Genomic DNA, 72089 nt, shown 5'->3' with positions numbered 1-72089 from the left:
TATAGTCCTCACTCGGTGTTAAATTATCCGACCAAAAGTAGATTAGCTTGAGCCCTTACACAATCAACATGAAGCAATACTAATCACAAATTAAAGTATGGTTACCTCTTGGCTTTTTCAATAAATTATTCCTTACGATTTCTCTTCCACCACAACCTTCATCAACAATACAATCTACACATAATATATTATTTATAAATATTAGTTTTAATTATTGAAACCAATAAAATAACTCTAATCAAAGAGTTAAATAATATAAAATAATTTCTAATCCCATTATAAATACTAATCTAGGATTAGTATCCTCAAATAAAATTTCTAACTCTTCTTTTAATAGCCAATAAACATCAATAAACTAAAATCAACTTTTAAACCATTTTCTATTATCAAAATTTCCTAATTTATTTCATAAATTCACACAGAAAAATATTCAAAAATTACAAACTTAGTCTCAAGCTCATAATTATCATTCTACAGCCATAATAGTCTATTTTTTGTCCCAAATAATTATTTAAACTTTAATAAATAAACTTATATTTTTAAATTTAATAAAAATCTACCCATAGGATTCTAGGATTTAACTCATAAGTCTTAAATTCAAATCTCATTAACAAATTTTTACTCTAGAACATTTATTATACTATCAACAACCTCAATAATCACATTTACTCAATATAAATTTTTCTCTTCCAAACTTAAAGTTTTTATCATCACCAAATCAGAAACTAAAGAGAATGGATGACTAAAAAATTTTTTTAAAATACTTATATAATTTTAAAAAGCTTAAAATCACACTTGCAATATTCTATTAGAAAGTATTACCTTTAAAAATTAGGTGCATGTCACTAGTGACTCATGCACCTTGTGTCTTTGCTCACACACGGGAAAGGAAATGAAAAGGGTAGGAAATGAAAAAGGGAAGAAAGGTGTGTGTTGTTTTCTTGAAAAAGGATGCAGGTCCCACGCTATAAAACTCCCTCCATCATCTTTTTTTTTTAACTTTATACACCTAAACACACACAATGTAATCCACCCCCCTTTTTTTCTTTCTTTCTTTTTTTCATAATCCTTCTCCTTTTTTCATAATAATAATAATAATAATAGTAGTAGTAGTAGTAGTAGTAATAATAATTAATTATATCCTCTAAGGATTGTAGAATTTTATCCTAAATTAGATCCAATAGTTATCTCCTAAATAATTTACTTACCTCTAAATATTTTTTTAGAATTTTTATTAACCTAAGTTGATTATTAAAATTTAAATTAGGATGTTACAGTTATGGACCATAATATAATATTGTTTGATGTTATGGAAGCTAAATAGAGCTAATAAAAAGTTATTAGGGTTTTGGTTTAGCCAACGATAAAAGTTAGAAGTTGAGACTAGCTTAATTAAGCTAGAAAGTGCCTATGTTAGAGTTGAGCATTAATGGTTAGTGTTTAATCATGTGGATTATAATTGCTCAAAACTTCTTTGAGTTAGAGGAGGCTTGAGAAACACTGAAATTCCATAGGTAACCCTTTTTCGTAAGAAAAGGGTTGACATAATCGAATAATCTATTCTACTCACTTATTAGATCATTTATTAGGTTTTGTGAAATAAATAGTTATATATCTACTTACACACACATGTGTAGTTTATCTTTGAAAACCTATGCGAAGTGAGAAAATAGTTTTGAGAAAGAATTAATATTTTTATATCTAAATATATGAATATGAATTGTGAATATAATTTGAATTATATTGTTGATCATGGTAATCCTCATGTGATGTTATGATGTGTGAATGTGAGCATGATCATTGTATGTGAGGATGGGAGTTCACCTTAAGTAGAGTAGTTTAAAATCATATGGTATTCATTGATGCCGTGAGTGCCCGTAGTACTTATCTTTATATTTGTTTAGAAACCCTAACTTACTACTCGTGGCAATGGTTAGACATATGACACCCCAATTATTCATAAAGGAGGAAACTGTGGTCCAAAAGTAGAATAGAGCTTTCACCAAGTTACCTTCCTAATTTGTGAGCTCGAGTTAGTCTAGTTACATAGACCTAATCCAATGTTGTTATTAGGCCACAAATTTAGTTACCAATATTAAAGAGGTTAGGATGAAACTATGGATCATGCATAATATGACTTGCCATGCTCATTTATGGTTTAGCCTGCTTGCTAGTAGTGTAGCTTATTTGGTTATTAGATCTGTGTCTCACCCCAAGGTTATAATTTTATAGGTGACAGTGCTAATAGGAGTAAAGGGAAAAGGTAGTTAATGCAAGGAGTAGACTAGAGCTTTGCTGCCCTTACTAACTTTTGATTCACATGTGTAATTGAATATATATGTGCATACATTGCCAACTAGAAATACTTGATTTTTTTGGATGTACTTGCATGATTTGTGTGAACTAATGTGGTTGTAATTTGGCCTAGGTTGTGTATTTCAAGATGAAATAATGTGCGTGGCCAAATTACTCGTGCAAGTATATGATTAGAGATACTAGATATGTTCTGTTATTCATGTGAATGTTTTAAGTGGCCAAGTGCCAATTCTAGTGAAATTGCCCCTTGTCGGTGGTTGATATTTAGGGCTTATATGGACAATATATGTTTGGTTTGTGTTTTGATATGTTTTTATCTATATGATTACTCTATTAGTTAATGATCGGTTCATTGAACTTGGTTTAAGTCTCGATGGAGGTTGAAGGCATTTGGTTTGGTGGTGGGGTACTTGGATGCATGAAAATCTTGGAAAAGTTATCATTTTGCATTTAGATATCTAAATGGGATATCATTTTGGTATGAAACCAATGCCATTAACTAGATAACTAAGTAAACTTCATATGGGCACCTGAACCACTCTAATAGGACGTTAGATAGAGAAATAAAGCGCACTAAAAGTTGGTTCCAGTGCGTTGTCAGGATAGCATGATGCACTATGGCACATGGTCTCCATACTGCAGCACATGATAGAGTAAGGGATTGGTAGATGACATGTTGATCACAGTACATGACCCCTTTTTTAGGTAAATTATAGTTTTTCCCCATTTTCATTTATTTCCTTCTAATTTAATCCTTATGCTTTCTAAGTGTTTTAAACTATTTTTAAAGACGTGTTGAGCTCAAAAAATGTTTTTTTTAAAGGGTTTATTGAGATCCTAAATTAAAATTAGTTAACCCTTTATTATGGCGTGTTATGTATGTTATGTCTTGGTAATGTTAAGGCAGGCATCACGTGACATAGAATTTTATGGGTAATTAAAAAGGTCAAATGGTAATTTGGATCTCAAACTATAGGCTTATGGGCGATTTGAGCCCTAAACTCATAGTGGTACATTTTGAACCCGAGATTATTAAACTTAGGCAATCTTGCCTCTAACGTTAAATTAGTGCAAACATCCTTTATATTTTAATACGTGGCAATGCTTTTTTCACTATTGGCTAACATAGATGATTGAGTTTAGAAGACATACCCTTCATTGCTTGAGACAATCAATGGAAGCATTTTTTCTATTGGAAATATCAAATGGACCTAACGACCCCTTTCCATCATCAAAGTCATCGGAGTGATTATTCCCTACTTTTATGTCTCTTTGATGGCGAGGTGAACCCTTCAAATAACTCATGGTAATAAAAAATTATCGTAAGAGAGATGGCACCATCAATACATATCTCCTCTTCACTTTAGTCATACTCATTCAAAATCTCCCTTTGAAACTACATTAAGGTTATGATTCTAATCCTAAATCCTAGAAAATTTCAATACGATATTTGATATTTTAAACAGTGGAATTAAAGTATGAAAAGTTAAAACTATTGGAACCAAGAAAAATAATATACAAACTAATAAAATTAATCCCTTTATAAGTAAAGACCAACATGTCCCAAACATACACTCCCATGGCCATACAAGTTGGATCCCCCTATATGAGCTGCAAGAATGTCTCCAAGCCTTGAATGCTGCCTTAAAGTATAGTTGTAGTGAGATTGGTAAGTTTGATTGTAAGGATTATGAGAGAATAGGACTCATGAAAACCATAGTGGAGCAGAGTGGGGGGTTAAGTGATGATGATGGTGAAGGATGAAAAGGGAGGGGTATCAGCAAAGAAATCAACATTGGAGAGAGGCACATGAGGATGGTGGTGCTTGATGTATATAAGGTGGAGGCAGTGGTTGATAGCCATGATGAGGTGAATGTGGTGGGTAGCATTAGTGGTGATGATGAAGGAAGAGGAGAGGAGAGTGGCCTATTGAGGAGAAGGTCATGAGAAATTTCTTGGTTGGGGCCATATGGTAATGCAAGTGGTATTGAAGAACTAAAAATGCACACGACCTATTGAAGAATTGAAAAGGCATACTTAGCATGCCACCTTGGCAACAAAAGGTCAATAAAATTTTCTCCCTCTCAGCTAATGGTCAATGTCGTACCAATTTAACAGTAGGGGCGAGGCTATGCCAAATTTAATTGCTTAGAGTTCAAAATATACTATATACGAGTTTAGGGTTTAAGTTGCCCCTAAGCCTACAGTCCAGGGTCTAAATTGCCATTTAACCCCAATTAAAAATAACTAATTATAGTAATGAAAACAATTACTCCCTCCGTTCAAAAATGTAAGGCATTTTTGGAAGAGTTAGATGTTTAAAAATATAAGGCATTTTTAGTTTTTTAAGGTGTAATCATTACCTTTTTTCTAAAAGTGCCCCTATTGATATTAACTTTATATTTATTATAGGGTGTTTAATAGGGATAAATATGGAAAGATAGGGTTAGTTTGAAAATAGGTAACTACTTTATTGGGGGTGAGATTTGATTAAAAATGCCTTATATTTTTGAACGGAAGGAGTATATGTTTAATTTTGATGCACCTATTTTTAGTAATTAGAATAAGTAAATAAATAAATAAAAACATTTTTATATAAAAAATGTAACAAATTTTTTTATTTTATACTTTAAGAAAAAATTAATTTGTAGGATCCTATAGTTTTCTTTAATTTTGAATTAGGTCCATATAATTTATTTTATTTCAATCGATTCATTATAGTTTGATTGACTAAATATGTTAATTCTATAAAGTTTAACACAAAAGTCTTAATAATTCATTACAATTTTAATGCTATAATGAATGATAAACTTCCTCAAAAAATATATATATTTTTGAAGTTTGTAAAAAATTTGATTGAGAGAGACTTGGTTCAACTAATTGCAGTGTGTTTAGATATGGGAAAAAAATCAATTTCCCCCCTTCAAAATTGATTTTTTCAGCAAATTACCCAAACAGTCCAAAAAGCACATAAATCGATTCTGACGGTATACGCGCGTTTTCCCGTAAGCTGATGGAATTAGCTTTTGCCAAAAGTTTATCAAAAAATGTTGGAGAAAATTACAAAAGAAAGCCCACGAAAAAATTACAAATAAAACACATAATTTAATAAAAATAAAATTAAACTCTCTTCTCTCCTCTTTTTTTTCCTTAATAAAATTCAAATTTTGTATCCTCAAAAAATTAATATTTGATATTTAAGAATTAAATTATATAGTAATTTATATAGCTAAAATTGATTCGGATTAAATTATCCAAAGATTTTCAATTGTGTTAAAATTAATTTTAGAAAAACAGTATCCAAACAGATTGCGTTATAATAAAATCAATTATGATTAAAATCTACCACTTAATCAATTATTTTCATAATCTATTATACCCAATTAAAATTCAAACGGACCCTTAAGGGTGTTAAATTATTTTATCATGGTACATCAAGTTTGAGTTTCAAGTTATGCACTTACGTTGAATAAAAATATCAAAGACATCCTTGAGTTATTTGTGAGATTATTATTAATAATAACAATCCCACACAGCATACATGGATTTGGATTAGTTTGGATGAGTAGTGATAATACCCCAACCTCAAGTTTCTCAAAATATGAGTGATAGAATAAAAAAAAATATAAAATATCTCGTTTAGCATAGTTAGGGAAAAAAAGAAAATTTAATATAATATAATATTTACATTTGTATCAATTTGATACAATATTTATATAAATTTTAAGTTATAAAAATTATTTAATTAATTTTAAAATTATATAATCATTCAATAAAAAATAAAAGTTCTTAACTTTATTTTTTAAAAAAATTCAAAAATTTTAAGCTTCAAGAATTAATATATTTAATTGATCAAACTATATTGAATTAACAAAATAATGTAGTATAGTTGTTGCAATCCCACGTCCATCCCTTTTAATATAGTCTCAAATTTATTACTTATTTTTTTATGGGTCTGTCACTAACATTTTTAATTATGCGCTCCACATCCTTTCAACTTTTCTTAACCATATAAAAAATAAAAATTAAAACATAACCTTAAAAAATAAAAAAACCTGAAAAAAATTTGATCGCAGTTCACTGTTCAAAGCACCAAAAATTAACAGTAAACCCTATCAAGCTGTACAATAAATAAAAATAAAGAATATACATAAAAATCTTGGTTTTATAAAAATAAATTATTATTAATTAATTTAAAATTTTTTGTTGCCTTTGTACCCATATTTTTAAAACATTTACTCTCATTCATCTTCAGATTATTTTTAAAAAATATTTTTTAAAATAATAAAAAATATATATTTTATAAGGATCCTTAATATTTTTAAAAAAATTTAAACAAACAGTTTTGATTCGAAATACATTTTCCATGAAGCTTGTGATAAACCCAAATAAAAAAAAATTCAAGAAGCTAAACTAAAGTAACTTTAGGAAAAAAAAAGATAATAAATTTTTTTAAAATTTATAAATGATAATTTAATTTTTTAAAATACTATAATTTTTTAATATTTTTTAAAATTTTTTTATCATTAATAAATTTATATAAATTATTAAAAATTATTTTTATTAAAAATAAATAATTTATAAATTTTATTTAAATATTTATATTTTTTTTCATATTCATTATGACATCTTGAGGGAAGAAACTATTATTTATATATTTTTGTAAAATTATATTATCATCTTTTTTTAAAGTAACCTGAAGAAGCCAAATCCAGTGGCTGCAATCCGAGTTGGAGAAGAAAATTACTTGGGTCGCCTGTTTTTTATCCGTGAATTATTGGAACCCTAAAACCCTTCCCTCCTGTCTTCTTGCTCGATGCCATCTCAAGATTGAGGGACAACGGGACAGGGACAGAGTGGAGCTGTGAGAGAGAGCGAGGGGAAGTCACGAAATCGAGAGAGAGCGAGGGGAAGTGTGGAAGTGAGAAGCAGAATCAGGAAGATTCGAAGAGGAATGAAAGCGGACAAGAATTGGGGCGTTGAGGATTTTGGGCACTGTGAGAGGAAAAGCTTTTGATGGAGTTGCCGCAACCCGACTTCGTTAGCATCCTCAACCTCGATTGATTTTGTCTTGTTTCAAAAGCGCGATTAGTCATTTAGACTTGTTCATATTTCTGGACAATTGTTGTATTTCGAATTGATGCTCAATGTAAAATTTCAAGATTTCTGGGATACTTGTTGTCCCCTTTCTCTCTAATTTTCTTTTATATTTTTCTAACTCTTGCTTTAAATTTTTTAGGAGAAGAACATCCGCACCAAACTCATGTCTCACTGTTGCTTCATTCTTCGTGGGCTGTACTTCTCTGAGTTTCAGCATTTTTAATACTCAATTAGCACCAGCATCCTATCTCAACGAAACGGCTGCTCTATTTGCGAAGGTTGCAAATAGTGAAATTTTGGCGAAGCTTACTTTTCTTCTGTATACATAGGTATAAACAGGCAAACTCATCAAGTGAGAAATTTTTGGGATCTGCGCAGTTGTTTCATTTTTCTGGGGCAAAGTGTTGTTTTCACTTGCTCTTGTTAAATGGAAGGTAGCTGAGTTGTGAAGAGAAACAATACATTGGGTTATTTTTCCTTTCACCTTTACTTAACTCAGAATGGATTCACCTGAAGGTGTTCGTGGTTTTTTGAAACGAGAGGTAGGTAGCTCAGATGTGAAGAGTGACAGGGTTGGTGATGGTGATGAGTGGGAGGGCAGTGATAGGAAGAAGCACAAGTCAAGTAGATCAAGAAAATCTGGGAATGGGGAAGATGTTGATGGTTTAGATGGCAATGGAAGAAGAAAGAGTTCTGGTGATAAAGGTGAGACTAGGAAGAGGTCTAGCGGCTCAAGTAGAGCTGACAGTGATGACAATGATTATGATTCCAGAAAAGATTTGCGATCTAAGCAATTGAAGAAAAGGCAAGAGGAAAGCACATTGGAAAAGTTGAGCAGTTGGTACCAGGATGGAGAATTAGACAAGCAAGATATTGGAGATAAGATGGGGAGTAGAGTGCTTAGTCGTGCCAATGAAAGTGAGAGGAGAAAAATGTCATCAAAGCATTCAGAGTATGATAGTTCTCAGAATAGAAGTACAAATAACGAGGACAAATTACACGATGAACTTGGAAGCATGGATAAAGATCACAAAGTCTCAGAAAAGAGGGAAAGCAGTCGAGAGAAAGGTCATGGGTCTTCTGAGCAAGTTAGAAGTTCAAGAAGAAAATGGGATGAAGCAGACACAATGAGGAAGACAGAGGATGATTATTTTGATAAGGGTGATGTTGAAAGCGGTATGGTTTCTGATCCCAAGTGTGAGAGTTCTAGAGAGAGGAGTGCATTTGTTAGAAATGAACTTGGAGAGGGTAAAGCCAGGGGACCAGATTTGAGTGATAAGGCTGTCAAATCTAATAATAATGAAGAGAGAAGAGCTGATTTTGAGAGAGCTAAGAGCAAAGGCAAGTTAGAATCTCAAGAGGCTAGTCGGGAAGATAGACTAGAAAGAGACAGAACTGATAAATCGAGGCACCAGAGATCAGCCGCTAGTCATGATGAAAGTTGGGATAAGCCATTAAATGTAGATGAAGATGGAAATATCCGTGGTAGGGATAAAGCATCGAGAGAAGTAGGGCACACAAATAGATCTAGGACGCCTGAGAGAAGTGGAAGACGCCATCAAGATTCAGAAAACTCAGATATTGATTATGAAAGGAGTACTAGCTTTAAAAGAAAGGAATTTGAGAAAGATGGTTATAGGGATGACAAGAATAAGGATCGGGAAAGCTCTAAAGAGAGTTGGCGAAGGAGGCAATCAAGTAATACTGATAAAGAGGCAAAAATAGTGATACTGTCTTTGATCACAATCGAGAATGGGAATTACCAAGACATGGTCGAGAGAGAATTGACAATGAAAGGCCTCATGGTCGCTCTAGTGGTAGAAAAGATGGAAGTAGAGGTGAAGCAGTTAAAACATCATCAAATTTTGGAATTTCAAATGACAATTACGATGTGATAGAAATCCAAACCAAGCCTATTGACTATGGGAAAGCTGAATCTGTGTCCAATTTCTATAGGAAAACTGAAGGAAATCAACATCAACAGTATGATACTAAATCTGGTGTGAATGATGAACACTGGTCATATCTACATGAAGACAAAGCAAGGAAGAGTGATTTATATGGGGCTGGTACTCCTAGTGATGATTTGAAGGAGAGATATGCTGATGATGACTATGATATTCAAGGAGGAAGAGGGAGAAGTCAAAAAGGTGCTGTGGCTGGTCGTAGTTCTGGTGGTCAAAGTTCTAGTAGTGGGGGTTCACAGTCTCAACATGGAATCCAAGAGTCTGGGTCATATAACAGAGCTGGACCACATGGAGTAAAAGGGAATAGAGTTGGTCGAGGAGGAAGGGTTAGGCCAACTGGAAGAGACAACCAACAAGTTGGAATGCCACTTCCCATGATGGGATCACCATTTGGCCCTCTTGGGATGCCCCCACCTGGACCAATGCAGTCTCTTACCCCTGGCATGTCACCTGCTCCTGGTCCAATTTCTCCTGGAGTCTTCATTCCACCATTTAGCCCACCAGTTTGGCCTGGTGCTCGAGGTGTTGATATGAATATATTAGCTGTTCCACCTGGTCTTTCTCCCATGCCACCTGGAGGGCCAAGGTTTCCTGCTAGCTTAGGGAACCCGCCAAACCCTGCAATGTATTATAACCAATCAGGCCCTGGTAGAGGAGTTTCCCCTGGCATTTCTAGTCCTGGCTTTAATCCTACAGGACAAATGGCTCGAGGAACATCATCTGATAAATCTCCAGGGGGATGGGCTCCTCCGAAGAGTGGTGGAACTCCTGGTAAAGCTCCCTCAAGAGGTGAACAGAATGATTATTCTCAAAACTTCGTTGACACTGGTATGAGGCCGCAGAATTTTATTCGGGAACTTGAACTAACAAATGTTGTAGAAGATTATCCCAAACTTAGGGAGCTTATACAGAAAAAGGATGAGATTGTTGCAAAATCTGCTTCTCCTCCCATGTATTTTAAATGTGATCTGAAAGAGTTGGAATTGTCTCCTGAGTTCTTTGGAACTAAGTTTGATGTCATTCTTGTGGATCCCCCTTGGGAAGAGTATGTTCATCGTGCTCCTGGTGTTGCTGACCATATGGAGTACTGGACATTTGAAGAAATAATGAATCTTAAGATTGAGGTAGCATTTCCACCCTGTTTTTGTAGGACATTATTTTGTTAGGGCTGTTTCTGTATGATCATTTATTGTCATGCAATTGATAGTGTATTGTGATTCTTGAGATTATGATTTTCCTTGATGCATTTGCAAATTTTGTACTTGTAAAATGCTGTTGGAGTGCCCTCATCTTATAGTGGCTTATGCATAATGTATTTGATTGTCTATGCTAGTTGGTATGATTTATTACTTTTTAAAACCATCTTCCTTTTTTGTTTTTCTTTATTAAGTGTATTGCACTATAATCCTTGACTGAGAAATCTAATCTCTTTCCCTTCTTTTCTTTCCTTAAGTCTATAGCTGATACACCTTCTTTCATCTTCCTTTGGGTGGGTGATGGTGTAGGCCTTGAACAAGGCCGTCAATGCCTAAAGAAGGTACATGATCTGAGATTAGAATCATCTTGTAACTTAACTTCATTTGTTGGTTGTCGCTCTAATCATATCCTATTTGTATTCTCTGCTGATTAATTTCTTTCTTTTGCTTCTTTTTCTATATGGGGTTCTACAGTGGGGATTCCGTAGGTGTGAAGATATATGTTGGGTGAAGACAAATAAAAACAATGCAACTCCAGGACTACGACATGATTCACATACTTTGTTTCAGCATTCAAAGGTCTGTTTAAATTTACACCTTTTGTACTACTGCAACTGTATCTTAATTAATTGAACATGAATTTTTTTAATTCTATATAAATAATATGGTATGTTACCTTGGACTGTTTGATTTTGTTCTGGTGAAGGAACACTGCTTGATGGGCATAAAAGGAACTGTTCGTCGAAGCACTGATGGCCATATAATTCATGCCAACATTGACACTGATGTAATTATCGCTGAAGAACCTCCTTATGGTCAGTATCATCATTTGCAATTATGGAATAAAGAATCATATTTTTGCCAAGATAAATAATGATACTTCGCTCAATATCTCAAGTTACTTTCTTTTCAAGACTTTGTTAAAGCTTGTAAAAATTAGCCATTACTGAAGAATTAGTTTTTTTCCCCTTTATGTTTGCATGATTTTCCAGTTTCTTATTTCGTGATATGCATGGGGAGCCAGCTAAGCCTTAAATTATATCAAATAATTGTGTTGTAGTTATCATAATTATTTTTGGTTTCTTGGTGATTCAACTCACTTTTACAACTTTCAAGGTATTGAATCACTGAGCAGATGAGCTTAAATAGTTGAGAATAGAAGTTCAAAATCTTTTGGGAGTGGAAACAATAAAATAAACCATATGTTCTAAAGTGAGATATGTATTTAGCATCATGCCCGTGGGAGTGTTTAAAGAACTTAACTGGTCAAGTGATTATCAGGTTTCTGATTAAGCAATAGCCAGTAGAATGGTATGGTTCAATTTGAGGGGGAATTTTTATAATTTATTTTTCTGGGACCATAGAAAGCTGAAGTTTATGACAATCAAAAGGACTTTGGCAGTCCCTGTAATTCCCCAAAAATACTTATCCTTACTTGAGTGTTGGCAGTGTTTTGCATTTTCTTAGTAAACTTTCACAATAACATTTCAAGTAATGCTACTTACATGACTATCTGAGCACAGTCTGAGGATGTCTATTATGGTCATATTCTGATAAACTTTTTTCTTTGTAATTGGAAGTCAGGTGAATAGCAAAGCATTTTTGAAGGGTGTTCTCGGACTGAAGTTTGTAAACATTTCTCATAATAGAGTTTAGAAATGACCCAAATTACTGAACTGAATCAAATTGATGTTCTACAGGTTTTTGGATGGGGTTTGGTATGCCTGTGTCTTAATTATCATATATACTGGTTGAAATTTTAGTAATAGAATAAAGATTCAAATGTTATACTATTGATCTTGATGGTCTTATTATAGGCTCGAAGGTTATGTGCTGTAGGATCACTTTCATTGGAATACAGGGTGTGTCTCTAGGTTAGGCACGCCCTTAATAAATGCTGTTTTGATCGATATGTTTAAATGATTAGGACCTTGTTGCCTTACTGAGTTCTTTTAGCAATATCTATCACATTTGGTATTTAAAGTGAAGTTCCTGTTATTTGGTATTTAAACAATTTCGTTTTGGAATATGGTGAATAAAAAGGATGGAAGTAAGAATGTACTTATGGGAGGACAACTTGAAGGACTCAGGTTTGAAAGGCATGGATAAAGATATGAATGAAATGATAAAAATTGTGGGAGGTATCTTTAAGATTTTAAGGAGGATGGAAGGGAGAGATAAAAATGAGGAAGAAATTAAAGAAGTAATCTACTAAAATCATCAATCAAAGCTTCAACCATTTTCAGGCAAAAATTTGGCGAAGTTGAAGGCTTAGAAAGTAACAGAGTCATCAAGTAACTGAAGTCGAAGAGGGAGGAAAGAAAAAGAAAGTATTAAGTTGAAAATTGTACCACGAAACCTAGCTGATGCACTATCAAAAGCCATCAAAGTAAAGGATCTCAAAGCTGCCTGGTGGGGTTTATTGACCCATAGCCCTAAACCCGTTGGAGGATCTGACCTGTCAAGGGGATAGAAACCGTCTGCCAAAGGTTAAGATAAGTGGGCTGAATATTGATGCACACAAGACTTTAATTTTGCAACAGGAAAATAATTGCATCTGTTGCTGATATAAGCTCACTTATAAAGCCAAAAGTAGTGAAGAGGGAGGGAGAGAGAGAGATTAAAGGGAGAAAGGAAGAATGGGAGAGAAACATAGTGATAGAGTATCCATTATTATAGGATAATGGGTGGTGTGGGAATTTAGAGAAATATTGGGAATAAATATTATTTTTAGGTTATTGTGGATATTTTGTGGTTAATATTATTGTTTAGGTTATTTTTCTGTTTTGTTGAGTGGCCTTAAGTTTAGGAGTAGAGGGTTATGGTATTTGCAGATTAAGTTAGTATTTTTATTTATTTATTTTTCAGGTAGTTATTCTCTGTTATCTGAGTAATGGATTAATGGGAGTCATTTTAGGTGTTATTTGTTATCTTTCTAATTTTCTATCTATAAATATTGAGCTTATAGCATGTAAAAACCATCTTGAATTAAAATCATTATTTATTTATATTAGTGGAGATTCTCCTTGGCTTTATTAGTTGTATGAGTTTAAGATCCTTGCACATCTTCTACTAAAGATTTTCCTTCTCTTAATTTATTTATGAAGCTAGATTCTGATTTCACAATTTAATAGACTTCTCTTCCTTATTTCTCTTCACCTATCTTGGATCCTATCACATAGAGACAAGGAGAGAAAAAGGGAAGTTGAGAGAGAGGACAACATAAAATAACTATTCTGAATCTCAAATTATTCTGGCAAAAGAGACTAACCTAGGGCTATTTATATGAAGCTCAAAACATGATAACTTAAATTTATAGCAAGAGAAAGATTATAAAGAAATTGCATAAAGTAATTGAATAAAGTATTAATAACGTAACAAAAGCTTAAATAAATCTATTCAAAATCTTAGTAAATCTTTCAAAAATTCCCATCAATAAGATGCATGCATGCCATCCCCGTGGCCTGCTGGTTTTATATGTTCAATGATGATGATCCTAATTCTACCATGAAACTATATCATTCATAATGGTGCTGGTATTTTGCTGCTTCCTTAGCCACCTACGCCAGCGGCCAGCCAAGTTATAGGCAGAGCAAAATGTCTTTGGGAACATTACAAGCAATTCAGAGGAAACGGTGGAATTAAAGTTCAGAAAAAGTCTTGCTAAGCTTTAGGCATTGGAACTTGTTACGGGCGTTCAGTTGATATGCTGCTTTATGTGTAGTTGGAAGAGTCTCTCTAAAATTAGGGCACCCTTGAATTGACAAGTCAGTTGATAGTGATATGGGGGGAAGGAGCTTGACATGTAAACATGTTTCATTGCAGGAGATTCAAAATACTACTAAAACAGATTGTATGTAATAACAGATAGGAAGAAAGTGGTTCGAGCCAGTAATCAGTATGAGGCTGTTATGTAGCAGTGTATCATGATCTATGTATCGTTAATTAAGATAACAGATGTTTATTATGTTTTATTTGGTATTGCCTCCTTTTAAAGCAGTGCTTTAGTTATTTTAGCAATATAGCAGATTTGGTGTTCCTTTGTTCTTGTAGAAATTGCCCGGTCCAATCAAACACACATTTTTAAACTTACCATTACCATTAATTTTGCTTTGTCTAATGGATAATATGCACCAAATCTTTTATGTCGGACTTTAGTTATGAGGACAAGAGTAAGGCACCATAGTAATTTGTTCGTCTCTTAATCTATATGCATTGAAGGTGACATTTTTTCTGATTTTCAATTTTTCTGTGTTATCTGCAACTTTCTTTATTGTCTTGACCTTTTTCCTTTATTTTTCTGTTTTGAAGTATTTGCTAGACTGCCTCTAGAACCTTATGGCCCTGTTTGGTACGTAAGCTTCAATTTAGAGGGATTGGGATTGAGACTGGTGTTGGTATTGGTAGTGGGAGTGGGAGTGGGAGTGGGAATGAGATTTTAAAATTATGTTTGGTATAGAGTAATATGTGTAGGGAATACTAACTTTTATTTTATTTTACAAGAACAACAACAACAGCAACAAGCCTTTATCCCACTAGGTGGGGTCGGCTACCTGAATTGCGAGACGTCATTATGCTATATCATTTACCAAGTTTTTAAAAATATTATTAATTAAGAAATTGCATTTAACAACTTCTAAGAGTGTTCTCTTAGGTTTTCCTCTACCCCTCTTAACAAGGTTCAAAGTTATATATTGCACTTTTTTCATGGTGCCTCCTATGGTCTTCTTTGTACATGTGCAAATCATCTCAAATGATTTTTTATCATTTTTTCTTCAATAGGTGCTACCCTCATTTTTTTGCGTACGTGTTTATTTCGAATTTTATCTTTATGTATATGCCTGCACATCCATCATAACATTCTCATCTCTACTACGGAACGTACAAATCGGACCTTGCGATTGTGTTGCATGAAGAGAAGAGACGAGAGAGAGAGAGAGAGAGAGATGGGTGAGGGCAATTTGGTCCGGATGTTTCCAGTCCTATGAGTGATTTTGCAAACCCAGGGGGGTGGGTGGTATTGAATAATCCCATGTAAGGTGGGATTGGGATTGGGTTTAGATTGCTCAATGATTCATACCAAACATAAAAAGTTGGGTTTTCTTAGTCCCAATACTAGTCCCTAGCTTTCAGTCCCATGCACCAAATAGGGCCTATATGTTGTCCTTCATTTTATCCCTCTTCTTTCCTAGCACTGTAAGCTCAGTGTTCATTTCTTAAAAGGAAAGGGTTCAAGGGGTAGGTTGATATTATTATATTGGTAATCATTTCACTGCCTAGTCAGTTATAGATAACGCGTTGAACGTATTCTTTGTTTCTTATTTTAAGTTGAACTAAGTGTGATATTTTTTTCCACCATTAAGTTTTTTAGCATGGTCTGTCCCTCTCTCTAATGTCAGGTCCTTAATTATCTTTGCAAAATGTCAAATATAGCCCATTCCATCAGGTGGCACTGTGTAGTCTTATTTAAATGTGTGAAGCGATGAGAACATGTGCTTTTGGTTCCTAACTCTGCAAACTAAGGAGTGGAACGTGGAGCAGAAACATAAATGAAATAGTTAGCAAGTTTGTTGGCCAGGGGCAGTATGGATTGCTGCCCGCTCTAGTTGATTAAATGAAATAGAAAAATATTGAGCTAGGAGAGACAAATTGAGATAGAGAGACAGAAGGGAATGATTATAATATGAGATGCTGATGCATGGTTTTAAAGAGATAATTATGAATTAGGGACGAGAAAAAAGTCTTAATTTACAGTGATTGTGGTTTAAAAATATTTACTTGGAAGGAGTGTTGTGTGTGTATAAAACAAAGAAAGCATTCAAGTGCAATACATTTTGTGCTTAAATAAATAGATTCAATTGTAAACAATTATTGTTACTGGTATCAAGTTGTATAGAGATATAGATCCATTGGAAAATCTTCTAAGATGTTTCAACATCTTATGAAGTTATTATAACATAGGATGATTCATTTTATATGTGCTCCGTCATGATTCCAATCTTTGTATGCAAGAATGAAATTGCCATCGCACCTCAAATTATTGTTCTTATATTGCAGGTTCAACACAAAAGCCTGAAGATATGTATAGGATTATTGAGCACTTTGCCCTTGGAAGGAGGAGGCTTGAACTCTTTGGTGAAGACCACAATATTCGAGCTGGTTGGGTCACTGTTGGTAAAGGACTGTCATCTTCAAATTACAATGCAGAGGTAAGAACTTTGAAATGATGATCTCATCAGAAATGCTTTTACTTGGAGAGTTGTTGGTTCTTCTGTCTCGTCCTCATTCTATTTTTTAATATATTTTATTTCTTCATGATAGTTTTTTTCTTTTTAAAAGTAGTCATTTCTGTTCCTCCTAATCCGTTTCGATATCTGGTTGATACATGCACTTAAATTTGCTTGATGGATGCTCCATTGTGATATGTTGATCACCTGATGGACCCAAGTCCATTGAGATATATGGGCCATGGCCTACTAGAGTGTATAAATAAAAGAGCAGATAAACATAAATAAATACCAGGGGCTAAACTAAAGGCTTGGAATTATATGGGCCACATGGTAATGTGTCTCAGGTTAACTAGCAGCAGCTTGCTAAAGGGAAGGGTGTGAAGTAGAAAACTAGATTTCCATTTTCTAGCGTTCCATTAGGGCCTGATGGTCAAAACTATCAAACGATTGAAACCAGGGATGTAATGGGAACTCTAGGCAAAATTGATCTGGCTTGAGAGAAACAGATGTTTGAACCACCTACTTTTCCCAATCATAACTAGTACCCTGGGTTAATATCAGCTCATAGTCTTTAACGCTAAGATGTCTTAAATTTGGTTGAATGATATAAAACTGAGTCTTATTCTTTTTGTTTCCCTTTAATAGTAATATTTCATTATTATTCAATTCAATGCTGTCAACATCAAGTACTCCTTCTATCCCAAATTATAAGATAACAACAAACAACAACAATAAGCCTTTATCCCACCAGGTGGGGTCGGCTACATAGATTGCAAGACACTATTGTGTCTTATTATTTATCAAGTTTTTAGAAATATTATTAATTAAGAGATTGCATTTAACAACTTCCAAGAGTGTTCTCTTAGGCCTTCCTCTACTCCTTTTAATAGGGCTCAAATTATATGTTGCACTTTTCTCACTGGTGCCTCCCGCGGTCTTCTTTGTACAGGCCCAAACCATCTCAAACAATTTTCTACCATTTTTTTCTCAATAGGTGCTATCCTCACTTTTTTGCGTATGTGCTCATTTCAAATTTTATCTTTATGTGTATGTCCGCACATTCATCATAACATTCTCATCTTTACTACTCTAACTTCATGCTCTTGTTGTCTTGTTAGAGTCCAACATTCACTATTATATAACATAGCTGGTTTGATAGCAGTATGATAAAACTTTCCTTTAAGTTTATTAGGCGCTTTATGGTCGCAAATAATGCATTTAGCTTTTCTCCAATTAAATTACTTAGCTTAAATCCTATGTGAAATATTCTCATTGATTTTGCCATCATTTTGAATAATGGTTCTCAAATATTTAAACGTTTCTACTTGAGGTATAATTTGATCTCCCAATTTCACTTCCAAATTACTGTCAATTAGTCTCTTACCAAATTTACAATATAAATATTCCCTCTTGCTCCTATTCAGACGGAAACTGTTCGATTTCAATGTCCTCCTCCATTAATCAATTTTATAATTAATCTCTTCTCGTCTCTGCTATAAGAACTATATCATCCGCAAAGAGCATACATTTGAGAATTTTTCCTTGAATATGTTTTGTCAAAACATTTAGGACCAATTTAAATGGATGAGGACTCAAAGATGATGTCTGATGTAATCCAATCAAATTATAAGATAACATTAGAGGTATTTTGTTGTCCCAAAATATGAGATAAGTTAACAAAAATAAGGTTTCATTAATGTTGTTTTTCTATTATTACCTTTCAAGTGAGACAGAATTGAAATGATTGTAGTGTATGGATTTAAAATTATAGGAAAAATTAATTATTTAGTTCTTGTAGTTTTAATTTAGTTATAACTCAATCCCTAACCTTTGAATCCTGCAATTCAATTGTTATATTTTAAATCATTTAAAATATTGGTCTCTATATTTTAAAAAATAAATTATAAAGATTAAAATTATATTAAAATTTATGACTAATATTTTAAATTACTAAATCCTTTTAATCTTAATATAAGACAAGTTAACAAAAATAAGGGTTCATTAATGTTTGTTTTTCTACTATTACCCTTTAGGTGGAGAGAAAATTGAAATGATTGTAGTATAGAGATTTAAAATTATAAAGAAAATTAATTATTTAGTCCTTGTAATTTTGACTCAGTTATAACCCAATTCCTAACTTTTAAATCTTGCAACTCGGTCCTTATATTTTAAATTATTTAAAATATTAGTCCCTATATTTTAAAAAATAGATTATAAAGATTAAAATTATATTAAAATTTATTACTAATATTTTAAATTACTAAACCCTTTTAATCTTTATAAAGATTATAAATATTAAAAGTTTAAAATATTTTTAATCTTTATAATTTTATTTTTTAAAATATACGGATCAATATTTAAATAGTTGAAATTATAGGGACTAAGTTATAAGAGGCAAAGTTTAGGAATTGAATTATAATTGAATTAAAATTATAAGGATCAAATCATAACGAGTTAAAGTTTAGTGATTGGGTTATAACTGAATCAAAACTATAGGAATTGAATGATTAATTTTTCCAAAATTATATTAAATGAAGGGTTTTTTTTGAAGTTCATATTTCCTTTTTTTAAAAAATAAGCCTGCAAAGTGTCACTGCTGAGTTTTATTGATATGCTTAATTTTGTCTTGACTTGTCTTATAAGTTGTAATGAAGGGAATATTATTTATCCCTGTTTTGTTCTGGTTTTCTCTTTGATTAATTCTACACACCCTTGGGTTTGTGGATGAATTTAGGCATATACCAAGAATTTCTCGGACAAGGATGGTAAAGTATGGCAAGGGGGTGGAGGACGAAATCCGCCCCCGGAGGCACCTCATTTGGTTGTGACTACTCCAGAAATCGAGGCTTTACGCCCCAAGTCACCAATGAAGAACCAGCAGCAGCAGCAGCAATCAGTGTCCATTTCTTTGACATCTAATTCCTCAAATAGGAGGGCTGCAGGAAACTCACCCCAGAATCCAAGTGCAATGGGATTGAACCAAGAGGGTTCAAGCTCAAACCCTTTTACTCCAACTCCTTGGCCTTCATCTATTGATGGGTTTAAAGGAAGAGAAGGCTCTTCGTTAGTCCCTTCAGATGATAATAAAGTTTTTGACATGTATGGGTATAATGGAACCCCAGGTTATTTAGATTTTGAGTCATATAGACAAATGAATATGTTGTAGCATAACGCTTACGTTTATAAAGTGCATGATGTATCCTGGTACTTTTTGGTCCCACTAATATGAGCGGGAAAATTTTTTTGGTCTGTTGGTTGTGGAATACGATTGTGCTCATACTGTGGGAGGGGTTAAGTTTTGGTATCCATTACTACGGTAATTTTTTTTTTTTAACGATTTACAGTTAAAATTCTTGACATGTAATTCTTCATATCAAAAATTATTATTATTTTTTTGGAGAAATTAATCTCCCAATACTTATAACTTCACCTAATTTTTAATCAAGTCCTTATAATTTTTTTTCCTTGTAATTAAAACCTTGAAGTTATTTTAAGAGGGAGTTGGTAAGAAGATTTGTAATGATAAAAATACTTGCTTTTGGTTTGAGAATTGATTAGAAATGAATATTCCACTTGTGAAATTTATGCCTAGTATAGAAGATTTGATTGATAAAGATGAATCAGTTGTTGATTTTGTTGATCATAGGGGAGAGTAGGATATTGTTAAATTTGGATGGTACTTCCCTCCTAACATAGTTGCTTGAGTGACTAGTTCTCATAGTGAGGGGAGAGGAGAGGACAAATACTTTTAGAAACCTTCCACTAATGATTTTTTTACTATTAAATCTACCTATAATTTTTTAACTACAAGTACTCGAAGAAATGCTGATAGCATTTGGAAGGTACTTTGGATTTAGCTTGTTGCAAATAAAATCAAATCATTCATGTGGTTATTCTCACATGGAAGAACACATACCACGACACTATGCAAAAGCAGAGGTCTTGAAGTAGAAAATGAGTGTCCTTTTGGCTATAACACAATTGAAGATGACATGCACCTGTTAAGAGATTGTCCTAATGCAATTGAACAATGGAAGGAACACTGGAGCACCTTTGTTACAGTACTAATTAGGTAAAATAGAATTTGTTGCACAATACTTTACTAGTAAATTATCATGGAATATTCTTTTTGATTATGTTTGTTGGGACATTTGGATGGCTTGATGTAGAAAACTTTTTGATGAGAATAACCCATGAACAAAGCCTTAATGTTCTTTCCTCCTTTTTTCATGGTGCTGCTAACTCTCATTTAATCTGGAATGCCCCTTTTTTGAGTTATGAACGTAATATTAATCGGGAAAGTTCTTGGTAAAGAGCGGCATGTTAGATTAGAAGTGGATGGGGTTGTTAATAGCAAGGGTAATTTTGGTTGTGGTGGTATTATTTGGGATGAGAATGGAAGGTGGAAAAAAGGGCTTCACATGTAAATTGTTAGCTGTTCCACCGACTATTGTAGAAATTATTGCTATTTTTCAAGGGCTTGATCTTTGTTGAAAAGATGGCTACAAAAATGTCCAGATCATTTCAAACTGTATTGATGCTATTAATCTAGTAATTAGAGGGTGCAATTAGACTCATCCGTTCAACGATATTATTACTGACACCACGAAGTTGATCAAAGATTGGAAGCTAACGTTCTCACATGTTGTTAGGAAAAAGAATGTTTTAGCTGATAGACTAGCCAAGTTTTCTTATACTTTTCATGAGAATTTTTGTATTTTTAATCATCCTCTAACGCTTCTACAAGGGTTGGAAAATGATGAAAGATCCTCCTTGCCTATTGAACTCGATGAGCTGAATGCTCTTTAATTGTTAATGTATGTTTTCAGCATTATTCGAGAAAAAAAAAAAAAACAAGAAGTTATTTCCGTTAAACGTGCTGGTCCTTCTCCTCCCAACATGTTAAACCACAGTTAAACTACCGTCAAAGTTATCCCTCTCCTATAGGCCACCATCACACTTGGCACTCAATTCTACATTGCAAAACTTTGATGAAGATTGTAGAAATGAGGACAAGTTCTATGAGCAGATAGTCGAAATGGGAAGGAGGAATTAGGAGAAGTAGATGAAGATGAAGCTGATTTCGGGAGAGAAACTGACTTTGATGATACAGGAACTCATGTTGGCCACTTTATTGCTTTTAATGACGAGTTAACGTTTTTGAAGGAGTAACGGAGATAATTCTAAGGTTTCAATTAAACGAGTAAAAAATATAAGGATTGATGGATTAATTTTTCCTTCAATATAATTTCTTATTATAATTTTAACCTTAGTATAATTATTTTTTATTATTAAATTATTATTTTAAAAAATTATTAATTTTTAAATTAAATCATTTTACATCCCCTTTTTGATCCTGGTTCTGCCATTGCCTGAGGAGATGGTGGTGGCCTGTATAAAAGGCTAGGCTTCAGAGGAGAACCCAGATGTATTAATGTGGGGAAGACGCTACATTTTTATCTTATTGCTGTCATTAATTTACTTTAATTCTTTGATAGTTGAAACAAAATTGCGTTGTGGATTTTCTTTTGGGCACATTTTTTGCTCTTGTTTTTTATTACCAACAGAAATTGAGAAATCCCAACATAAAATGCAAGCCAAAAGGCACGAGGCCAGAATAAAGCAAAACAAACACACATAAAAACACGACACACACACACAATCCTCATGAACTCTAAAACAATTATTACAAATCTCTTGCCTTTGAAAGTTTAACATTCCTAACCTTTTTTTTTTTTATATTTTTATCACAATCTTTCCTGCTGCTATTTCTTAATTATCTTACTAGTAAAAGTTGACATGTCACATTTATTAAGAAAAGACACATAGAGACTCTTGTGGCATCTTATGTAGTTAACAATATGATACGAAAGTGGGAGCAGAAATGTGTTAGTTGAGAATAGAAATTAAAAAAAAACACAAGCAACGAAACAATAAAGAAAGAAAACAAGCTAGAAGATAAGGAAAAATAATGATAACGATCAAGGTAAGGATATCAAAAGCACTTACACCTAGCAACCTCACTTTTTGAAGATACCACATGAGATGATCATACTCATCTTGATCACGTTTGTATTTAACTCAAGATTTTCATAAGAAAACATAGCTCATAACAAAGTTTTAACAAACTTAAAAGACAATTCTAATTCATAACATGTCTTACACAGGTCAAACCTCTTACATATATAGGCAAAGGAATGAAATACTCAAAATGAAACCTTAAACTCAGAAGTCATCCTCAAAAGCAATGCCTCCTCTCTATCAATTTAGGAAAGCTTCCTAAATTATGAAAATTCAGCAATAATGATTGATTGGATTAGACTTTCCTAAAATATAATTACTTGAATCCTAAGCAAGATCAACTAATAAATGCTGGACAATCAAGAAAAGATTCGGCAAATGCTGAAATTACACAAAAGAAACAAATTAGTCTTGCAAATCAAGCTCAAACAAAAATAGTAAACTAAGATAAACAAAAGTCAGTATCCTCATTAGTGATGGGAATCACGCCAAGAGCTCTTCAAAATTGATCACGGCTGGTGTGATCTTCATCCACCAAGGCTCCTCAAGCATATTTATCACATGTGAAAGTAAATAGACTTGGGTCTTGCGGTTTTGGTCAAATAGGCTTACATCCTCATAAACTTTTATCTTTAAAACTTGAAACATGTGTGCCTCCTCTTCTTTGGGCTTAAGTCTCTTTTGGATATTTTTAATAAGACAATTCAATGTCTCATTCATAACTTTGGTTTGGGCTCTAATCATTGATTCCCTTATACTTTGTAACAGATCTTTATGCATGGATCAGGCTCTAGACATTAGGCCTCTTATATTTTGTAATGGATCCTTAAGAACATTGAACTTGAATTATTAGACTTCTCTTATGCTTGGCACACCTCCTTGAGTGTTCGGACCATCAAACATGTCTCCATCATTCTTCAAGCTCTCCATGGCTCCTTGCCCTTTATGTGCACCATGCTTCGCGTGTGGGCCATTATAATATCTTCGTAAAAATTTTATCCATATTTTTTCTAACATTATCAGTGCGCATTTTTCTTATTTTAAAGGATAAATTTTTATTTATATGATTCCTCCTTAATTTGTGTTGAAAAATACTTAATTTTTTTTTCATATCATGTGTCATGTCTAAATCATTAATCTAATATGACAATCTCTGTTGATAAGATAACATGGATATTGATGGTAGGGGGCTTTGAAAAAATAAAATAAAAGGTTAGAGAAGTTAATTTTAAATGTTTAAATGTGATAAAAGTTACATATAACTGTATTGAAATTTAGGATACTTTGTATGTTTTAACCTTTATGTAGGGATGGACCTATTTGGTAACTAGATGGGCAAATGCTCCCACAAGAAAAGGGAAAAAATTGTATGAAATGACCCAAATAATTTTTTTTTGGCCCTAGAAGAAATTTCAATTTCCTCCTATTGGGAAAAGGTTCATTTGCCTCAAAATTTTTACTTATCTTTATAGAAATTTATTTGAACTCACATCTGAAAGCCCACCCAAGGGGGGGTAAATTGGGTTTTATAAAAATTTGATAAATGATAACTAAAATAAGGAGAGTTTAGAGAGATATCACCAAACAGAGAGAAGATAAAGAAGAATAAGCTTGTTTAGATATTTATCTTGGTTTAACTCCAACCACTTGAGCCTATGTCCAATCCTCTAGTCCTCCTTGAGATTTCTCCACTAACTTCACCAAGATTAATCGGGCTCTTGGTAGCCTCAGTACAATTCCAGACTTAAACTAAATTTTGCCTTACTCCTGCTTACAAAAGTAACGAAGTAACCCACTTAAACTCCTCAAGTTTAAGATGCTTTGTTATTAATCAGTAAAACAGAGGCAAACAGAGTATGTTCAAAAGTGAACAACAATTGTTAAGTACTCTCTCTCAGAGTTCATATATAATCAATGAAGCTTACTGGAAATAAATATACACTCAGAAGGTTGGTGAACAATAAATATAAATAACTTGATCTTTTTCATATTTCTTCATATGTTCTCCATCTTCATAAATGTTTGCATTTATAGTTGAAGCTCGTTAAGGATTCGTTACTCTTGTGAACATAGCTCTTAGAGTCAATAGCTTCTTTTCTCTAAGATATCTGAACAATCACTGAATTGGGACAATGGAATAGTATTTTTCGGCGAAGCTTTCTCTATTACAGCAAGTAAGGAAAGTAACACAACTTTTTATTAAATGTTCTGACAAGGTAGGTGAGAATGCTATTTTGAAAGAGAGAAGCTTATTTAGGAATAACAATTTTATGGGTAAGATCAAACTAATCTCAACTTATCCCAAGAATGTGTTTAGAATGATTCTATAGACATTATATGGTTAATATAACACTCAAAATGTGAAAGGGAATGATTTAGCAAAGGTCATGAAAACCTCTGTTTTTCTCACATGAAATAGAGTATGAACATGTGTGATTATTTCGAAATAGGCAAGACTTTTCAGGAATAAGGAAGAATAAATTGAATGAAAATGTAGAGAGCTTATTTCGAAGTAAATAGCATACATCAGAATAAAGTTATGAAACGATAATTTGAAAGACTTTATTTCAGAATAGAGAAGCTTATTCCCAAATAAGCTATTCCTGACTAGACTATTCCCAAACAAGCTAAATTTCAGAAAGACTCAATGTGCTTACGAAGATCAGACCACTACTTTGGAATAAGAACTGCTATTCCAGAATAGGCAGAAGAGATGATACTTGGGAAGAAGGGAGTCTCACTGGGGAACAGGCTATTTCGGAATAAGGTCATTATTCCGAAATAAGGACCAAAGATCAAGAAAACAATAAAAGTGCACAGAAGATGAGATTTTGATCCAGGAAAACTTGAGACACCATTTAGGCAGTACAAGAGATTAATATTAAGTCAAATACTTAATCTTTTGCGAGAAACATGACATAAGAAGATCAAAGAATATTTTTATGTGTCTCTGTCTATTTGAAAAGAAGGCAACTATTCCATAATAGTGAGTCCTTATAGAAATTTATTTTTAAGTTGACTAATTTCCTTATGAGCCATTGATTCGTGATTATTGAATCTATCAAACACAACCTTTTCTTATTTTGTAATCATCAAAATTAGGGTTCAACAAAATCTAACGTATATAATAATTTCAAATAATGATATAGTTTGAGAATGAAGGAATACTAATTTTAAAAAATAATTTTTTATTTGTTTAAATAAAAAATTATCACAAAAAATCCTCTACTACACAAAAGTACTGGTTAAATTTTATTTATATTAGGTAGTTTTAATTTTATGCTTTATGGCTTATTCTCTAATAATTATCTAACAAATTTTTTCCTATAATTTAATTTAATAAATCTTTAAAATTATATTTTTTAAAAAAATTAATATTTATCTTAAATAACACTTAATTTTTCTGGATATTGCCTTAAGTAAAAGAACCAAAAGGCCCATGACAAAGAAGTGAACAATTTAGCCTACGCTTTCACCATTATCCACAAGACTCAGATGAGAAGGCATACTGATTCTGGCATCAATGAGGTCCCTATATAAAACGTATTGAAGGGGGACATAGTGGCGGCACTAAAATCCACCCTATTGATCCCACAACCTTAAAAGCCGAAACCTGCAAGCGTTTGAGCTTCTGTAAATTCTGATATCTCTGGTCAAAGTTGGTAAGTTCTATTAGACTATTTCAGAGATCAAGTTGTAGAGTTCAGCGCAATCCAATTCAGAGGCAAGAGGGATAGCTAGAATTAGTTGAGACAGTTTGACATCAAACCCTTCAAGACGTTGCCTTCAATATCTCTCTGCAAAAGTCCTCAATATCAGCTTTGCCAGTACTGGAGTTAAAAGTTTGGGAATGTCCAGGCAGTCCAGCTAGAGGAAGTATAATTGGAGGTTTCTGCCATGGGGGCTACATTTGGAAAGTTGGCATCCCAACAAATCCTTGATGTTTGCATCAGTGCCCAACAGTGTTGGGTTTTCTATAAGCCCAAGGAGCTTCTTTGAATATTAATTCCAACAGGATCCTTATGTATTGTCAAGGCCATTGGGTGCATTTTTATCTTTGTTTCAAAAAAAAAAAAAAAAAAGTGGGAGCAGTATTTGTAACTTCCTGCATGTACGAAAACTTCCCAATATGTGCATAGAAGTTATATGAGTGTGGGAGGGCATAGTGAAAACTGAATTTTCATTATGAACATCCATAAGCACTCAAAATACTTTTCTCCCTCTTTTCTTTCATTTGTGTTGCTATGAATCAAAAACCAGGTTCATGCAACTCCGTCAACGCGATGCTGATCAGGCATATTTCTCTGCAACTTACAAATAAAACTAGGACTAACCTCGGAAGCACTGAAAAGAGTATTATATCTTAAACAAGCATAAAAATCATCAATATATTCATTTCCGAGAAAAAAAGAACTCCGCCCCATTTACCAAAGAGATAGATGATCCATTAATTATTGCTCATTACGAAGCATTCATCATGATCCAGATTTAATTTAAACAGTCCAGATTTAATATAATTTTTTTTATATTTTAAATAAATTATTTTAATAGGCTACAAAATTTAAAATAAAAATAACCTTATAACTATCACTCTAAAAAAAAAGGGGGAAAAACATACCTCAGGTCCCCATAGTTTTACACAGTTCTGATCTTGGTCCTTATAGTTCTTTTTTTCTTTCTTTTAAATATGCTCCTTATAGTTTACGCTCTTAGAGGTATTTATCCCTAGGAATCTAAAAATGGATTTGAGGACCATGACGTGCACAAACGACGTTAAAATGTGTGTAGCTAACCATTGTAACAGGTGACACAAATTCTAGATCAAAACTGAAACCCGTGCCTTGATATGTGTTGCCTCCTCAAATGTGTTTAACTTTTTCATTTCGGAGGTCGTGCAACTGTGTCTTTGATAGTTTGATTTTCAAGTTCTCTTGACATTTCATTTAGGTTTAAAACATAGAAGCTATCTCTCCTCTATCGTATTTCCTTGTCTTCATTCTCCAGACATTGGTTTGCTTTTTATTATTTGGTGACACATTAAAGCAAAAGCATATCCAAAGTCCTTACTATATCAACCAAAATAGTTTGATATGTCAGCTGTAAAAAAAAAAAAAGAAAAGAAAAGAAAAGAAAAGAAATGCTTCAATGGCCACAAAACGTGAATCAAGATGGTTAAGGTGTGCGTGACATTACTTGCAAGATAAGCTTTTAGTTTTTGGCATGGCAGTACATTTGAAAGCATGTCCAAGACTCTTTATACACAAAATTCTTTACAACATATATACATACATACATATCTATATATATAAAATTAATATGTAATTTAAACTCTAAATTATAAATTCAACGATGATTTAATCTCTAAAATTTTAAAAAATAAATTTTAAATTCTAAACAATTTAAGTTGTAACAATTTGACTCTTCCCATTAAGTTTAAACAAAAGTTCATTTAATTGAAATTTAATATATGATTTTCACTAAATAAGAGCAAGAGAGAGAGAATAAAATTAAATAAATATCACTTATTAAACCCCAATTTTTAAAAGACTGCCACAAGTTTAGTGAAATGTAATAATGAAAGTGAACTTACCTCAATTTTAATTATTTAAAATTTAAAATATACTTTTTAAAAATTTAAGATTCAAATCACTACTGAACCTATAATTTAAGATTCAAATTACATATTAACCCTATATATATTTCAAAAAGTTATTTTTATAACCTCTGAGTTTTGTCTTGCTAACAGAGGCACACAGAAATTTTTTTGTTCTTTCATATTTCTAAGTGTTGATGTGTGCGAAAGCTAAGATGATTAAAAAAATAAAATGCAAACGTAAAACTGGGTGTGTTCATTTCTTGAAAATGACCCATATGAGATCCTCTCTCGCCATTAGAGAACGTGCACAACCATCATCATAGGACCAAAAAAAAAAATCCACCAAAATATGACAGAAAATTGTAAAAATAAATAAATAAACAACAAGCCTCTAATTTGATAGTTTCCATATGAAAATCAAAATCAAAATAAAAAGCATCCCATGCAAATCCCTTCGGCGCCTTTTGTTCCATAGACACCACCTTCAACAATCTACATAACAATATCTGCTCCTTATACCTGAGAAGTGAGAAGTTACGCAAAAGTCATCTTCAAGGCTATCCATGATTTTCCCTTCAACACCTTTGACAGCTTTCGTCTCTGGCCTACAATTTTGCCTTCGTCTATTATTTGCGCAAAAAGCCATCTTCAACCTCAATCTCTAGTGCTTTTACCCGTTTGAAGAACAATTCAATAATCTCCCTCGATCTCTGGACTTGCTACTTGGATACACCTCAATATGTCTACTTAATCTTCGTGGCAGTGTATGTCCATACAGTTTCTTACTCAGGTCTTATTTGGCAATACATCATCCCCTGTCAACTTGAACTAACCGCGTGAAAAAGATTTACAAATGGAAGGACTAACACTGCTAACTGAGCAAATAATGAGGACTGAAGAAAAATAAAATAAAAATTAGGGAAAATAGCGGTGAAGGACTGCCAAAGAAAATTTATATCAGTCAAAAAATAATTATTGTCAAAATTCGAATGGATTACTTTAGAATAAGTTGTTAAAACCTAAATGAATATTTGTTAATAAAAAACTAACCCAAATCGACAAGTATCTATTTGAATTTTGACAACAAATAATTTCTTAACTGATATAAATTTCCTCCAACAATCCTTGATTGATATTCTCCCAAAAAAATTATAAGAACCTGATTCAAAATTTAATGAAACTACAAGGACCGAAGGATTTATTTTCCCTTTTTTTTCCAAATATAGATAAGCATAGTTTCATGAAACAATTTTTACATTCAATATATATTTTTTTACAATATATTTATTAGAACATTCCGTGCTTTGCTTGGGTGTATGATTAGTTTTAATAAAATATAATAAATATATATATTTATATCAACAATGCAATCTTTAAATATATTATTAGGCAAAGAATCAAATATGGGAGTCGTACTTGAGAATGTGAGTTAGATGTCTTGAAGAAATTGGCTGGTAAACATGCCACGATAACTTTGTAATCAATCAATTTATCTTTGAAATAATTTGAAAGTGTGAATAATGGGGGGAAAAAACATACAGATTACAAATGAATGTAAGCTATGATATCATGTTTGAGGTTGATGTACTTTAAATATGAATATATATATATATATATATATATATGTACATATTAATAAAGCGTACTTTACCACCCACAACTTTCTTAACAGTCACTAACACTTAAAGGAAAATAATGTTAGATAAGATTGACTTAATAACCATTAGATTTCCTGTGAAATTTTTTTAAAAATGAGTTGCAAATATTAATTCATACTATCGTCTCAAAAAATATACTAATTCACACAATTGCAAACATAAATCCTAGTTACAATCTAAAAGTTATATCTAAATCTTAAATATTTTATTTACAACTAAAGCTCCTCAATTCACAATTGTCTGAATCAATATTTTCAATTCATTTCTCAGAAAATTTTATCAAAAACCTAAATATTATTAATTCAATATTTTAGGATTTAAATGTCATACTCCTTGTTTACTTGCTCCTTTCAAAACTAAAGTATACAAGATACAGAGTACATTAGCATGGCCCCAACATAGCGTAAGGATGACATGCACAAATTGAGAAAGAGAATGACTGCATGTTTTTCTCTGATTACCTTTTGAAGTGCTTGGGATATGCCCATAACCTAGAAACTGGTTCTCCTGAATCACTGTCACTATCTGAGGAAGATGTTATCAACAAAGAATCATCCAGAAGATATTCAACAACCTGAAATGAGGGAGCTTTTACACAATTAATAACTAATTATTTCAGAAACACAATTTCAAGAAAATGACTGTCAAAATGAATGTTATATTTTTAGATATGCATAAAAAATGTTTGGATCAGAAATTTTTGCTGGCAATCTAGAGACTGACAATAACAAATGTCTGAATAAATGGACTACAATGGCATCAGAAATTTAAGGAAATCTTCAGTAGGAATTACTCACCATTCCTTACAAAGCTCCCAGCAATGAATTCATATTTAGATACCTTTTCTTGCCATCTTGACGTTAGTTAGGCAACAGGTTGTCTATGTAAAAATCAGGGAGACTGAAACTTAGCCCCATGGGAACCATTTTATTCAACTTAAGTCCCAACAAATTCCTGAACATAAAGTTGCTTGATCCTTAGGTGATATTTTGATATTTTGCAACGCTATCTCCCAAATTTGCAAAATATTTTGTTGAATTTGTAACTCATTTTCCCAATTTTAATAAGGAAAACAAATCTTAATGATTAAGTTTAAAAAGAATTTGACAACTCTGTTTCCCAAATTTTCAATTTCATCTTATTGAATTTACAACTTGTTTTTCCAAATTTTAATAAAAAATACAAATCTTAATGATTAAATTTGAAAAGAAATATATTATTTTTTGTACATTTCCAGGAATTTGCAATTTTATCTCCCAAAATTTATAATTTCATCACCTTGAATTTGTAACTCATTTTCCCAACTTCAATAGGGAACACAAATCCTAGTGATTAAATTTTAACAAGGAATTTGCAACTTTAGCTTCCAAATTTGGCCAACTGAATTTGCAACTCATTCCCATGCATCAAAATATCACTTAAGGATCAAGAGACTTACTTTACATTCAGAAATTTGTTGGAACTTAAGTTGAATAAAATGGTCACCTTGGGACTTAATTGTCCTTCTCCCTCAAAATTCCCCATAAATTATCTATGCACTGCGTGGAAGTCATTGTTTCAAACGATAGAAACATTCATTCTTCAACCTCTATCTAGTTTAAATATCATGCACAATTAGAAACAAAGTCATCTCGTTCTATCAGTAAATAGGATACCTGGCAAGCAGTTACAGGTATGATATCTTGAATGTTGGATGTAATAGCACAATGTGCATTGAGACATTTTGAATTATTCAGCCAAACTATTGTTTTGCAGTGTGCACAGTATCCCCTATTGGATGTTAATTTCTTCGATAGAGCTCCTATATCAAAGTAGATTATACGATGAGAAAATAATAGAAACATTTTGAATGCGAAACTATGCTTACTGAAAGTGAAAGCAAGTAAAGCACTGCATTCTGTATATTATAGGATAAAAAATGATTTGAGGAAATTGCAGACTCAGTCATGACAAGAAAATCAATGCCCCTGAACTCTGGTTTCAACACTAGTCAACAGGCTATAGAAACTTTAAAGTACTTCTGAAACTACCCTGACTATTTTCATCAAATCAAAATGTATGATCATGCTAATGTATCTTCCAGGATGGTACCTACATCCCCAACTCGTTACAGCTGATATAACAGCCAAATTAATGTAAAGACAACCAATCATCACTAAATTGGATAAAGCATGTGAATCAGAAATTCTGTGAGGATGGAAACATTCAAATATGTTCAAAACTTCAGAATAGATTAGGAGCTATGCACATAGACGATTTTCTACTCTACTGATGTAGTTTTACAACATATGTTGATTGACTAGGTATTGGATGTGAAAAGTAAGAATCCAAACTCGCACCAGTATATGCTCTTTTAACGGCTTCTTTCCAATCCATATTCAATATGAGTGGATACTTTTTGTCTCCATCCAGTCTGATAGGCTGCTCTTGAACAAAACCACCATAGAGCATAACATACTGCAACTCCCACAGATGGTTCTCATTTGCAGCTAAGTTCCATGACCTTCAAATGCAGCATCAATGGGTCACCAACAATGACTTGAAAAGTGAGAAAAATTCATAAGTATAATTCACTTGCCAAATAAGCCAAGAAATGTAAACCACAAACAGTGTTACCAAGAGGGTGGGACTCGTGTGCTAGTCTCGAAGATTCTTGTGTCTTGGTACTACAGGGTATATTGATCCCCTCTCAACACCTCTCTTGGGCAAACTTGGGCCACTTTAGGATCCTCAACCCTTTGACACTTTAACCCATGGATTTCTAAGTGTAATGACATAGGCTCACACACTTATGAATTGTTAGTCAAATTCTTTTTGGTGCATAGGTTTCTCAGAGAGACAAATGTAGAGCATACTTAAATCTAGGTATGATAAAAAAAGGATATTAAAGAATCAAGCTTTTATGAGAGAGAGAGAGTTCAAAGAGACATGATTGAAGAACACACGTTCCCCCCCCCCCCCCGGCAAACTAGTTCTGCGTTACACGCAAACTGAAACCTCCTTATAGAGACATAGTGTGGAGGATCAGGACAGATGGTACATGATTTCAAGTGGACAAACTTTTATCACATGCCTGGTTACTTTAGACAAGGTAAGAGTAAAGGCAAGATGATATAACTAAAAGCAAACTGCTTTGTTCAAAAGTCAAAAGTGACTTTGGACAAAGTAACAACAAGACAAACACTTAAAACAAAATATGGCTAAAAGCAAATTCCTTCCGTGATTAGCGCAAGCTTTTGTGGATGCACTTCTGGTTATATGATAGTTTGAGCCAACTTTTTTTCTTCCTTTTGGCGCCTTCTACCTATAAGGTTGTCATGCATGAGTTCTTCCAACTATTCATCAAAGTCTTGATCCATATCTTGAGTGGATCCTGGGTTATTGTATCCTTTAGCTCTAGAAATATCTGATAAGTCTGTGTCTCTATTTGGTATGGGTCCTAACTATCGATGGAAGTGATAGGGTTGTGGATGATGATGCTCGTCACAGGATTCTATCCAAGTAGGATATCCTATTTGTACAGCAAGGTTTGTGAGCGATTCAAGAAATTCATATTGGATGGATGGCAATAGGTCACTTGGCGAAATGGACAGATGAGGGATTGGACTGTGAGATGTGTGCATTTGAGATTAGGAACTGGGACTAGATAATTTTTCTTTCACATAAAAATTCTTTTAATTCAATTAAAGTGAAATTTTCATGCGTTATCTAGCTGGTGGCGATCTTCTACAAGATGGAGCTGAACAGGAACCTAATGCTATCGTGGCCCCACTCTTCACCACTAGATGATCTTCAGACTCCAAGATCATTCATTTGATCTCAATTTTTCTAATGCAACTGGTGATGCTTTGTTTATGGTTGCAAAAATAATTCAGAAAATCCTTCAATTCTGCAGATAAGCTACCCACTAAACAGCTAGCTAAGATGATGCCTTTAGAATGGATCAATAACTATCAAAAACAGTTCCAGAGTATTCAAAGAGATGTTCACACTACAAATCCTCGTATCTTATTTAGGATGCAAGATGGTAGTGTTAAATCTGTCTTTAAAAAGCCTAGAATCCAAAATCCAAACTAGATCTTTAGTAGGATCATGTTCATTTCCCCAGCATTCTTTGCAGACAAGGAACACCCTCTGATCGAGTGGTTTGGTGCAAATGCTTAACCTGTTTATGTCTCACATATCAATGATCACTTTCTTTGAGATTGTGCTCTAGAAATGTGTGATCTCAATTGTAACTATTATCTCTAGAATGATCCTGATGATGATTACAGTTTCAGAAGAAGAATTAGGAAGCCTAAGCATCCTAGATCTTTATGCAACAGAAAGTGTCCTCCCAAGAATGATGATGATGATCATAGCCCTAAGCAATCTACAAAGAAGAAATGGTTAGGACTTCCAAATCCTCCCACAGAAAGAAATGCTCTTTTCAAACTATTTTGGGAACTTGGTCATGAAGATCTCCTCCCTATGGAAAACCCAAATCCAATTATACTAGTCATTCCCCAAATGCCAGAGCCAACCTTATGAGGAAGAATTTCCTCTTCTTGAACGAAAAATAGATGACAGGATAAAGGTGAGTAGTGGAATTGGATACAAAACCTCGCAAGTTTATCAATCAAGGATATGATGGACCATAACATTTCAAAAACAAAAAGAAATTTATGAAGTAAAGAAACAATCACAGCAAATAGAAGCAGACCTAACTCAAGATCAGTCCAGAACTATTTACAAGTCTTATTCAACCTTTCCCACTATAATTAGACAATTCTCAATATATACCTCCATGCATCCAACTTACTCAATTGAGACTAATTACAGTAAGGTGTTTAAGATGTCTCATCTAGTTCTCAGAAAAACCCCGAAACATCACTTCAAAAAGCCAAGACACCTATATCCTACGATCCATCTTCGTGCCAAAAATCTCAAGATTACAAAACCTCACCATCATTTATCAAGATCCCAGAAAAACCTTTGATTATAAAAACATCACCTAACTCTTCACCTAAAATGAAGCCACCAGCTACAATTGAAAAACTCAAAGGGTTTGAAGATTCCTCAAATGCCTCTAGAACAATTGCTTTTGTGAGAAATGTTTTTAACCAGGTTTTCTCTGAACAAGAAAACATAGACTTTGTAGCGGAAGATACAAACTCTGTCACTTCAACTGAAGCCTCTATAGAATATACATACTCTGAAACAAATACACACCTAGTTTATCAAAAATTGCAATGGTCTAGCCTCAAACTCAACAACAAACTCAAAATAAAACCAGGACAAGGCTTTGAATTGGGCTAGGCCCAATAGCATAAAGAGGTGGTATTGATGGGAATCTTGTTCATCATCTGAGTAGTCATCAAAGACTGGTAAAACATAATGAGTATTTTCATCCTTTTCTGATTATTCTTCAAGAACATATTCAACATTTTGATGATCATCAAAAGGAATGCTAATCTCCAGAGACTGTAATAACTTTATATCTTTTTTGGATTTGTTAGAACACTTTTTTGCAAAATGCCTCTTTTGTCCACAGATGAAGCATCAGTCTGGTCTCTTAGTTTTTGAGGTTCTTTTCTTGAAGAATCTTAAGAAACAATGCTTTCTTCGTCTGAATGATTTACACCTACACTTGTGAAAATAAGTTTTCTTCTTGCAAAAACAAAGATCAAATTCTTTACATTTAATTTTCAAATAGGGCTTTTTTACAAGTTCACTGTAATCTTGGTTTTCCTTTCAATATGGACTTCAAAAATTATTGTTGCTCCCAAAGCTTATCCAAGGTAGACAAAGCTAGTTGATAGATTTTTCCAAGAGATATTTGTGACATATCTCTCCTTAATGCATTGATAGCTCTGTGCAGCTTTGGCTGAAGTTCTTTTGGTAATGAAGCAATTAATGTATGTCTAAGATTAACATCATTTGCGCTATTTAACATAATATTTCTCGAACATTTGTTGGAAGTGCTTCTGAAGATCATTTCGGTCAAGTGAAAATTTCATTTAAAAGAGTTCTTGCCCGCTTCTTCTATCGATGATATTGAAATCTCCAAGAAATTCTGTGAATTACTTCAAGGAATGGAGAAGTATTGATTTGAGTAGCCTTGATTTTGTCATATTCATTAAGATTTTGGAATCACTCTCTCAAATCTCTAGTCATTCTTGAGAGAAATTCTAAAAGTACTTCTCTCATAGTCACATTAGGCAACCCAACACTTATAGGCCTTATAAATCTCAACCAACCACCTCACCTACCACAACTACCACAACCCAATGTACAAATTTAAATGCTACCTTCCAAATATGATGTCTCTGTCATCGCCTTCATGGATACTGGTTCCTGCAAAACTATTATGAAACCCCATATTCTCTCTCAAGAAGAATGGGTCCTTCATAATGAATACTTTGTCACAGCTGATGATAAGCTCTTTAAAATAGATCTTATTAGAAAAAGAAAAATTGGTATAAGATTTTTCCCTAGATGTACATATCAAGGATCAACTTGAATTCTGCTATACGTGATCAATTTCAGCAACTATATCCCCTATGGAAAAACAGGGAATTTGTCATAAAACTTTCTTTCAAGAAAAATGAAGATGTTAACCCAACAAAAGCATGCCAACCTGGGATGCATCCAGAAGATCTTGCCTTGGCTAGAGGAGAGTGTGCAGCCCTATTCAGACAAGGTTTTATTGAGCTCACAAAGTCAGAGATTAGACTTGTCAAGCTTTTCATGTAGAAAAAAAATCTGAAAAGCAAAGACGAAAAAAGAGGTTGGTAATTATTATAAACCTCTTAATGCCTTTCTTCAAGATGACAAATTTCCTTTGCCTAAACGGGCTAAGATATTTTCAAAGTTTGATCTCAAAGTAAAATTTTGACAGCTTGGAATAGATCCTACAGACAAACACAAGACAGCCTTTTGTATTCCAAATGCCCAATACCAATGACCAATCATGCCCTTTGATCTCAAAACTGCCCCATCACTATTCCAAAAAGCTATGATCAGAATCTTTGAGCCCATTATCCACAGTGCTCTTGTTTACATTGATGATATCTTGCTATTCTTAGAAATTGAACAAGAGCACAAGGATCTTTTAGCTCAATTTTATAAAATCATCCAACAGTACGGAATTATGCTTTCAACACGAAAAGGATACATTGGTGCAGCTCAAATAGAATTTTTGGGTACACTAATTCAAGATAAACGGTGCCAGCCAAGTTCTCACATTGCTGAGGAGTTATTGAATTTTGTTGATGAAAATTTATCACTCAATTATAACAGTTTTTAAGTATAATTAATTATATCAGAGATTTTATTTCTCAAGTATCTCATCATACCAACTAGTTGTCTAGACTTTTGAGAAAAAATCCATCCTCTTGGGGTCTCAATCAAACAACAAATGTCCAAAAATTAAAGGAAATTTGTCTGCATCCTCCTCCACTCGAAATCCCTGACAAAATGCGTCTTATAGATTGAAGCTAGTGATGACTTTTGGGGAGCTTTACTTTCTTGAAGAAGTATAAGGGAAGAGACATTATTGTGGTTATGCCAGCAAAGGACTCAAACCCTCTTAAAAGCATTAGTATATAGCTTACAAAGAAATCCTAGCCGTGAAATGTGGCATTGAAAAAGTTAGCTTTCACCCTTAGTCCATGCCACTTTGTAGTAGAAATAAACAACACATCATTTTCAAACATCCTAGATCAAAATAGAAAAATCCTCTTTGAAACCCAACTCCTTTAATGGAAAGACGGATTCGCTCACTATAAATTCACAGTTCAAAAATCAAAGAAGATCACAATACCATTTTTAACTACCTCACTAGACCTCAAAAGAAAATCAACCTTATTACCCTTCTAAAAAAGTCACCCCTTTTCATCCTGAACATCATGTCCAGCAATTTAGTTTTTTCATCAGGCCATAATCCAACTATTGTCCTAGAAGTCCAAAGGTTAGCCAAAAGAAGTGTATTTTACTAACTCCACATCCTCCTTCAAAAAACCCAAATTCAACCCCAACTTGAATATTTCAATATTCAAGCTCCTTACCTTGCTATTCCTTTTATTAGAGGCCATATTCCAAATAATCTCATGTGATACATTTGATCTTCATCCTCTCATCCCCTGGAAATATTTCATTATCTGTACAACTTAGCTCACGAAGGTTCAACCTATGGAAGCTATTTGAATGGTTTACACCTATTTCCACATGGCACAAAAAACTCTCAAATAGTTCAAGAAGAACTATTATGGAAAATTCCATTACAGGAACAAAAAGCTTACTCTTTCTTTATGGTTCCTCATCCTTATCCTCTTGATAGCAGAGGAAAGTTTCATATCGCCAACTAAGCATGCCTTTGAAAGATTGCCACCAACTGAATAACACGTGAAAATTTCACTTTAATTGAATTAAAAATTTTTTTATGTGAAATGAATAATTATCCAGTTCAGATCCTAATCTGAAATGTACATCTCTCGGTCCAATCCCTCATCAGCCCATTCTGCCAAGTGACCCATCTCCATCTGTCTAATATGAATTTCCTAAATGACTCACAAGCTTTGCTATACAAACAAGATATTCCACCTAGATGGAATCCTATGATGGAGCATCATTATCCACAACCCCATTATTTCTACCAAACAGTCAGGACCCATATCGAACAGAGACCCAAACTTATTAGCTATTCCCAGAGCTAAAGAATAAACAACCCCAAGACCCACTCAGGATATGGATCAAGACTTTAAGGAACAACTGGAAACTCAGGCATGACGGCCCTTTAGTTATAAGGTGTCAAAAGGAAGAAAAAGTTAGCTTACCCTGTCATATGACCATGAAGGCATCCACAAAAGCCTACGCTTATCATGAAAGAAATATGCTTTTAGTCATATCTTTCTTTAAGTGTTTGTTTTGTAGTCACTTTGTCAAAAGCCACTTTTGACTTTTGAACAAACAACAACAACAACAATAACAAACCTTTATCCCACTAGGTGGGGTCGGCTACATGGATTGCAAGACGCCATTGTGCTCTATTATTTATCAAGCTTTTAAGAATATTATTAATTAACAGATCGCGTTCAATAACTTCCAGAAGTGTTCTCTTAGGCCCTCCTCTACCTCTCTTAATCGGATTCAAAGTTATATGTTCCACTCTTCTCACTGGTGCCTCCCTTGGTCTTCTTTGTACATGCCCAAACCATCTCAACCGATTTTCTACCATTTTTTCCTCAATAGGTGCCACCCTCACTTTTTTGCGTACGTGCTCATTTCGAATTTTATCTTTACGTGTATGTCCGCACATCCATCGTAACATTCTCATCTCTGCTACTCCAACTTTATGCTCTTGCTGTCCCGTTAGAGCCCATTAATTCCTATTTATATCTATCGAAGCGTGGAAATGTTTAGGTGAAGAAGGGGTGAGATGGTTAACTAAGTTATTTAATGTGATTTTACGGTCCAAGAAAATGCCTGATGAGTGGAGGAGAAGTACATTAATTCCTATTTATAAAAATAAAGGAGATATTCAGAATTGTACTAACTATAGAGGGATTAAACTCATGAGCCACACAATGAAATTGTGGGAGAAAGTAATTGAGCACAGGTTGAGATTGGAGACAAGTATTTCTGAGAATCAATTTGGTTTTATGCCAGGTAGATCAACTACAGAGGCGATTTATCTACTAAGGGGATTAATGGAAAAGTATCGTTGTAAAGATAAAGATCTACACATGGTTTTTATTGATTTGGAAAAAGCTTATGACCGTATACCAAGAGAAGTGCTTTGGAAAGCGTTGGAAAAAAAGGGAGTACGGATTGCTTATATTAAAGCCATACAAGATATGTATGAGGGGGTAAAAACTAGTATAAGAACGCCTAGTGGTCAAACAAAGGATTTTCCTATAAAGATTGGGCTACATTAGGGATCATCTCTGAGTCCTTATTTGTTCAACTTGATTTTAAATGTTTTGACGGAACATATTCAAGAGGAAATCCCGAAATGTATGCTCTTCGCGGATGATATAGTTCTTATAGCAGAGACAAGAGAAGAGGTTAATTGCAAACTTGAGTTATGGAGGAGGACATTGGAGTCGAAAGGTTTTCGTCTGAGTAGAAGTAAGACGGAATATTTATATTGTAAATTTGATAAAGGACTATTCGAAAATAATTTGGAAGTGAAATTGGGAGATCAAATTATACCTCAAGTGGAAAAGTTTAGATATTTGGGAGCCATTATCCAAAATGATGGCGAAATCAGTGGAGATATTTCACATAGAATTCAAGCTGGGTGGTTTAATTGGAGAAAAGCTAAAGGAGTTATTTGTGACCGTAAGGTGCCTAATAAACTTAAAGGAAAGTTTTATCGTACTGCTATCAGACCGGCAATGTTATATAGTAGTGAATGCTGGGCTCTAACGGGACAGCAAGAGCATAAAGTTGGAGTAGCAGAGATGAGAATGTTACGATGGATGTGCGGACATACACGTAAAGATAAAATTCGAAATGAGCACATACGTGAAAAAGTGAGGGTGGCACCTATTGAGGAAAAAATGGTAGAAAATCGATTGAGATGGTTTGGGCATGTACAAAGAAGACCAAGGGAGGCACCAGTGAGAAGAGTGGAACATATAACTTTGAGTCCGATTAAGAGAGGTAGAGGAAGGCCTAAGAGAACACTCTTGGAAGTTGTTGAACGTGATCTCTTAATTAATAATATTTCTAAAAGCTTAATAAATGATAGAGCACAATGGCGTCTTGCAATCCATGTAGCCGACCCCACCTAGTGGGATAAAGGCTTGTTGTTGTTGTTGTTGTTGTTGTTGTTGTTGTCGTCCCGTTAGAGCCCAGCATTCACTACTATATAACATTGCCGGTCTGATAGCAGTGCGATAAAACTTTCCTTTAAGTTTATTAGGCACCTTACGGTCGCAAATAACTCCTTTAGCTTTTCTCCAATTAAACCACCCAGCTTGAATTCTATGTGAAATATCTCCACTGATTTCGCCATCATTTTGAATAATGGCTCCCAAATATCTAAACTTTTCCACTTGAAGTATAATTTGATCTTCCAATTTCACTTCCAAATTATTGTCGAATAGTCCTTTATCAAATTTACAATATAAATATTCCATCTTACTTCTACTCAGACGAAAACCTTTCGACTCCAATGTCCTCCTCCATAACTCAAGTTTGCAATTAACCTCTTCTCTTGTATCTGCTATAAGAATTATATCATCCGCGAAGAGCATATATTTCGGAATTTCCCCTTGAATATGTTCCGTCAAAACATTTAAGATCAAGTTGAACAAATAAGGACCCAGAGATGATCCCTGATGTAGTCCAATCTTTATAGGAAAATCATTTGTTTGACCACTAGGCGTTCTTATACTAGTTTTTACCCCCTCATACATATCTTGTATGACGTTAATATAAGCAATCCGTACTCCCTTTTTTTCTAACGCTTTCTAAAGCACTTCTCTTGGCATACGGTTATAAGCTTTTTCCAAATCAATAAAAACCATGTGTAGATCTTTATCTTTACAACGATACTTTTCCATTAATCCCCTTAGTAGATAAATCACCTCTATAGTTGATCTCCCTAACATAAAACCAAACTGATTCTCAGAAATACTTGTCTTCAATCTCAACTTGTACTTAATTACTTTCTCCCACAATTTCATTGTGTGGCTCATGAGCTTAATCCCTCTATAGTTAGTACAATTCTGAGTAAGCAGTTTGTTTTTAGTCATGTTGTCTTGCTTTTACCTTTACTTTGTCTAAAATAACTAGGCATGTGATAAAAGTTTGCCCACTAAAAGTCATGCACCATTTGTCCTGATCCTCCATACCATATCTATATAAGGAGGTTTTAGTTTGCTTGTAAGGAAAAATTAATTTGGGAAAAAAACCTGTGTTCTTCAATCATGTCTCACTGAACTCTCTCTCCCCCTCCTGAAAGCTTGATTCTTTAATATCTTGTTTCTTTCATACAAAGATTCAAGTATGCTCTACACTTGCCCCTTTGAGGAACCTATGTACTAGAAAGAATCCTACCAACGATCTATGAGTGTGTAAGCCCATGTCACTACGCTCAGAGATTCTCTGGTTAAAGTGTCCAAGGATTAAAAATCCTAAAGTGGCCTAAGTTTGCCCAGGAGAGGCGTTGAGAGGCCTTACCTAGATCAATATGCCCTATAGCAATAAGACAAGGATCTCTTGGACTAACACGCATGAGCTCGCCCCTTTGGTATAAGAGCCAGTCCCATGACAGAAACTTGATATTATTGATAACAATGAATAAAGAGAACTTCTAAAAAATATGAGTGGATTTCCAGAAAGCTCTTCGTCAAAAACCTCTACCACAGTTCTTGACCCTATTTGCCTTTCTTCAGCCTTTTCTTTTGAACGTCTTCTTTCCACCATAAAAAGAACCCCTTCCCAAAATAATAAAAAACCTTATAGAATATACTGTTGTTCCTGAAGATGCTTGTATTCCAACCACCCAATTTCCTTTCCTTAACCCCTACTCTTTTACTCAATGTATCATAACTTTAATTCACTCAAACTGACCACAGCCTAAAGAGGTAATCTAAACCTCTAGTATGGATCAGTGTGGCATTCTTGCTACCACCGCTAAAGAGTACATCACTCTTGAGATTGCTCAACCCCTGATTGATGGATGGATCAACCAGGATTACACCCACATTCATGTTGGAGCTATTCGCCTTATCCTTACCTTTCATGGAAGAAAAGATATGGCAACTACAGCCAGGGTTGCTTTGTTAAATACTACCTTCAAGTCATATAGTAATGCTGTAATCAGAGCCATGTTGACTACTCTCAATTAAGGAAGTGTAGTTCTTACTATAACCCCCTGGATATCCAAATGTACAATGCATTGCCTGTAAAATTAGACCAACCCGACAAGGTTGACCCATAAACCGGTTACTTGGCCAGTCTGGTTGATCGAACAAATTGGTCACATTGTGGCTTGGTCAACCTGGAAGATTAAATGGGTTGACCTAGTTTTTTTTCCCCTTCTTTCTTTTTGCCATTTTCTCTTCTAAATATCAAACCCTAAATCAAATCTAAATTCCTTAATTATTATTTTTTATGTTGTCATATTTTACTATTGTCAGAAACTTATAATTAATATTTGTGTAAGACATTTCTAAAATTTTATGGATGATCTTTTCATTTATTTGAGAACTAAGAACCTTTTTGTTTAAATATTACTCTTTTCATAGTTAAATATGAATATTTTTTTAATATTTAAATTAAAATATATTATTTTAATCATGATTGATCTGACTCTTGGCTGACCCTTGCTTGAACCACTAACTCTTAAACCACTACTTTGCTCAGTTCAATGACTGGTCCGATTTTCAGTACCTTAGTACAAAGGAGATCAACATATTATTAACTTTGGTCAATAGAATATAAACATAGGAGAGAGAAGCTGTGAGAGATTACCACAAATAAAGGAGAATATCCTATGTGCTACTCAATAGCTATCCCTACGACTCTGGAGTATTTACATCTAATTATAACAAATAATAATAATAATAATAAATACTTGGTCAAGCCATAGTCCTTCATGTTGGATCATATACGCCCCTCGTGTCCAACTTGTTTGCAAAGCTTACTTGGTGAGCTCATTTTGACTAGCCACACTATTGCAAAGGCTATGTTGGGTCTCATGAGAGAGAAATAAATTCATTAGCCTACTAACCTTTGATGCCTTTCTGTGGAAATATTTTTGCTTTTGTTGTAAATATTCTAGAAGAAAATGCTAGAGATCAAGATGTGATTGTATAGCATTTAGTAGTCTTGATTAGCTTTTAATCTCTTGCTATTATGAGAATCCTAGATTTATTTTTGTATATATTTGTATTTAATGTGATTATTGTTGGATAACATCCCTTCCCCCCGATTTTCAGCACCACAAAATTAATTGGGAAGATTGTATTTTCTGTATATATTTCTCATTTGAGTTGAATAAAATATAGAAGAATCATTCCCTACCACATGGCATCAAAGCAACGGCAAGGACTATTTGATTTACCAGTAGTAGTTCCTAAAGAACATACTCTAAAGCCACCTTCTCAAATCCTTGAACAGGTTCATGGTGAATCTCACCTTGATTTACCCACTACTCTCAAGAAACAACCTTGTTCTTGTGCTTTACATCTAATTCAAAAGCATAAGTCCTACAAGGCCCTCTCTCCCAATTTATCAGGCCATTGTTGCTAATCTAGATAAAGTTGACATTCTTAACAACATTCAAGAGGCAATGAAGAAACTAGAATGAAGAAATGTAGCTATTGAGAAAATGAGAGCTTTAAAGACGAATGAAACATGGGAGCTTATTCAAAGGTCTAGTGGCAAGAAACTTGTAAGTTGCAAGTTGGTCTTTACCCCAAAATATGAGGCCGATGGCACTCTTGACAAGTTAAAAACACATGAGGTACCAAGAGGATTCGCTCAGACATATGGCTTTGACTATGAAGAAACCTTTACATAAGTGGCAAAATTGAACACCATTAACGTTCTATTTTCTGTGGCAATCAACTAGAATAGCCCCTTCATCAACTAGACATCCAAAAGCCTTCCTAAACGAAGAATTAAGAGAAGTTTACTTGACTCTACATTCGGGATTTGGTAATGAAAGAAGCATTCAAGCATGCAAGTTAAAGAAATCTCTATATGGCTTGAAGTAATCCCTTAGAGCATGATTTGATAGGTTCTTGAAAGTCCAAAAGCTAGAAGGCTACAAGAAAGGAGGATAGTTAGACCACATGATGTTTGTTAAAGTTGAGGGAGGTAAGAGGTGCATTCTCATTGTGTATGCTGAAAACATAATTATCAAAGGTGACCATTTTGAGGAAATGGCAAGAGTAAATACTACTCTTGGAAAAGAATTTAAGGTCAATGACCTCGGCAACTTGAAATACTTCCTTGGTATGGAAGTTGCAAAATCCAAGACAGCTATTTATTTATCTCAAAAGAAGTATGTACTTGATCTTCTAAAGGAAACATGTTTGTTGGTTGTAAGCCTATTGAAACTCTTGTCTAGTTTCAAAGAAAAAGAAGCCCAAGAAGAACAACAAACAAGAGTCAAAAGAAGACAATTCTAATGATGAAGTTGAAGAGGAAGACAATGAGAAAGAAGAGGCCGTTGAAATAGAAAGATATTAGAGACTTATTGGGAAGTTGATTTATCTCTCCCATACAAGAACGAATATTGCTTTTACAATAAGTTTAGCCAGCCAACACATGTCTAAGCCAAAGAATAATCATATGGAGGCAGCTTACAAGATTTTGAAGTCCCTGAAAGGTATTCCTAGTGGAGGAATATTCTTCTAGAAACAAGAATAGGGAACTATAGAGGTATACATAGATGCATACTAGGGAAGAACTCATCCTAACAGAAGATCAACCTTTGGCTATTGTTCTTTTGTGTGGGGAGATCTAGTTACCCAGAAAAGTCAAAAGCAAAGAGTTGTTCCTACGAGCAGTGCTAAATCTGAATTAAAGAGTGTTGGCTCTAGGAATAACGGAAGAATTGTAGCTAAAATAGTCCAAGAAGAGATACATATCAAAGTGGACTTACACTAAAACTCTATTTTTACAATAAGGCAGTTATAAGCATGGCCTTGAATCCAGCTCAACATGAGAAATCCAGACATGTGAAGGTGGATAAACATTTCATCAAAAAAAAAAAAAAAAAAAGTGGAAGAAAGAACCGCATGTTTGACTTGTTTGCCTACCAATCTTCAAGCTGCAGATTTATTGACTAAGGGGTTACTTATCCTAGCATATGAGAGTTGCATAAGCAAGTTGGACATAATTAGCCTTTATGATCTAACTTGAGGAGAAGTGTAGAGATAGTGTAATTAATGTGAATATCTTATTATGTTTGTCAGGAATTACTTATTATTACCTTGTTTTTCAAAATGAGGCCCATTTGAAGCATCAAGTAGTGAGTTGGGAAAGATCAATATTCGTTCACCAACTTGAAATCTCATGTTGAAGAGGATTGTTGGAAGTCACTTGCTTATTCAAATTCTTTTTAATGCTATATTTGCTTTGTTATGCTATTTATTTAATTATATTTTACAGTTTTACCAAATAATATTTAATGCGTAAGATTCTGTTATTAGATTAGATAGTATATCAAATTAGATTTACCCTAGATAATTGCCTATGTGAGGCTTGCTTGTCACCTCAACCGTGATACATGTGTTCTGGCACTAATAAACAAAATTCTGACAGCCTATTACTGAAAATCTCTCCTTGCATGCTTTCAATAATCTATAATTATTTTAGATATGTGGTCCTTTAGATTTGCTTGGGTTAAACTTTCCATGCCTTTTATCTTGTAAACCTAGCTTTCTTAAGTGAATAACATGAACCAGAGAAGATAGTCAAATGTGTCCGGATTTTAAACTCATTCTGGATGATGGTATACCATTAACATAAAGGAAGAAGTCTTACCAGCAGACTAGTCCCACAGAGACTAAAGATTTCATATCTAAAAAGCTGAAGATGTGCATTAAAATATCATGTGGCAGTTGGGTAGAACCTGACAGAAACTCATTTTAGATTTACTTGGTTAAAACAATGAAATTATGCAGAATAATTAAAATGTAATCTAACCTTTCCCTCCCTGTTTAGCTTTACAGCGCCTCTTATGAGCAACAATTGCATGCTTAAATTCTTTGACAGCCATATCCCTCTTTTGCTTTGGCAGTGCAACTTCTACACTCTGCACAAGTAGATGCGCTGATGAAACAGCACGTTGGGTCTGGATTCTGCAATTAGATAGCATTTAAGAATTAATGAATAATGAGTCAAAGAGGCTCATGTTGACAGTTTTATTCAGATTATCAACTCGAAATCACATAGCAGATGACTATAAGTAGCATCAGACTCTTAGCCACCCACTTCTAAAACAAACACTTATCCTTGTTAGTTTTGTCTCTCAGATATTAATTATTAATTATTATTAAAAAGAGGTAATATGGAATGAATGTTTGATGGGTACCTAAATGGATGGAAAACTCTACCCCAAAAGCTAGCTATTGAAATGGGAGAACTAACTCACTTAAATACCCCCATTGAACTCCATAAAACTCAGTGTGGGATTTGTATCTCACACTACCAAGTCTCCATTAATTGGCTCCCATGGACTGACATCCCAATGGCTACACTTCATGGCACTTAAGTTGGCCTCTTGCCAAGAAGAACCCTTTGTGGAAAGCCCTCTCTAGGTCCGCTAACAACCTGTCTTTGGTACCAACTAATGGGTACCTAAATAGGATAGAAAACCCTCCCCCAAAAGTTGGTTGTTGAGCAGTGAGAACTAACCTACTTAAATACCACATTGAGCATTTCATCTATTCAATGTGAGATTTAGTATCCCATATCTCTATCAATGTCATAGCCATTTCTACTCCTTCTGTAGTTATTAGTGCCAAGGAACAATAGAGGATATAGTTGTAATTGTATGAAAATTGGAATTGCTACCACAAAAAACAAAAGTCCCCTTCCTAGTTCCAACCATATATATACTGTTTTGGGGGAAAACTCTATTAACTATTATTTCCCAAAACAATTTCCAATAAATCTTATCTGAAACACTCCCATTGAGATTTAAACTTGAGACCTCCAAAACGAATAAATGTTAATCAAATATGATAACAAGCAGAAAATGAATTATAAGTATAATTCAATGCCATTTGATAGTATTCCCTTCAACCCTAAATATAAAAAACAATTACCTAATTCATAGATACCAAGAAAACAATTAAATTTAATTTAGTTGATGCCTAAAAATTTACTCTTTTTTCCAAGTTTGCCCACAATTAATTGTCATCATCTTCTATCCATTTGTGTTCATTTAAAAGTTTGTCAATTTATTGGGCATTTCAGCAAAAATATTTTCATTACTTCAAAAGCCTAGTGAAGTACCTTGTACTTAGAGACACCATAACCCTCAAAATTGTCTCTTGTAATTAGTTACCAAGGGAGTATGTTAGATGCTCAAAACAACAAAAGGAAATAGGAAGAACAAATGTACTAAAATAGTATAGAACAATAATCTCGTTCAATATTTCTCTCAATAAGAGAATTTTCAAAAGGTTTTAAAGTTTGTTTTATTAATGATATGCCAGCTTTTGAGTTGCTAGACATATGTATAAAGCCAAATATAATCAAAAATACTAAATGAAATCTAGATAATGAGATAATTAAATAAAAACTGAATAAAATATCCTAAAATCGATATCTTAAAATTTAAATAAAATATAAATAAAGTCTAAGAGCTAAATATCTAAATAAAATCTCTTGAAATCTATCCTAAATAATCCAAACTCAAACCAAATAATAACAAAACAATAAAATAAGATTCAATTTATCTTCTGTTGCTTCTTTCTTGAATAAGTTTTTAATGGAATCTTATTAGAGTATAAACCAAAAAAACAGCAGCATTAGACAGACTTATTCACTACTGTAAGAAGTCCAATTATCTGCTAACAAGCTAGTTATCATAGTCCAAACAGCAGAACACATTAATCAAGGCATATGACTCTTATTATCACTGAAACTTCATTCGAACTTTGTCCCGAAGTCAAAAAAGATGAAGATTGAAATTTAAAACAATCTCAACAATCCAAATGCCTCACTTTTTAACCCGCTCCATCATCTGAGAGAATATGAAAACTTTCTACCAGGGCGAACTGAAATAGGCTATACAAGACAAAGAAACAAGATGAATTTTAGTTATGATTGTTGGTGGCATATCGTATATTACGTATTACAATGATATCATAGTTTGATCCTTTTTTACTCAAGCAAAACAATGATTACATTCTGAATATACCAAATATGATGGACAGAGGAAAAAATAAATCCATAAACTTAAGAAAGAGACCAATAAGGGGTTATCTATTGTTTATAATTAATAAAAATTGGACCGTGAACTTAAGGTGCCATGTCTTCTTCAGCATTTATGGCAAAAGAAGTTCCAGACACTTTTAATTATGTTCACAGATATCTGTCATTCAATTTTATTCACTAAATTATTACCTCTAATCACATTAGAAGAAATCATGCTCCCTTACCATCCAAAACAAATGTGATGTAATCGAAAGCGCAAGGCAGTCCCTAATACAAAGCACTGACACTACTCCTTCCATGAACAAAATGCCTTGATGACGACCAAAAAATATGATTTCAGATAAGGCACTTAAACAGGTTTCATAAATAAATGGTAAGCAAAAATTGGAGCACGAACTTAAAGGTGTCCTCTCCTCTGTAGTTTAGTTTTCCAAGAAGGTCTAAGGCTTTCAACCATCCATATCCAGATTGTTAGGTTATGTCATAATCGTTCACTGTATTATTAACCCTGATAGCACTAGCCAATAGCACCTATAATAAATATAAAATTAGGTGCCAAAGTAGACAAACCTAGAACCGCATAGATTTGGGACTCGATGGTTAGGATGTTCGGCACTCAACCATAACAACACTAGGTTCAATCTAACGTTTGGTTGAAACAGAGATAATGCTCGAACCGGAAAAAATCGACAGTAAATGGGGCAAAATTGAGGATTGGCGATGAAAGGCTTACTCCGGCAGGAGACTGAAGGCTGTAAGGATGTCTTGGAAGATAATAGCCTGCAAATTTTTGGGGAGCTTGTCGTAGGCGTCCCTGAGAATTGAGCTAAGCTCTTCGCAGGCAATTGGGTAACTGTAGATTTTGGGAAGAAACTCTGGCAGGCGTAGTTTTTTATATCTCTCAAATGGATTCGACATATCATGAATCTTTTGGTGGTTCGATAGAATCAAATGCCAGTTGAAACCCATTTGGGGCAGGACGCCCTTTCTTTTTTTCCCAATGAAAACTGGATCGATATATTTTACACAGGAAAGATGCACGCACGTATCAGAACAAAAAGCCTTTCCCCTCTTATCATCCCGTGCCTCCAAATTGAGAGGGGTAGTTGCAGGGACGGATTTTGTTTGGGAGGGGGTAGGTGCTTGGGTTAATGCGACAAAATTTTTCGCAAAATTTACTTGGTTTTTACTTGTAAAAAATGTTAAAATTAATTTCCCTCACTATTAAGGAATTTGACATTTTGGCCCTCCCACACGTTTGCTTCTAAATCCATCCCTAGGTGGATGGTCAAAGGTCCAGATTTCAATTATTAGAGTAATTTAATCAGACAAGTTTTTGTTTTGATTTTATTTTTTAGATAAATATAACTTTTAATCTTTATATTTTACTCATATTTTATTTTTAATTTTTATATTTTTTTAAGTGTTTTAAATCTTTATATTTTTATTTTTTATTATTTTCAATCCCCCAATGAGCAAAATATCTTGGAAGGACTTAGAACAATAAAAAACAAAAATGTGAGACTTAAAATATCAAAAAAAATAAGAACTAAAAGCAAAACTTAAATAAAATATGGAGATCAAAAATTATATTTATCTTTATTTTTTTGACTAACTGATCCAACAAGTTAATATTTAATGGAATTTTTCATTTCATTTTTGCCATCATCGAGAAATTATCCGGCATTTGGATCCCATCCCATAAATTGTGCGCAGTAAGGGGGAAGTAGAATCGTGTTTGCTTGATGATCTTCTGCCTGTTTAGTTAGCCTCATTAATCGATTTTTTTTGGGGAGGAAATCAATTTTTAAAATAAAAGTACCCAAGCAGCATATCCATGAAATAATCTATTAATGAGGTTAAAATCAATTTTTTTTTTAATTTAGCTATCTAAACCTGCTTATTTGATTCTCATTTTCCCATATTAATAATAAATAATTTGTCAATAATTCATTTTTATATTAAGTAAAATTTAACAACTTTAATAATATTAAATACAAATTTATCAATAATTTAATTTTGACTAGCAATGTCTTTTATCGTAATTTATATAGCTAAAATTAATTCTTACTAAATTATTCAAATATCTTTAATTTTATTAAAATTAATTTTAGAAAAACAGTATTCAAATATGTTGCATTTTAACATAATTAATTATAATTAAAATCAACCATGTTAATTAATTATTTTCATAATCAATTATATCTAACTAAAATCCAAATGGTGTAGGAGAAAGAGGTTAATGTTAAATTTATTTCAAACATCTAAAAACATAAAATTCATATTTTTATTTTATTTTTATTTTTAAATTTGTAAAATTTATTTCAAATCTGTAAAATCTTTAAATACTCACATATATGAGAAGCACAAAGTGTTCATCACCTATGATATGATCTGGAATATGTTGGACATAATGGCTTGTGACATTATGCTTAGCTTAAGTTTTGATTTATCCCCAATTATTTTTACTTATGTTGTTTTATATTACATGAGATTTGAAAAAATGATTTGCATGCATCAAAGTTATTTTATACTATCATATTTTTTCTTAACTTAAATTGATTATATATCTAGGAGTGTTCATAGTGTTATCTTTCATAACTTGGATATATGCATATTGATACTTAAACTAATCATTTTATTTATGATATATCATTTAAGGTTGTCCAAAGTAAAATGGAGAGTAAGCATGAAGAGGAACAAAGTTGAAGTCATCATTTACATGCTACACTCATGATTGAATAACAGAAAGATAAAGAGAATGATAATCCAAGAAGAGCTTAAGAATAATGAAGACATTTATACAACCTTGAATGCACCTTGGAAGCCTTGAACTCGATAGGTATAATATCATTAGATTAGAAATTTTTATGTTAAACTCATTAATTTAGATATACAATATCGACTTAAGATATTTTAAATAAAAACATGCATTTTAACTGTTAAAAGAAAGATTAAAATATATTTTTCTATAATCATTTCTTCATCTTTAATCATATATATCTCACAAACTTTTTAAATGTTTTGATTACTAACTCCATAAAGTCTTCAAAGTTGTTCTATTTACTCAAAGTGGAGTTAAGTTTAAAAAGTTATAAATACTTAAATTCTAAACTTCGAAATGACAATTGTGTAGAAAATCAGTTTTGACCTTTGGTCATGTTTTTATCATATCTCTTACTACATAGATTATTTTAATGTGAAACATATCTCATTTAAAAATAGACTCCAATAGCTTTTCAATTCAATAATAGTTTATTTATTCAAAAAAAAAATTTATTGAGAAAGATATGAATTTTAGAAGTTGAGTATTGAGATATTGATTCTTCACAGCATTTAGCCTTGACCTTCATTCACTCTTTTGATCATATCTTAAAAGTTACATTGAGTTTAAGTGCGAAACTTTTTTCATTAAAAACTAGACTTCAAAAGCTTTCCAACGATATATAATTTTCAGATTTGACGTTGTATATTTAAGATCTTATGAATTTATGTATAGTGGAACCCTCTAAAACACACGTGGTTACATCTGAGTCACACGCGTGATTCGTCTTGATATAGCCTCAATGTCCAAATCACGCATGAATCACCTTGTACACATATGTAAAATGTCACCCAAAAGCCTTGTTTCTTACTGAATAGCCTCTATTGTCCAAAACAAGCGTAAAGCACTTCCAAAACATGCGTGAAACATCCTCCAAAGTCTTGTTTTTCATTCAATAGCATCTATAGTCCAAAACACGCGTCAAACACTTCTCATCCACGTGTGATTTGTCATCTGGACAATATCACATGACGTTTCAAGCATGATTTGTCATGTCTTAAGTGAGATTTGTCACCTTTGCTTGTAAAAGCTCCAAAATACGGTTGAATAAGCCTTAGTTCTACACGAGAAATATAACCAATGGCTATAATTACTATGCAACAACTATAAACTGTCATATAATGTCTCTAACACTTATTTCATTCTAAACTCATCTCAATAAATGATTAACCTCAGAAGTTAGTAAGATATGAAATTCATGTTCATATTACTCTTATTGTATGAAAATCATTGTTTTTGAGCTAATATTATCTATATCTTCATTATTTGAGTATTACAACTTTATTTTACTCATCATTACTCTTAAAAAGAGTTTTAACTAAATGATTTACATAATCAAAATCATTGTAAAGGTGAGGGAGAGATTTTCCTTGCAATCAAGAGATGTTGTTCTCTTAGAAAAAGAAGCTCACTAGCAAAGTAAGTTGTTGTAAAGGCTCACGAGTACCCAAACTAAACTTGTGATTGTATTGTGGTGGCAAACACCCACCTAAATTTGTGTTATAGTGAAGAAGTCTTAAGTAATTGCTTGAGAACTGAATGTAGGCTCAAGTGAAAAAGTCGAATTAGGATAAATCATAGTTTGCACTCTCTCTTCCCTTAACTCTTTATATTTCTAGCAATCTTAATTTATGTTATGTTTTAGTATCTAAAATATAATTTGATATATTTACATGCATTTATTCGAACTTGCACTTAAAATTGTTTCCAAACATTTGTACACATGTTGAGTTTGCAAGAATAACTTTAGCATTCTGATACACAAAGTTTAGAACTTAAATTTGTCTAGACTTTTTTTTTTAACACAATTTTACAGAAAAGTTTCAAAAGAACCAAAAACTCCTTTAACACCAAATTTACCTCTCTCTTGGGTGTATTGTCATATTTAACAGATTATCCAAATTTAATCTAGATGGCTTAGATCTAAAATTTTTTATATTTGTTTTGTATTTTTATTAAATTAAAAATTTATAAAACTTTTAATAAATTTATTCATCATGAGTCTAAAAATTATATATTTAATCTGAACAATCTAAATTTAATATTAATATTTTTATAATTTGTATACATAGATTTAATCTGGACTATAAAAAATTAAAAAATTTAACTTGTAATTTAAAGTAAAATTGGGAGAGCTCTTTTTTTTAATATTGTATTTATTAAAATAAAATTTTATAAAAATTATTAAAACTTTATTATTAAATATGGACTATCAAGAATAATTTTGGATAGTTAATTTATAGAATTTTAAAAATATTAATATTAAATTTATACAATCTAAAGTATGAATGGTGTAATGACATTCATCATTAATCAATTATAAATTTAATTAATTAAACCAATCATTAAAACTAAGAATTAGCCTTGGCTAAGGTTAATTCTCAAATAACTTGAAAGTATTAAGAGTAATGGGATTCAAAAAATTATTTCAAAAAAGATTAATGATATATAAATACTTAAAGATACTTAAAATCATAGTAAGTATAATGTTGAATCATATATTTTAATGATTACAAACTTAAGAGAAGAGGTGTGTATTATGTGTATATCATATAAAGATTCATGGATGAGACAAAACCTTCAAGAATATGAAGAATCAAGAGAAGAAGAATATTTTATAGGATAAGTTATTTATTTCTCTTAGATTTAATGTGAAAATTATGAAAGCTTAATCACATGTTATCAACTTTAAAATGAATGCATCATCTTAGGTTTATAAGTCATATTTGTGCATATTATGACTTATCTTAGTCAATTCAAGCTTGGAGTTATGTCATTCTAACAAGAAGTGGATTATAGAAATTGAGTTTTTCATTGCATGATGTTTCACGTGTGACTTGAAATGGTTCCACCTATGATTTGTCATTTTAGGCACATTGATTGATGTTTCACGCCTGAATTAGTAATGATTCATGCATGATTTATCACCTGTGTTTGTCTGATGCCTTGATGAAGTTTTTGTGCTCTAATTCACGCAAAATACCCTTGTGTATGCACACTAGAATTGTCACCTTGTGTTCATTTGCATTTTGTGTAGTGTCATTTCATGTATGTTAGGATAGACTAGCACTCAAGAAGGGGGTGAATTGGATGACACTTAAAAACTTTTGAAAAAGTTGAAAAGAGTAAAGAACTGAAGTGTGAAGGAAGAAAATGAAACACATCGAGATTTATACTAGTTTAGCCATAAACTTGGCCTATGTTCAATCCTCAAGATCACACTTGAGACTTTCAACTAAGTTCACAAACTTCAATGGATGCTTGCCACCACAGTACAACTCTTAAGACTAAACTTGTCTTGATTCACTCATGAAACCTTGCTACAATCTAGCAAGTTGTTATAAACACTTGAAAAATACCTTTTTAAGAATTCTGATAAAAGAAGTAAGCTTTAGCAGAAAACTCTCTTAAAGAGTAGATGAAATTACAATTAAAAGCTTATAAATTTATGAGAGCTTGTCATAATTGTTTTCAAAAATAATGAATGAATGCAAGATTGCAAAAGCACAATTTGAAAGCTCTTTAAATGCACAAATGATAATTTGTTTGCTCAAGGATCATTAGTTCTTGTTTTGGTTTAAAATGAATCACTAATGAATGAATGCAAGATTGCAAAAGCATAATTTGAAAGCTCTTTAAATGCACAAATGATAATTTATTCGCTCAAGGATCATTAGTTCTTGTTCTGGTTCAAAATGAATTACTTATATAGTTTTTGAAAGTTGACAGTCCGTTGGAATAGTGATTCTATCCGTTGGTGCATTTTCTTGCGAGTGAATACGCATTGGAGTTGTTCCAGAAAAGTATATGTGATAAATCACATGTGAATACCTTGACCTCTCACGTGTGATTTTGCACTTTTAAATAAGCATCTAGTTCAGTGTGCTAAAACTCATATGGTACCTTATTACTTTCTTACATGATTTTACACTTATGAACAAACATTCAATTCTGTATGCTAAAACTCATGTGGTACCTCATTGCTCTCTCGTGTGGTTTTTTACTTATGAATATACATTCAATTTTGTATGCTAAAACTCACGTGGTACCTCATTGCTCTCTCCCATGGTATTGCACTTAGGAATGTACTCACATATCAAAGTGCTAGAACTTACAAGTGCACCATTAGCTCTCACGCGTGGTTTTGCACATAAAAATCTATCATCAATTCTATGTGACAAATAACGCGTGGAACCAGAAAAGCTATCACAAGTGAAATTGCAAGCACTAAAGCACAAACTCATCTGGTGCATTTTCATGTGTAGAATTGCATATAACTCAAGCAAGATTTTGCATGATCAAGAGATATAGATTTGTTAATCGATGATCATACACGTGAACAATTTTAACTTGGCTTGAGAAGACTTAAGACTTAACAAAGTAAAATGTGATTATGCAACAAGTGACAAATCATGCATGGCTACCATCAGTCTCATGCATGATTTCGCACTTTGACATAATGCAATGAAGCATAGATGCTAAAACTTGCATAGACAACAAAGGTTTTCACGCGTGATTTTACATGTAGAACCAAAACTTAAGGCATCATATAACACAAGTGCTTAATCATGCATGAATTACTTCTTCACACTTGCGTGATTTAGCAGTCAGTGCGCCTAACATGTAGAAACTTGTGAGTGACCTACAAAATCACGCGTGATTCTGCCTCTCACAATGCAAACAGCTTTTAGGAAATTCAACACGCAAGAAAGACATTGTTTGCAAGCTTTAACACACTTAGATGAGTCTAAATACATATAAATGAGATAAATGATGCATTCATTTAATGATTATAAAAAGTGATTAAGCTCTCTACATTTTTACATTGAATCTAAGAGAATTTAAAATAACTTATCCTAAAACTTCATCTTTTCTTGATTTTTCATGCTTTTGAGATTTTATCTTGATCCATTATTCTTTATATCTATACACATAACAAATATCTCTTCTCTTGATTTTGTAATAATCAAAACACATGATCCAACAATGTAAACTCACCCTTTTCATCCAGACTTTACCAACCATACACACATATCACAACACAATTATCAGAGTTATAGCCCTTGATTGTTTTGCACATGTGAGATCCCGATTTCTTAGAAAAAATGTTTAATAAAAAGGGTTAACAAACACGTAAACAAAATCCTAAATGATAAAAAGATCACACATTTATTTTCTTGGAAAAGGGCCATGCGCCACCTCTCAAACCACATGTGCTATGGCATGTGGCATAGAGTAGTGAGCTCTAATTCTGTGACATGTACCATGACTCACACACCATGCGTCGTGGCACATGTATCAAATTCTGCTTTCACATTAGCCTTCTAATACAAACTTCTACCACGTATTAATTTCACAGCTAATGTCTAATTGAAGTTATTCAAATGCCCACATGAAACTCATAACATATTCTATCTAATGGGATAAGTTTGGACCCAACACCCGGGTGTAAAAAGTCTATTTCTTGTCTCATTAAACTGCTTTGGGCCTTAAACCAAGTTTAATAGGACTAAACGCACTTGATTAACACATCACATCACATATATAACATCAAATACTCATTTTGACCTCTCAATGTCACATTATACAATTATAGACTTATATGAGGCACAAACATATAAACACATACATACATATACTTGTTCCATTTCCAACCATCCAACTTCCTCATATAGGGCTAAGCCTCACCATATAGTCAAGTATTACAAATACACTTGACTCATATAAATGGGGCTAAGCCTCACCATTTGGTCAAGATCAACATAAATACATATTTCATAATCAATACTAGTAGAACAAGTTATACAATATGATTTACGCTTGATTGTTTAACATTTAGGCCTACCTACATATTCACTACTGTGATACACTTGACAAGATGTTTATAAGGTATACAAGCAAGTTCTCAACAACATAAACATATAATCATGTACTCATACACATCCTTGTTGGCAACCCAACTTTTCACAACACTAATATACATTCATTACACACAATGATAGTTTTACCACTACCAATTGGGGTTACTCTTTCCTCACTTCCTTTTCTAGCCTTCTTGTACTATCTTCACCTGTATGTAAAGGTAATAAAGTGAGACACACGTTCTAGTAACTTGGATAAACCCTAAATACCAGTTAGTAAGTAAAATTATAAACAAGAGATAAAGTAGCATCATTTCATAAAATAGTAGAAGCATACATTCACAAGATATCATTTTCATTTACTATTATGCTCATGCACTCTCGGTTTCCCCTAGCAGAACAAGCTCAACGCTTGAACAGAGACTTTTAGCCTTATATAAAATAGGGCCCATCAAACCTTTGTCTCATACCAGGTATCATCAATATGTATGGGTGGTCTCCTGAGTCCCTACTAGTGAAGCATTCTTAACTCTTTGACTCTCTAGACTTCTTAACCTTATACAGAGTAGCCACAACCCCCTACCTTAGTCTAAGGTATACTCATGGATCATTCTCTTAGGTCTTTCTTGGTGGAGCAAGCTCTACGCTCAAAACCTGCAAGGGCCACGACCCCCACCCTAATATAGGGTACACTCGTGGATGTAAATGCATATGCCTCTTCACATATATTTCAAACATCACTCACATACTTGCATGTATAATTCTTTCATAATACTGCTACTCTATCAGTTTATAAAACACAACGCACATAATTATATAAAATACTTGTAAATAATTGTACAAATAAACAAGTAGAAGAGTTACTCCAGTTATTTTTTTACCCTTCTTACTAAGGGTTACCATTCACGTTGAACTTCTTAGGTCAGTTCAACCCTTACAAGCAATCCTCGAATGCTCAATCTAAATAATGAAATTCCTTACTCATTTTTTAATATTTAGCATAAGCATTAATTTGGCTAAGCCAAATTCCTTAATACATGAAATGGCTTAACTAAGCCCCCTTGAGTGCATATAATCCATTCTTTATAGTCGTTTTTCCCTTTAGACTATCCAAATGACCAAAACATTCCTTTTTCTCACTTTTTATCAAGTTACTCCCATTTTCAACCTAATAAACTAAGTTATTTATGCCCATATCCTTAAAGTTCAACTATTAAACTTCAAACTAGTCGCAAAACCTTAGTTTTGCACTCGAAAGCCCTTTTCAAACCTTTCCCTTAGATTTTAACTCCATAAAACTTCTTGATTCAATTTCTTTACTCACTAAACTTAGAGAAAATAAGGTAGCAATGTAGTGTAAGGTTATACAAAACTTACCTAATAAGTCACTGGCCAAAGCAAACTCTTAATAGCCAGCTAATTAATGCCATAGCAAAACCAAATCTTCCTTTCCCTCTTAGCTGCATTTTTCTCAATTCTCACTTCTAATTTCATGAGTTGAAATGTCAACCTTTTGTAAAAATAGTGTCATGCGTCGCAGCACATGTAGCACATGCCACGACACGTAGCATAGTAAGGCTAATCTCACTAGTGCTCGCGCGTTATGTCCCAAATCACAATGCTACTACTCGAACTTGTTATCATAACATTCAAACAACACAAAATATTAACCCAATATTCAAACCATAATCAATCCACTAATTACTAATTTACTCCTAATCAACAATAATAATATAATGCTATAGGTCAAAATTCACTACCTATACAACCATTGAGGCAATCTACTCCTATTCAGGAGTTTAAAAATGATAAACCAAGTGTAGAAGAGTTAATGAAGCAAATGGCAACTAATAACATCCAATTTCAACAATGCACTGAGACAGTCATTCAACAATTAGAGAATCAAATAGGGCAATTGTCTGCCTCTATTAATGAAATGAAGAGTTAAGGTTCTGGAAAGTTTCCTTCTCAGGTAGTTGTGAATCCTAATTGCAGTAATGTTAGTGTCATCACTCTTAGAAGTGGAAAGGAGCTTCTAGAGCCTATTACAACATTTACTAGGGGTAAGTCTACTGTAGTAAAAACACAAGTCGTACTTGAGAAGTCTAATGAAGAAAAGGAATTAAGGAAGATCCTTTTATTTCTAAATAGGGTTTAAGGTTTAAGAAGTTAAAGGAAGCTGAATTGGAGAAAGAAGTGCTCGATATTTTCAAAAAGGTTGAAGTCAATATTACCTTTTTAGTTGGTGGCTGTGAAGTAGATTCCTAAATTTGTATCTTGAAAGACCTAAGCATGAAAAAGAGAAGATTTGAAGCTAATGAAAAGGTCAATCTAGGACGTGTTATTCAAAAAGTCATGGGCCACCACCATTAATTTTGGGTAGGCCATTTCTTAAGACAGCTAACACCATTATTAATGTTAAAGATAGTACTTTCTCTATGGAATTTGTAGGGTGTGTTATTCAGTTTAATCTCTTAAAGGCTATGAAACATCCTATAGAGGACTATTTTATTATTAACATGGGTATGCTTAATATGTTAGTTGATGATACAAGTGTCCACATGAAACTTATCTCATAAGCTAACTAATGAGATAAGTTTAGACATAATCTAATAGTCCAATTAAAATTTAGACACACAGATGCAAAAAGCTACTTTTATCAAAATTTTCACACACCCAAGTGCTCAAATCGCACCCTTTATCTCATCAGACCGTTCTAGAACTTAAATCAAGTCCAAAAGGACAATTGACAATAATTTATATCATTCAAACACGTACATCAAGAATTGGATGCTCAACTGCCTAATTTCATAGTAATTAACTTTTCACAACTTTACTCAAAAACATTAATTTGATCAACATCTCTACAATTTTACTACTATGTCACGTGTCTCCTCATTTACAACTAAATCTTAGCCCTTGCTATTCGTTTCATTGCATATTCACACATATAGGCTAAGGTTTACAAAATCACCATAAATCTCAACAACTCACAACTATATACATGCATGCAACTTTTATGGCAACTTCATATATAATTTACACAAAAGATTTAGGTTCATTACATAAACTTCAAGTTACATGGATTTCACAACTTTAAGCCAGTCCTATCTCTTTCCTTTTACTCAACTCACTATTGTATCTTGTAAAAATGTAACCATGAGGGGTAAGATAAACATGACAGAATAACTCACTACTATTAATTATCACATGTAACCATAAGCAGTATTACATAATATATAATATAAAAACATAGCATATAACACATATTTCCCTTCAAATCACATCAATATATGTTTTCACCACTTTCACAACTATATTCACCACAATTCACCACTTATAGCAATAATAGCATGATTACTACCAACTGAACTTCCAAATTATCTCGACTCGAAACCATAGTCTTGTCATAGACCAATACACATACTCATTGGCCTTGAGCTCACTATTAGTGGTAAAATCACCCTGCCAAAGGCATTCTATCTTACTTTCAGATTATGGTTTCCCCTATTACACACAATGGCGAGTTATCAGCTCCAACACTGCATCACTAATGCTAAGGGGCCCAAATCTCCAACACCATATCTCAATAGGCACTAAGGAGATAATCTCCAACATTGCACCTTGAAAGGCACTAAGGAGATACAATTCTTCAACACCGCACCCCCGTTGGATACTAAGGAGAATGATACTATATGATCTTTCACTACTCCTCCCTATGGGTGAACTCCCACCCCTATGATCATGCTTTCATATTGCCACCTTTACATATGTATATAATATATAAAACCATATATATACATATATAATATATACATGTATATATATGCATATATTCTCAAAACATACAATTCATAAAATCAATTCTCTAGAAATCAAATTTCATGCAATAATGCTCATTTAGCAAACATACTTATTCAAAAACATTTTCATGCATTAATACTCATACTTTCAAATAGTTATAATAGATAATCGAATAGAGGAAGTTATTCAGTTATCTCAACCCTTCTGTCATAAGAAAGGTTACCTTTGAATTTTTTACTCGCCTATAATCACCACATTAGCTTTCTACTTCAAATCACACGCATAAAATGCTAATCTACACAATTGGCACAATTAGTCAATTAATATAATTGACCAGAAGCACTAAATTATTGCTTAAAACCATTCTTAGCCATTCATTTACTTTTGCTAAGTTACACTGGGTCCATCACCACTCCTTTACCACTTTCTATCACTTCTACAAGTTTTAATCCATACTTTCCTTTATTCCAGCTATGTTTTCCTTAAGTTTAAGGTAAAAGTAAGCTTACAGCTTTAAAGATATATCGTTCAATCCTAAAGTAGTCATAAAACCCTAATTGGAACCTTAGGACTCTTTTTATTATAAAAGGATAAGAAACAAAACCCCTTAAACTTCCCTAATTCCATTTCTCCCTAAACTATTCTAAGAAAAATTATAGTAGAATAGAAGCTCAGGATAGTACAAAGCTTACCCAATACGAAACTAGTTGGAAGTACCTTCTTTGGCCTTAGAAATCCATGCCCTAACAAACCTTTCCTTTCTTCTCTCTTCTCCTTCATGTTTTCTTTATTTCCCTTCTATTTTTCCTAAGCACTCTTTGAACTTATAAGCCAAGATTTTGGTCCATGCACCACGGCGCATGTAGCATTAATCATGACACATGACATAGTAAGGAAAATCCTCATTATGTGCACACGCTTCATTCCAAAATGTGGTTCTTCTACCTGTGTCTAATCATTCAGCATCCCAATCAGCCAAACTATCAATTTACCATTCAAAATTCCAATCATTTCTTAATTACCATTTTGCCCTCGATTAGCAACTAATTCTAGACTTAAGGAATCTGGATGTTATAATATTGATATAGGAACTTCTAGTGACTTTAATATGATTGCTTCTAATTTTGAAAAAACTATAGACTCTACTAATGACTCTATTTCATGTGATTTCATTAATAATGTAAATTTTAGTGTCTTAGAACAAGATACTGCTGCTTCTTTTGACGCAATGCATGTTAGTGGAGTTATTGAGATCACTATTGATAAGCTAGTGCCTTCTATTCGGCAGCCACCTATACTTGAATTGAAAGATCTACCAAAACATTTGAAATATGTATTTTTAGATGATAGTGAGAAATTATCAATTATTATAGCAAAAGATTCTGAGCCTATTCAAGAGCCAAGACTATTAGAGGTATTGAGAAAGCATAAGAAAGATATAGAATGGATACTAGTTGACATTCCAAGTATCAGTCCATATATATATGCATGCACAGGATCTTGATGAAAGATGGTGCAAAGCTATGTAGACAACCTCAGAGAAGGCTTAACCCACTTATCCTTGACGTGGTAAAAAAAGAGGTAACAAAACTTCTTTCTCTAGGTATCATTTACCCTATTTTTGATAACTAGTGGGTGAGTCTAATACAAGAAGTGCCAAAGAAGAGCGACATCACATTTGTAAAGATTGAAAAGAACAAGTTAATTCCTATGAGAGTGAAAAATAGCTGGAGGATGTGCATCAACAATAGGAAGCTGAATGAAGTAACTAGGAAGGATCACATTTCTTTACCTTTTATTGATCAAATGTTAGAGAAATTAGTAGGTAAATCTAGTACTATTTTCTAGATGGTTTTCTAGGTTATTTCCAAATTTATATAGCTCTAGAGGATTAAGAGAAGACAACATTCATATCTCTATTTGGCACATTTACTTACAGGAGGATGCCATTTGGATTATGCATTACCCTAGCCACATTCCAAAGATGCATGATGAGTATTTTTATAGATTTGTTAGATCATTGCATAGAGATTTTTATGGATGATTTCACTATATATGGAGATTCATTTGATGAATTTCTAGTAAATTTAGATAAAGTACTTGAGTGATGTATTGAGAAAAATCTTGTATTATGTAACATTTTGAAAATTTTAAGACTCGAATTTATTTTAAAAAAATAAAATATTTATAATTAAATTAAAATTGAGAATAATTTAATAGAGGTTCAGAGTTCAAATTTTACTCAGCAAAAGTTTGGTTTTATTTTTTTTAACTATGAAAAAATTATCAAAATTGACCCAAGCTTTTGTGTTATAATAAGAAATGTTGGGCCCTCCCTTTTAATTTTTCCCAATGGATTAAGTTTAGTTTTTTTTTTAAAAGAGAGGAATGTAGAAACAAAATTTAGAATCAAAGAAAGAACAAAGAGTATGAGAGAGAGAGAGAGATGGAAGAGAGACCAAGAGAGAAAAGAAAGAGGGGGAACTAGGGCTTAGGATCTGGAAGGTGTTGCAGTGATTGTGAGCTCAGGTGCGAGTTAGGTAAGCTCTCAATTTCAATCATCTTCCTTCCTTTTTGGTTTTCTTCAATTTTTGGAAGAGGAAATTTCTGAAATTTGATCTCAAAGGCTTTATTCTTGTAAGCTTTAGTTTCCTTGGGTTATTTGAAGGTTGTTTTGAGTTTCTATATGGTGCTCTAATATTTTGAATAGGTAATTGGATAAAAAATGGAATTTTAAGGCAAAAGTCAAACCCTAAGAGATTGGGTTTTGCTCCTCAATGGTTTAAGCCTATTAACTTAGTTACAATTATGCTATTTAAATTTAATAAAATTTAAATTAAGGTTTGGTTTTCATTATAAGGGCTAATGGTGAAAGTTGGTGACACTAAGTGAAGGTTTTTAATTGATTAAAAATTATATGAATTGGAAATTAGCTTAGTGATGGCTAATAAATGATTTTGGTAGTCAAGTGATACCATGTAAATGGTTAGTTTAATATATGGACCATTATGATGGATTATGACTCATTGATCCAAGTTATGTGGTATGAGTTATAGTCTTCAAGTTGTGTGGTGTTAGCTTCAATTGCTCAGGGTTTACGTTGAAGGGGCACAGGTGGTTAGGTGGATTCAATTATGCCTTAGATTATGTTTTGTACTTGTAGAGTTACAAGTGGGTATAAGGTTTACTTGTGAGCTAAAGAGTTCCAGGAGGTATTATGTCGGTTAGGAAAGGTCATACCGACCTATGTTATGTATTCATACATTTTAAATGATTAAATTATATGTTATGTTTAATCTATTATTCATTTATTCAACTATGGTTTACTTTATGATAATAAATGTAGATTTCTCTGTTACTGAGACTGTGGTTGTCTCACCCCTTTCTTTTTAATATTTTCAAGTCCAAGCGAAGGACCCAGTAGTGGATGGGGAAAGGAGCAGAGCTAGGGATTATTTGTGGATTGTAAAAAACTTCAATCCCTTTCTTTTGAGAAAATCTATTGTAATGTATTTAGGATTAAGGTGCCAGTAGGATGTGATCATGTGTGTGTAAATATGTGTAGATTGTATGGCTTGTGTAGGAATTTTTGTCTGCTTGTAGACTTGTGGCTAGGAAACTTAGTTATGGTGTGTGATTTTGATGGATTTATTTGGTAGACCAAGTTTCCATTATAAGAAAATGTGTATTTTGGTATATATGTGATTCTACAAGCAAATGCAAAGTGGTTACATTGCAAATGGTGTGCTATGGCAAACATACATCTTGGATAGAGAGAGTGGGTGCGTGGGCCTCACAGAGATCTCTGAGCCAAGTAAAAATGTTTAGCATGTGTATTCATATGTGTATATGGTATTTAGAATGATTTTTGGCTACTCTTGTGTGATTTGTAAATTTTAGGGGCTTAAGGTCCATTTTAGGAAATGGCACTCGAGTAGTCAAATTTTGATATAAGGGATTTTTCCATCATTTAAATGTTCTATTAGGTACTCCTAGTCATATTTGATATGTTCAAAGTGTTTTCATAGGTTTGTGACCATTAGAATGAGATTTGGACAATCTAGAAAATGGTTTTTAACTAAAAAACTACACTTTTACATCCAGGTATCCAAATTTCAATCTGACCATTGAATTTTCCTAAAATTTAGGTCAGAAGTAAAAAATTTTATAATCTTCATGTAGGATTTAGAATCACCTCAATCGAACATCATACAAAAAATGTTGTATTTTAAAAGTTGGTCTAGAGGTGTTATCATGACAGCTATTTAATGCTGTCATGATAACAAAGTGGCTAAATTTGAAACATGCAAGAATTTCAATCCATCCGTTAGATCTTTTTAAAATTTGGTATGCTAATAATACTCTTTAAAAGTGACATGTTAGCTCTAGAATCACTCTGATCAGAGGTTAGATGATGAAATTGTGCAATTTGAAAGTTGGTCTAGAAATGCTGTCATGACAGCAACTTTGTTCAATCTTGTAGGGTGTCCATATTCTAATCTAACCGTTAGATCATTTTATAATTTGGTACACTACTGGTAATCATTAAAAATAATATGTGAGCTTTAAAATCACTTCAACTGGAGGTCGAATGGCGAAACAATGCCTCCTAGAAGTTAGCCCGGGAGGGTTGTCATGGCAGCAATTTAATGCTATCATGACAGCAACTTTTTATCCCACTTTCATCTAGCTTGCTTTCGTGCATTATAGGTAGAACCTATAAATTTTTCTAAAGGTTTTAAATGTTTATTTTGTGATGGCGTATTTGTTTGGTTATTTAAATGATTTGTTTTCTAAATTGGTTTTAGGATCAACTCCTTAACTACACTTAATTTGTTTGAATTGTGTGATTTTTGGATAACACTTGGGGAAAATGTTACATATTAAACTTCAAAAAGTGTCATTTCATGGTTAGACAAGGTATTGTATTGGGTCATGTTGTTTCTGAGAGAGGGATAGAAGTTGACAAGGCTAAGGCAGATGTGATTACTTCTTTACTTTATCTTACTAATGTTAGAGAGGTTTGTTCTTTCCTTAGACATGTAGGATTCTACAAGAGATTTATACAAGATTTTAACAAGATAGCCTTGCCACTCTCAAGATTGCTATAGAAAGATGTGAAGTTAAAATTTGATAAAGCTTGTAGGCTAGCATTTGATGAGTTAAAGAAGAGATTGACCATTCTACCAATCATTCAACTACCAAATTGGGATTTACCTTTCTAATTATTATGTGATGCTTCTAGTTATGCTCTTAGTGCAATGCTTTTACAAAGAGTTGATAAGAAATTACATGTCATAGCATATGCTTCTAGAACTTTAGATGTGGCCCAGGCTATATTACCACTGAAAATGAGCTTTTAGCCGTTATTTTTGCATTAGATAAGTTTAGATCATATCTTTTGAATGCAAAAGTTTTTGTGTTTTCTGATCATGTAACCTTAAAGTATCTTTTAAGGAAGCCAAATGCAAAGCCACAATTAGTCAGATAGATGCTCTTGCTACATGAGTTTAATTTTAAGATAAAGGATAAGAGTAGAGCTAAGAATTCTATTGCAGACTATTTAAGTTGCATTGAATCTCCTATGATTCCTTTATTGGATAAGGAGGCACAGTAGAAGAATAAATTTTTTAATCCTTATCTCCATATGGACCGAACCAACTTATTTAAGTCAAGGTGGATAGAAGAGTTACCTTTTAATTATGAGCTCTTAAAGTGCATTCTCTTCAAGAGTTTGGATCTCAAGAGCTGATAATGTAGATCTGCTCCATTTATTGGTATCTACATAAATAGCCTCCTAACTGGAATAGTGTGCTAGCTCTCTCAATGTTCGTTCATCTTTGAACGTTAGTTTCCTTTTCTTTAGGGTGTTTCGTGGCTCTCAAAGTGTTTTGCAGTCAGAACTTTTGTAACTCTCTCTTAATGAGCACGCCGCTTCTATACCATATATGTAGGTTAGAGTTTTAGTCATCCTTTAATGAGCCAACAAAAATATTAGATTAAACTTATCTCATAAATACAATTTATAATATCACATATAATTTAAATTTATCTTATAAATTTAAATTATAAAACTGACATGATATTCTCTCATATCATGTTAGTTATTAAATTTAATTTGTCATATAAAATTAAATTTAAAACTAACATAATGTAATATAATATAATATAATATAATATATATATCACATATACATATTATATTACACACACACACATTATTTTCTTGATCTATATTTTTGATAATTAAAATTTTTATCAATATGTAGTATAATTTTTTCATATCAATTTTATTTTTTGAATTACTATTATTTAATGGTTAATATTTATCATAATTCTTTCTTTTTGCATTCTTCATGGTTTTACTTGTTCTAAAAAATCTATTCCTAGTATTATTTTACATTGGTCATTATTATCATCTATTATCCAAAATTTTATACTTATGACATTCCTATTATTTATTTTTATTGATAAAATTATTCTATTTCCTTCATTAGTTACTTCTAAGTTATTGTTTGTTAAACTTAATTGCATTATACTTTTTTCTTTTTCTGGGTCTACTAAAGTCATTACATCTATCCAATTTGATTTTTGTTTCACTTATATTAATATATAATTATTGTTTTCTCTTGCTGACTTAGGTCTTAATGATTTTAAATTTGATGTTATAGGTCTTTCACTTCTAAATCTAAGTAATAATCTTTCTTCTCTAGACATTTCTATACTTGTATTAGGTCTTTGTTCTAAACTTAAACTTCTTCTTGTAGGTTGATTAATATCTCTTAGGGCATGATTTTTTCTTGATCTATACTTTTGTTAATTAAATTTTATCAATATGTAGTATAATTTTGTCATATCAATTTTATTTTTTGAATTACTATTATTTGATGGTTAATATTTATAATAATTCTATCTTTTTACATTCTCCATGGTTTTACTTGTTCTAAAAAAATCTATTCCTAGCATTAATTTATATTGGTCATTATTATCATCTATTACCCAAAATTTTACACTTATGACATCCCTATTATTTATTTTTATAGATGAAATTATTCTATTTCCTTCATTAGTTACTTCTAATTTATTGTTTGTTAAACTTAATTGTATTGTATTTTTTTTCTGGGTCTACTAAAGTCATTACATCTATCCAATTTTTTCAAATAATATTAGAAGAAGAAAGTAAAAAATACACTACTTTTAGTACATCTAGAGGATTGCATGAATGGAATGTATTACCAATGAGATTTCATAACAGCCCTAGTATATTTTAAGAACATGTGACAAAATTATTATTATCAATAAAATATTTTTCTATAATATATATATATATATATAGATGATATTTTAATATTTTCAAAAGATAAAGAAGAACATGAAAAACATTTAGACGAATTTCTAACATTAATAGAAGAAAAAAGATTAAATATATCACCAAAAAAAGCTGAATTAAGAAAAGAAAGAATAAGATTTTTAGGCCAATATATAACTAATAATGGGATAGAATTACAAGAATATATTAGTAAGAAAATAGTAGAATTTGATTAGATAAAAAATAAGAAAGAACTTCAATCATTCTTAAGATTAGTAAATCAAGCTAGGAATTATATTCCAAAATTATGAAAACTAACAACAAAAGTAAGTAAATTAGTTAGAGAAAAGACAATATGAACATAGGATAAAGAAAAAGAAAAAATAGTAAATCAAATAAAAAATTTATGTCAAAATCTACCTAAATTAACTGTTCTAGTAACTAATGATGTAATATGGATAATTTATACAGATACTAGTGAAAGTTACTGGGGAGCAGCTTTATATCACATCAATAATAAAGAAGATGAAGTAATAACTAAATATGTAAGTAGAAAATTTAATGATTCTCAAACTAGATATCACTCTAATTGGAAAGAAATTTTAATAATAGTAAAATCTATATAAAAGTTTGAATTATTTATTGTTAACACTAAATTTATTATAAGGACAAATAACACTCAAGTAAAACATTGATTGAATAAATGAATTAACATAACTCAATTATGTAATGAGATGTTAATTAAGTAGCAATCAGATATGTCTTATTATGATTATGAAATTGAATATATCAAAGGTAAAAATAATCTTCTTGTAGATTATTTATCCAAATGGAGCCAAATAGAAAGGAGACAAGTATGATGATAAGTAGTAGTGGTGGTAGTTCACCAACAGGACCAATAATGACCCCATTAGACTAAGTAACCATGAAGGTGAATATTCTAAAAATGAATATGAGCCTGATTGCTGGACAATTAAATACAAGTATTTAATCATTATCTGAAATAGTAGTTCATCTCAGAAATGAGGTGAATATTTTGACAAGTAAAGTGGAGGCCTTAAAGAAATCTAAAGAATCATTATCTCAATTCCCTTAAAGACAAGTATTACAAGTAATCGAGTCATCTATTCAGACACCTGATTCTCAATTCCAGCCTCATAGTCCAAATAGATCCGGTCTAATAATTTCATTTACTGAAATAGTAAAAGAAGCCAAAAAACTAAAGCCCAAATAGTTACTAAAACAACTCAGAATAGTCCATCTGCTTCTATCTCTTCTAGGAGAAGAAGTCCAAGCCCAGTAACCTCACCATCCTTTAAAACCTTAGGCCAATATAATTACTTTAAACTCCTTATCAATAAAACCAACCATTTTCTCCTTCCAACAACCAACAATATCAAATATGTTTTTCATTATTCCTTCAATAAAGTCATTGTATATCCAGAAACAAACCCAGTACTTGTAAAAGGTCTTTTCAGTTATGGCCTTATCCACTCAATATATTCATTTAATGACATGTCAGAAATATCCAGACTTCTAGATTCCATCAAAGATGCTTCCAAACATTTTTTTGGAATAGTAACCCAATATAGAGTCTTTATCCGATGTTACTCAATAGTAGCAGAAATAATTCCTGAAAGATTTTATCCTTCAATTAATCTGATTAAATTTAGGACAATAAGAAGACCTTTTGAGTATGGCTAAGAAGAAAAAGAAGACATTATGAGTGATGAATGTAACATTTGGAAAATTCTAACCTTAGTTTATTAACCTAATGAGGGTAATTAGTAACTTAATAAGGTATGTGGCTAGAGGGGCTTAACTTGGTAGCATTGTTGTGATTTTAGCCTTAGAAGTGGGTCCGGATTGATGGCAGGCCACCCGAGCAAGGAAAGAGGAAGGAAAAGAGAAGAATTGATCTTTGCGCCGCACGCCGCAATGCATGGTTGGTTTGCCACGGTGCGCAGAGATGATTTAAATGTAACGAGCTCCTTTATGCCATAAGCCGTGGTAGAGGGCATCATGCGCCACAGTGCATGACCAAAAATTAAATACATCTTATTTGTTTTTGCATGAGAAAAACAGAAGAAGAGGAAGAAGAAAAATGAAGAGCTTGATTTGGGTCTGTTAGGGCACGACATTGGATTCTATTGTTGATAGATAGAAGCTCCCAAACACTCAAGGTAAGATTATGGTGCCTTCTTCTTCCTTTCTCTCTCTCATTTATGATGATTTTTGGTAGGGTTTGAGTTAGGAGATAGATTTTTGGTCCAAGAAGTATGGGTCCGATTTCATTGGTTAAAATAAGAATAATGAGAGTTGCTTAATGTATTGGAACACCACATTGATGATTTTGAAAGTGATTGGTCCATAGGAGCATTTAATATCTAAAAATTTATATTTATGAGGTAGTTGGGAGAGGTTAATATGTATTAATGATGGTTTGAGGTGTTGTTAATGATAATGTGCATGTATGGAATTTAATGAGCCCATTGCGTATGAATGTGTATTGATTATGAGTTGATAAAAATAGAGTGTGTGGAGTTATATGTTAATAAAGCTCCAAGAGTTAGATAATGATGATGTTCTTGTGGTATGAATGTAGTGAGGTTCATTTTTGGCACCATTCAAGCTTATTGAAGCTTTGGGAAGTTGGTATAGTGAGGAGTAAACCTTTGACCTCTCAAAGGTTTAAGGTAACCGAGGGAAACTTAATTTTTATAGTTGAATGTTAATTGTATTTGTGAAATGTGATTTATGAGTTAAATTGATGATACATATTGAAAAAGTATTGATTTGTGAAATGGCTTTGGAAAGAAAACCTTGATTTTGTCACCCTTGGTGTTTTATGAAATTGTTTGTGATTTATTACTATAGGTGGAGAATTGTGATGAATTATGTGTTAAATTGTGGAGTATTTGAGTTATGTGAGCTCATGTGTTATGAATTGATTGTTAAATGCATATTATGTGATAAATGTGCATAGCATGATCATTGGCGGGAGTTCGTCTAGGGAGAGGAGTAGATTGGTTGAAATCTACGTCGTATTGGCAGTGACCATTGGAATCAGGAACTAGCCTTGGCACTGACTGTTGGAATCGAGAGGTAACCCTTATCTCATGGTTGATTCAGGATTGTCCTAGTTGTTCTATGAGGGACTTGAACCTAATTAGTCTCTACCAATTCATAAAGAGGCTAAATTAGGGGTACGACACCCTATGGTTGTTAGTATTAGGGGAAACTAGATTACATAAGTGAGTGAGTTCACCCTGGCCCAGTAACTCCTCACAAGTGGAAGGTTGGGTTAGTCTGT

General features: G+C 32.8%; 2 protein-coding genes across 4 annotated transcripts; one reads left to right on the top strand and one right to left on the bottom strand.

The window, feature by feature from the left end:
- The first annotated feature begins 7050 nt into the window (after window positions 1-7050).
- On the top strand, window positions 7051-20058 carry LOC129308112 (N6-adenosine-methyltransferase non-catalytic subunit MTB). Its single transcript, XM_054949129.1, is given in 8 exon segments — window positions 7051-7465; window positions 7556-9129; window positions 9132-10507; window positions 10837-10920; window positions 11054-11158; window positions 11286-11394; window positions 16637-16788; window positions 19544-20058. Coding segments are annotated over 7 exon segments (3471 nt in total). The 5' UTR covers window positions 7051-7465; window positions 7556-7916; the 3' UTR covers window positions 19976-20058.
- An 8602-nt stretch (window positions 20059-28660) lies between these two features.
- On the bottom strand, window positions 28661-50081 carry LOC129312146 (F-box protein At5g52880). 3 transcript variants are annotated; one of them, XM_054954757.1, is made up of 7 exons: window positions 49712-50081; window positions 46738-46892; window positions 46576-46663; window positions 32424-32587; window positions 31740-31885; window positions 30546-30658; window positions 28661-29254 (listed from the first exon to the last, which is right to left on the bottom strand). In XM_054954757.1, exons 1-7 carry the CDS (start codon window positions 49945-49947, stop codon window positions 29245-29247), a joined length of 912 nt encoding a protein of 303 aa, XP_054810732.1. In that variant the 5' UTR covers window positions 49948-50081; the 3' UTR covers window positions 28661-29244. The 3 variants fall into 3 exon arrangements, with proteins under 3 accessions (XP_054810732.1, XP_054810741.1, XP_054810748.1); XM_054954766.1 differs by having other exon boundaries at window positions 28661-29241; XM_054954773.1 differs by having other exon boundaries at window positions 28661-30658.
- Between the last annotated feature and the right edge of the window lie 22008 nt (window positions 50082-72089).

This window comes from Prosopis cineraria, unplaced genomic scaffold, assembly GCF_029017545.1.
Source record: "Prosopis cineraria cultivar Desert tree isolate PC_DT_omini unplaced genomic scaffold, ASM2901754v1 PC1, whole genome shotgun sequence".
NCBI classification, from domain to species: Eukaryota; Viridiplantae; Streptophyta; class Magnoliopsida; order Fabales; family Fabaceae; genus Prosopis; species Prosopis cineraria.
The sequence above is the reverse complement of the archived record's forward strand: the minus strand, read 5'-3'. Positions and strand labels throughout refer to the sequence as shown.

What these genes read in the sequence shown, in the direction of transcription:
- LOC129312146 (XM_054954757.1), bottom strand. Translation starts at nt 49,947, where the DNA reads ATGGGTTTCAACTGGCATTTGATTCTATCGAACCACCAAAAGATTCAT. An exon ending in AGCTAAACAGGGAGGGAAAG is followed by an intron (nt 46,664 to 46,737) that starts GTTAGATTACAT and finishes AGTTTCTGTCAG; the next exon opens with GTTCTACCCAACTGCCACAT. An exon ending in TCTGTGGGACTAGTCTGCTG is followed by an intron (nt 32,588 to 46,575) that starts GTAAGACTTCTT and finishes CTGCATTTGAAG; the next exon opens with GTCATGGAACTTAGCTGCAA.